The sequence below is a fragment of the Sapajus apella genome, unplaced genomic scaffold (genome assembly GCF_009761245.1).
Source record: "Sapajus apella isolate SASKATOON/1434 unplaced genomic scaffold, GSC_monkey_1.0 scaffold37, whole genome shotgun sequence".
In the NCBI taxonomy this organism is placed as follows: Eukaryota; Metazoa; Chordata; class Mammalia; order Primates; family Cebidae; genus Sapajus; species Sapajus apella.
The window spans coordinates 16,889,388-16,951,867 of record NW_022436977.1 but is presented as its reverse complement, the minus strand read 5'-3'; the positions used below and the strand labels follow the sequence as shown (position 1 = coordinate 16,951,867).

General features: G+C 41.0%; 1 protein-coding gene and 1 long non-coding RNA gene across 3 annotated transcripts; one reads left to right on the top strand and one right to left on the bottom strand.

Annotated features, from left to right (window-relative positions):
- Positions 1 to 9,783: 9,783 nt before the first annotated feature.
- On the bottom strand, positions 9,784 to 10,913 carry LOC116564420. The gene is made up of 2 exons (XR_004274884.1): positions 10,825 to 10,913; positions 9,784 to 10,290 (listed from the first exon to the last, which is right to left on the bottom strand). It is a non-coding gene; the product is annotated as an uncharacterized LOC116564420 (long non-coding RNA).
- A 105-nt stretch (positions 10,914 to 11,018) lies between these two features.
- Positions 11,019 to 31,681, top strand: DUT (deoxyuridine triphosphatase). Of its 2 annotated transcripts, none has more exons than XM_032297527.1 (7): positions 11,019 to 11,109; positions 12,147 to 12,285; positions 14,271 to 14,362; positions 16,325 to 16,369; positions 29,330 to 29,404; positions 29,552 to 29,622; positions 30,351 to 31,681. In XM_032297527.1, exons 1-7 carry the CDS (start codon positions 11,085 to 11,087, stop codon positions 30,405 to 30,407), a joined length of 504 nt encoding a protein of 167 aa, XP_032153418.1. In that variant the 5' UTR covers positions 11,019 to 11,084; the 3' UTR covers positions 30,408 to 31,681. The 2 variants fall into 2 exon arrangements, with proteins under 2 accessions (XP_032153418.1, XP_032153417.1); XM_032297526.1 differs by lacking the exon at positions 11,019 to 11,109 and adding an exon at positions 11,345 to 11,624.
- Positions 31,682 to 62,480: the final 30,799 nt, after the last annotated feature.

Sequence of the window (62,480 nt, the reverse complement as noted above, 5' to 3'; positions counted from 1 at the left end):
AAAAAAAAAAAAAAAAAAAAAAAAAAAAAAACTAAGACAAAACTATCCTGCTGATACACACTGTAGTAGGCTGAATAATGGCATCTAATATCCAGGTCTTAATCTCTGAAATCTGTGAATTTTACCTTATATGGAAAAAGGGCTTTTGCAAATGTGATTATGGATCTTGAGATGAGGCAATCATCCTGGATTATCTGGGTAGGTCCTAAATATAAGTACAAGTATCTTTTTTTTTTTTTTTGAGACGGGGTTTGACTCATGTTACCCAGGCTGGAGTGCAATGGCGCGGTCTCGGCTCACCTCAACCTCCGCCTCCTGGGTTCAGGCAATTCTCCTGCCTCAGCCTCCCGAGTAGCTGGGATTACAGGCACGCACCACCATGCCCAGCTAATTTTTTGTATTTTTTAGTAGAGACGGGGTTTTGCCATGTTGACCAGGATGGTCTCAATCTCTTGACCTCGTGATCCACCCGCCTCGGCCTCCCAAAGTGCTGGGATTACAGGCTTGAGCCACCGCGCCTGGCCTTTGTACAAGTATCTTTTTTAAAAAAATTATTTTATTTTAAATTCTGGGATATATGTGCAAGACATGCAGGTTTGTTACACAGGTAAACATGTGCCATGGTGGTTTGCTGCACCTATCCACCCATCACCTAGGTATTAAGCTCCACATGCAATAAGCACAAGTATCTTTGTAAGGGGGAAGCTGAGGGAGATTTGACTATAGGCAGAAAATCATGTGATGGAAGCAGGGAGAAGTAGGGTCAGAGAGAAGAGGCTACACTGCGGTTTTGAAAATAAAGGGGCCACATGCCAAGGAATGCAGCTCTAGACATGGAAAAAAGCAAGAACACAGATTCCTGCTTAGAAAATCTGCATCTCTTCAGAGGCAATATGGCACCAGAGACACCTTGATTTTAGGCACGGAAGACTCATTTTGGAATTCTAGCCTCCAGAACTATAGGATAATGAATTTGTGTTGTTCTAAGCCACTAATTTTGTGGTACTTTTTTACAGCAGTAATAGAAAATAAATATATACTCTAATCTTCAAATATGGGGTGTTTTCCCTATAGCCAAAGTGAAATCAATCTCCTTACTTGTTCAGTTTTGTCTTTGATGGTACTACCCATGTGAAGAGCAGAGACTAGAACAGGCCAGGCAGAATGAACACTATGGGCAAAAGCCCCCAGGAAGAGAGGACTTGAGAAGTTCTGGAACCTAGGAAATGCGAGTGACTCAAGAGGAAGTTGAACGATAACAGTCTGATCATGCAGGGCCTTGGGCCATGACGGGGAATTGCAGATTTATTACATGTATGATGAGAAACATTTAGAAGATTTTAAGCCATAAAGGGTGAAAGCAGGGAGGGAAGTTTACAGTCCTGGTGGCCAGGTGCAGTGGCTCACGCCTATAATCTCAGCACTTTGGGAGGCCGAGGCAGGCGGATCATGAGGTCAGGAGATCGAGACCATTCTGGCCAACATGGTGAAACCCCATCTCTACTAAAAATACAAAAATTAGCTTAGTGTGGTAGTGTGCGCCTGTAGTCCCCGCTACCCGGGAGGCTGAGGCAGAAGAATCGCTTGAACCCAGGAGCTGGAGGTTGCAGTGAGCCGAGATCACGCCGCTGCATTCCAGCCTGGGTGACAGAGCAAGACTCTGTCTCAAAAAAAAAAAAAAGAATAACAACAACAACAAAAAAACAGTCCTGGTAAGAGATGATGGTGGCCTCAGAATACCGCGAGAATTTACATGTTTAGACACAGAATGGATGAACCGGATTTGCCTTTGTGTGGGTCACAGTAGGAAACAGAGAACACAAATTAGGATAACTTGAGGAGGGTTTACAAAAGGGACTATTTATAAAGGTGTGGGCAAGAGATGGAAACCCAAACCACAAGGGAGAGTGCAGTACCTACCAGCTGGGAACAATGCAATGTTCTTCCCTTCACCAGTTCTGAAGCGAAAAGGGCAGAATGTCATTTCTAGAGCTTGGAAGACAGGGCAATTTTGACAAGAGCAGTGGTGCTCAATAGAGGTATAATGCCCACCTGACCTTACCCACCCTTCTCCCTCTGATCTCCTGTTGGGGCCCTCCACTGACCTAACCAAAATGGAGCCAGAAGACAAAGGAGCTCATTGGTGATGCCCATACAGGTCAGCCGCCTAGACAGAGAACAAGGTGTAAAGGAGCAGAGAGTGGTCCTCCAGGGAACAAAGAAAGGTGTGTTAGGGACAGTCTAATTATTACAATTTACTACAAGAAAATGCGGAGACTTGAATTTTCTACAGGATTTCCTTAATACTCAGTTTCACATAGCCTATGCCTAAAGGCAGAAAAACAATCAACTCTTGCCTTCCTGACATTTTTGTTTTTAACATTTTCAACTGCTCTTTTGTCCTAAAGGCAATCAGGAAGGAAAGTGATTAGAACACTTATGAAGATTAGTAATGCTATCTTCAAAGCTCCATGGAAAAATTATTTTGGTGAAACTCAAAAAAATTTGAGAAAACATTGCTATGGGAGAACTGGATAATACCCACTTTAGCCTAAAGAGAATTGAGTTTGTGCAGTCTAGTAAGTAAAGGTTGTTTCACCGGCGCAGAATACTGAATCGCAATCATCCCAAACCACAAGCCTAATTCATACATCTCCCTGCACGGATACCCATATTTTGCCATTGCTTAAATTTCCTTTTTGTTGTTGTTGTTATTACTCCCGAAGATAATTCAATTCGTATTGCACATTTCCTCCCAGAAAATTTGAATCTTATGAATATAAAAATCATGGACTTGGCCCAATTTTATTTTAATCAGTTTTTCAGTTTCCTAATTCAGGATTAGCTTCCCAGGATATACGCAGACGTTTAGTAGCAAGTGCCACAGTGTGCACATTAAAATATGGGGAGTTTCAGCAGCAATTTGAGTTATAGTAATTACTGGGTTTGTTTACACATAGATGAAAAGATAACCTTTTTTTTAAAATTTGGAAAAATCATGTGCTACCAGCAGAAAAAAATTGTACAACAGTTGTTTAATGTCATGGAGGAAATCAGGTGCAACCAATGAGACTGAGAAATAAAGAGATAAAAACCAGGTAAGATAGTGTCTTAAGTGGCCATCCTTTCTCCTGGAGTACCCCCAGTAGTAGAGAAAGGCTCTCACATGCACATTCTGCTCAGAATGACTGCCACAACCTTCACCAGTACCCAAATCACCTACCCAGCGGACACCAGGATCTCCTCTTATCAATTCCAGTCATTGATTCCAGATATCAGATTGTCTTGGCTACATTTCATGTAGCATTTTCTGAATTATTTGCATTAACATATTGATTAAAAGTAAAAGGGATAATACATCTGTTTTAGAGGCTAAGTCTCACTCTGTGGCCCAGGCTGGAGTGCAGGTGGTGCGATCACTGCTCACTGCAGTCTCAACTTGCCAGGCTCAAGCAATCTGTCCACTTCAACCTCCCAAAGAGCTGAGACCATAGGCACATGCCACCATGTCCAGCTAATTTTTTAGTTTAGTTGTTTTTTTTTTTTTTTTTTGAGACAAGTTCTCACTGTGTTGCCCAGGCTGGTCTTGAACTCCCAAGCTCAAGCAATTCTCTCACCTTGGCCTCCCAAAATGTTAGAATTACAGGCATGAGCCACCACACCCAGTCAGGATGATACTTTTGAAATGCCCTTCTTGGTAATCCAGGGTTTTTTCTTCACTTACCCTTTATTGCTCAGAATATGGGATGGTGAGATCGAACAAGTTTATAAAGAGAAGGTCTTAACCAACAAGAAAAGACAATAAACAGCAGAAAGAAAGAATATGGCAGAGAAATCTGACTAAGGATCCTAGCTTTCCCCTGCTACCATCTTCACGTCTCCTGAGTCAAAAACGTGGGGGAGAAGGGTATTTGTTGCTTTCCTGAAAAGTTTTCAAGCCCTTTAAAGAAGCCCTATAACATAGAAATATGTTTGGTGATCTGAAATGTATTCACAAATGAAAATGTTGCAAAGAAATGTGTGTTACATTGAGAAATAATTAAGGCATGTGATCAAGGATACATAATAATTTTATGAGAGCATTTTACAGGAAAAATATGTTGATTCCTGTTATGGACTGAATGTGCCCCACCCTTCTAAATTTAATATTAGAGACCTGACCCCTAGTGTGATGGTATTTGAGATGGGGCCTTGGGGAGGTAATCAAGTTTAAATTAAGTCATAAGGGTGAGGTCTTAATCCTCACCTTACGACTAGGAAAGACCATATGAGGACACAGAGAGAAGATGGCCCTCTGCAAGCCACAAGAGAACACTTGGCAGAACACCATGATGATGGCACCCTGACCTTGGAGCCTCCAGAACTGTGTGAAAGTTAATTTCTGTTGTTTAACTCAGTCTATGGTATTTAGTTATGGCAGCCCAAGCTGACTGAGACATAACTAAGACATGTCGAAGTATTTCGAAGAAAGAATATCTTGATTCCTGAGCTTTCACACAAAATGGGTTAAAATGTTCCTAGTTCCCAAATCTCCGCTGCAATAATTGCAACTTAGTGCCCCTTAGTTATAATATAGACTTCCAGACATTACTTGTTTCTGACATTGAGTCCATATTTACCTTTGTTTGGTTTAATATAATTATAGAAAGGAACATTGCTTGAGCTTCCATCATCATTCCTTGAAATTTATATGCCAAAGATCAGACTTGAAAGACTAATGAATATTACTGAAGCTGAACTGAAAAGATTCCTTGGGCAGATTGATTCGTCAATCGAAGTTTCTGGGGTTTTCATCACCAAACATATTTAACAATCGAAATACACTGGGCAGTGTACAAAATCTCAATGTTTGCGTGTTACACTGCCTTAGCACTACTATGAAAATAGTCTGTGTGCTGCAGGGAAACTAGCTCTACTACTCTAGCCAGGTAGACCGTACAATTAATGTCTGAAACAGGGATAAAGATGGTCTGCATTATATGATTAATTTTTCAGCCCAAATGAATGCTCTCCAAAGATCAGAGATGGAGACACGATATGAAGGAGATCATATAAGCCAGAAGAGACAGTGGGAGCTTAGAGCTGACTTTGTTCTTAAAGAGCTTTCCAGTTTAGTCCATATGATTCCCCTCCCCCAATTCTTTTCCCCTTATCTAATCTTGCACAATTAAAACTGTCAAATATATTTCTTATCTTAAAATTTCACTTTACATTCTACAGTTTCAGCTTTGCAGTCCTGTTTAACTGTTGGGGCATCTGTGAGGACTTGTTTTAATACTCTCAGCATAATTAAGAAATAAGCAGATATTCTGAATGCTGTCTGGTCTGCAGTTACTCTTTTTAAAATTATTTTTCTACTAGCCACGCATTGTAGTGAGAAGGGGAGAAAGAGTAGAACAAAAAGTTTCAGATCAAACTTCTGACTGTGAACAATCAGTTGAGATAAGTCACTACCTTCAGGCCAGCTATGCAATTATTCTTAATACAATCGTGCCACAGATGTATTGCTAAGAACAAAGACCCTGGCTCTGCTCCTATATTTAAGGTAAGGGAGCCTCTATTAAAATGGTCCCCAGTATAGCATACTTGGTAAAGCTGGTAATATTGGTTAAATGTGATGTAACTCTTTCCAGGATGTCTTGATCCCTGCAGATTCTCTAGAAATAAATCCCCTAAAGCAGCGGCCTTTAACTAGGGGTGGGCAACAAAATCACTCTGGAGATTTTGCGTAGTCAGTTGGTGATGGACATGTGCATTTACCCCTAACTGTCTTGGTGATTCTCCCGTGTACCCTGGCTCTTAAGCCATCTGCTTTTATTTCTTTTTATTTCTTTTCTTTTCTCTTTTTTTTTTTATAAGGTGAAATTTTGTTCTGCTGCCCAGGCTGGAGGGCAATGAGGTGATCCCAACTCATTGCAACCTCCGCCTCATTGATTCAAGTGATTCTCCTGCCTCAGCCTCCCAAGCAGCTGGGATTAGAGGCATGCACCACCATGCCTGCTAATTTTTGTATTTTTAGTAGAGATGGGGTTTCACCATGCTGGCCCAGCTGGTCTCAAACTCCTGACCTCAAGTGAGCTGCCCATGTCAGCCTCCCAGAATGCTGGGATTACAGGCATGAGCCACCACGCCTGGACTGTTTTTATTTCTTCACTTGCTAAAACTCAACAATGCTTAAAATGAAATAACAATAGTCTTTCTCTGGACTGTAATTACAGAAATTTTGTCTCCTGGTGCTTCTAGACACATGGCCATAATTCAGTCTGCTTTTCATGGTGATTATGTTTGTTAAGAGAGATTGGGTATTCAGTGTATTAGGGAGAGCTATAGTTCTGAGTTTGTGGCATAAGTATTCCGATCCCTTTGAGCCTTTAGTCCAACAAGGCAGTCATTTTTGAGCTCATCCAATTTTGTAGAAATAAATGCTTGTTTTGTTGATTATCTGCTAGCTCCTTACCTGTTTATTTAACTGCCACTCCATGTCAATCTACAGAGCTACTCATATGCTTAAGATTTCTATCCTGCTATTATGAAATCAAAAGTCTACATGTATTTATCTGGTCTTTGTGTTCTTCCCAAGAACGTGGCAGGAACATTTTTGTGGGTTTCAAATTATAAGCTAGTTCAGTGTTTTCAGATTCAGCCATATATACTCTTGGGGGAGCATAAGACATTCCAAGAAGTTTCTGATGGTATTCTGGACAAAACGGTTTTAAAAGAATGAACTGTCAGCTAGTCAACATACAAATGTACTTTTTACTGAAACTGATCTGCCTATATTCCGGCCCTTCTTCCTACCTCCCCTATTGCTATTGCCCTTTTACAAAAATAGGCATACTTAACTATCCAAAACCTGACTGGCAGTCTGTCCTATGGTATAAAAACCTCTGGGCTTGAAATAAAGGAGCACTTCTAAATTTTGGTGCCAGAACCCAAAGTATGGCTTCTATCTTTTTTGGCTTATATATATTTCTATTAAGGGTGAACTGTGGCATGATAAATGAATATTTTGGCCCATGATGGAATGTTCTAAATTGAAATATAGAATCCTGCAGTTTTAGGGGATAATTTTCCATTAATTTTTTCAATTCTTCCATTCATGAATGATTGTCAAAGAACATATTCCCCCGAGGAAGATTTTGAGAGTTTTGTTCAAACTCACAAAAAACTAAGACAGTTCATCTGTCTACTGGAGAGCCTCTCCATGGGAGGTTTAAGTAGAAGGACAGTGATCCAGATGGAAGTCTGAGATGAGAAAGAGGAGAAAATAATAAAAATGTGGGTAAACATTTTCATAATATGAAAATGTTATGAAATTTTCATATTATGGGATAATTATGAATTATCATAGGATATTTCATATCCTGGAATAATTATCATATAATTATCCTATGATAATTTCATATCATAGGATAATTATGAAAAGCAGTAAAATAATGATGCTTATTGAGATTAAAACATGCATTTAATATGCTAGACAGTAATAGCATATTTGTCCAAAGAAGGGTTAATGTTGTTAAAGCATTCTAAGGTCCTCGCATGATCCAGAAGAAAGACAATCATTATGATTAATTTTATATTTTTGACACTGATAAGCATGCATGTTTTAATTTATTTAAAATAATAAAACTAAAGAGTAAAACATTTAAATTAGAGGGGAAAAGTGAAATAAAAAGTATTTAGTAAGTTTCACAGAAAGCAGGAAAAGGTTTTAAAAAGGAACATCTGAAACCAAAATTAAGATAGATTTAAATCCATCATGAAGTTTACATGATAGTGGAGAGTTAACAAGTCAAATGAATACATGTAATTTTATATAGCAATATATACTATGCAGAAAAACCAAACGGGATAAAGCATTAGCTGGTGCCTAGGAAGAGACTATTTTTAGGTAAGGGAATACATAAGATACGAAGAGGAGGTAAATAAGACTCCAAGGGTTTTTTGTTTGTTTTTTAGTAGAGACAGTTTCACCATGTTGGTCAGGCTAGTCTCAAACTCCTGACCTCAGTTGATCCAGCCACCTCAGCCTCCCAAAGTGCTGGGATTACAGGCGTGAGCCACCATGCCCAGCTACACCAAAGGTTTTTATCTTGAGCAATAACAGGCTGAGAAGGGAAGAGGGGCCAAGAAGGAGACTGAGGAGAAGAGACAGCCAGTGAAATGGGAGGAAGTGTTTCAAGAAGGTTGGTATTATCAACTGTGCAATTAAGAATGTCTGGCTTATTTACTACAAACATCTCTCCCAGACCTGGAAACACAGCCAGTAGCAGAGTCATTGTTAAGTTACCATAGGGCCAGGCACAGTGGCTGCTGCCTATAATCCTAGCACTTGGAGAGGCCAAGGCAGGCAGATTGCATGAGCCCAGGAGTTCAAGAGCCCAGCCATGGGCAACATGGTGAAATGCATCTCTATAAAACATACAAAAAATTAGCCAGGTGTGGTTGCACCTGCCTGTAGTCCCAGCTATCTGGAAGGCTGGATCAACCGTACTTCAGCCTGGGTAACAGAGTAAGACCTTGTCTCAATATCAACAACAAGAGTTACCATAGACTCAGCAGGGCACATATACAGAGCACAGTGACTAAATCCAAGGGTCCAGAAGCCAGACTATCTGAATTGTGGCTTAACCTCTTCCTAGTTGTGATCTGAGTGATCTTGGGCAAGTTATTTAACCACTCTGTGCTTTGTTATCCTTATCTGTAAAATGGGGATAATAGAATTTGTTTCCTCTAGTAGTCATGACTAATCGAGTTTTTTGGGGGGGTGGTTTGAGACAGGGTCTCACTCCGTTGCTGACTGGAGTGCAGTGGCATGATCATAACTGACTTCAGCCTCTGAAGTCCTGTGCTCAAGTGATCCACCTCTGCCTCCTCAGTAGCTAGGGCTACATGTGCCTGCCGCCACACGTTGCTGATTTTATATACATTTTGTAGAGATGGGGTCTGCCTACATTGCCCAGGCTGGTCTCGGACTCCTGAGCTGAAGCAATCCTCTCACCTTGACCTCCCAAAGTGCTGGGAGAGTTTTGCTCTTGTTCCCAGGCTGGAGTGCAATGGCATGATCTCAGCTGACAACAACCTCCCCCTCCCAGGTTCAAGCGATTCTCCTGCCTCAGCCTCCTTAGTAGCTAGGATTACAGGCGTGCCCCACCACATCCGGATAATTTTGTATTTTTAGAAGAGATGGGGTTTCTCCATGTTGGTCAGGCTGATCTTGAACTCCCGACCTCAGGTGGTCCGCCCACCTCAACCTCTCAAAATGCTGGGATTACAGGTGTGAGCCACCGTGACTGGCCTCCAGTTAATATTTTTAAAGCACTTAGAATACACCCGACATAAAGTAGTAACTACGTATAAAAGGAGAGGGAAATCCCTACAATGGCGAAGATGGGAAAAACAACTTTGCTTTTCAAGTACTGACTTGCATTGTCAGAAGGTTCAAATTGGCACTAGACTTAGGTAATTGAATCAATCAGCATGTCTGATTGGACTAACTATATTCTCATAAAGACAACACCATGAAGTAAGCCATGGTTGAAACGTGTTTAGTTCCTCTTAACTGAAGTATTTTGCATTTAAGGTGTATGTTCATGTATGTTTATAACAAGTTATATTTTTATTGTCATAAAGAATCTTCTATTAAGTGCTTACTGGCACAGAATCCTATTACTTTTTGACAGAGTGTGGCCTTTTTTCTTTTAGTCTAAAATAACTGCAGCTGAAAAGTAACAATAATAAACACTTTCTGTATACAGATTAACAACAAAAAATAGCAGGTAATCTGCTTGGTGTTAGATATTGTAACGAGACAGATAATTTTTGTGTCATACACTGAAGCAGGCACTTTGAAGAATTCATAAAAGTTTATGACTAATTCGTTTGAAAGATAAAATGCATATGCAACATTAGATTACACAATTAGAGTATATGGCTAATGACTACTGAATGATATAGTAAGTGTTAAAACGTAAGATGGGGCAGAGGTCACTGCTGATTGTAAGGAAGTTTCATGAATGAAGTGAGACTTTTATCTGAGTCTAGGAAAATAAAGTCATTACAATCACTACATTTTAGTAAAAGCAAGGACTCAACGTATCTCTCATGTGAACATTTTCAGTAAATAACTGGAGAAAGTAGTTATTTAAGGAAGCAAAATAACGTTGGCTCAAATCCAGGTCGAAAAGTTGCAAGACTGGTCCAGAGAAGGCAGTGTATACTCCATAGCCTCATTCAAAGGAATCCCAACAACGGAAGAGGAACCAGTTAAGGAGACTGAAAAGGCGGGGCCTGTAAGGAAAGGCACAGCAACAAATGTAAAACTTCCCCAATAATTCTTTAATAACACTTCTACTTTTAATTTATCTAAAACTGTCCCCACAGCTTTTTTGATGTTGAAAATTCAAACGCATTCAATTCTCAGATTTTTTTGAGAAATATCAAGATACTTGCATTATTATTATTATTATTATTTTTTGAGAGGGAGTTTCGCTCTTGTTACCCAGGCTGGAGTGCAATGGCGCGATCTCGGCTCACCGCAACCTCCGCCTCCTGGGTTCAGGCAATTCTCCTGCCTCAGCCTCCTGAGTAGCTGGGATTACAGGCACGCGCCACCATGCCCAGCTAATTTTTTGTATTTTTAGTAGAGACGGGGTTTCACCATGTTGACCAGGATGGTCTCGATCTCTTGACCTTGGGATCCACCCGCCTCGGCCTCCCAAAGTGCTGGGATTACAGGCGTGAGCCACCGCGCCGGGCCCCGATACTTGCATTATTAACAACTATCTAGAAAGCTATTGCTTTATGTCCCACTGTAAACTCTACCATCGCAGCCTGGGATCCTAGTTCTACTCCTAGCCACCGGGTTCCCGTGGCGTTTCCGTTGGGTTATCCCAAATCTGTGCTATGATACTAGCGCCCTCCCCGCTTCCAGTGGAATAAACACTACGTCTGGCCCTCAGTGCTGGAAGGAAATCGGCTTCTTGCCCACAGCCTGGGAAGTGGCCCCGGGCGCAGTAAATGTCAACCGCTCCGAGTTGCGGTTCCGGCGCTTTGGGCGCCCCTGGGCTCAGAGTCCGGGAGTCATGGCCGCCGGCAGTGCCGCCCCAGGTAAGTTAGCCAGGAACAGGGCCTGGGCCTGGAGGACACTCTCGGAAAATGAAGACCAGCGCAAACAAGAACGAGGGCAAGAGGCGGGGGCAGCAGGAGGCGGCAGCAAGACTCAGGACGCCGAGTTCCTGGAGACCCAGGGACTGCGCAGCCCTGCGCGCCGCCTCTCCACGCCCACGGCGGCGACTGCTTCCGAGGTCACGTGCCCGGGACGCGCGCGTCTTCAGGGTGGAAGCCGGGCGCACATCCGGAGGTGCCGAGGAGCCAACCAGCCCAAACTTTGGGGGAAATGACTCCCCTCTGCCCTCGCCCCGCGCTCTGCTACCGTTTCCTTCCATCTCTGCTTGGCTCAGCGATGCAAAACGCGCGAGGCGCACGGCAGAGGGCCGAGGTCGCGGGCCCCTCCGAGCCGGGCCCCTCCGAGCCGGGCCCGCCCCTCGGCCGCGCCGCGCAGCACGGGACGCCCCGGCCGCTGTCCAGCGCTGGCCGCCTGAGCCGAGGCTGCCGCCGAGCCAGTACAGTCGGGGGCGCGGGAAGGGCGAGCTTTCTAAGGCTCGGGGATGCCTGGCGCCCTAGCAGGGGAGGAGAGAGGCGTGCGAGGGGCCCCGGCAGTCCGGAAGGAAATCCTTCCGCTAGAGACAGTAGGGGAAGTAGGGCGGTGAGCGGCCTCTTGGTGCGCAGGGGGAGTCCATTCGGGTCCCCTGGCGGAGGGGGCTCCTTTCTAGTGTGAGGGTGATGCCCCAGGAGCTGTCCCCAACGTCGGCCTCGCGCGCTGAATGTGGAACGTTGACTGGGACCTAGTAGTTTCCGATCCCAAACTTGCTTTCTGAGAAGGGCTTCTAGCCCAAAATGTGAATCCCGCCTCCCCTCTCAGCCAGAACTGTGGACTCGTCCCGGAGGCGGCGGTGGGTGGGGAGGAGCTGGCGGGAAATTTTGGTTTGGGCGAGTTCCCTGCGACGCTGCTTGTCTTAACGTTCTCTTGTTCCCAGGGCGCTCTCCTCGTTCGCCTTCTGGCTGTGCCATGCCCTGCTCTGAAGAGACACCCGCCGGTTCACCCAGCAAGCGGGCCCGGCCCGCAGAGGAGGGTGGCGTGCAGCTCCGCTTTGCCAGGCTCTCCGAGCACGCCACGGCCCCCACGCGGGGCTCCGCGCGGGCCGCGGGCTACGACCTATACAGGTGAGCGGGGCGTTCCGGGCGAGGAGGCTGCGAAGGGCCGGCCATCCGCTGCCGCAGCTAGAAGCAGTCACCGAAGAGATTACAGGAACACGCTAGCTGTAAAAAGGATTTCTGCCTTTTTCCATGTCGAAAATTTTAGCTTCCATCTTTGGCATAGCGATTTCGGCAGAGTGCAGAATAAGTGAAATAGCTATACAGTGTCTACCAAGACGTTACTTTGCAACGTGTCTTGTATCCTTCCTAAATGGAAGGTAGAGATTGGGAAGGCACGTGGTGGCTTCTGAGCGGCCTGAGGGTGATGCTGTGCTTAATAGAAAAGCCGAGGTGAGAGCCTGGGTGTGAGCGTGAAAATACCTAAGAATAGAATTAAGCATGCATCTGCCTTAAAGAGTTATTTTCTATGCATTCATCTGGCCCCAGGGCGGAATTTCAAAAGGTATCCGAATAGGAAAGGCAGAGCTGCCTGTAATACTACGACACTTGCATCTCTCCAGCAGGTTTTTCCTGTACCGTAAACTTTACCGTTTGCTATTTAGTCCTCACAACAATCCTTAAGTAGATTAGTGTTACGTTTTACACAGCTGGGAGTTTGTGAAGAGCTGAATTGATCTGCCCAGAGGCTTGAAGATAATAGAATTCTTTCAGCCTGAATTTTGGGCTTTTTTCATTTGACCACCGTACCCAGTTCTTAGAACCATTAAGGTAGGTGAAAAGTAATGCTGAAAGAGGAGGAGGGTTTGTTATATAACTAAATCCCCAGCACTGGGATTTATTTTAAATTATCTCAAGTAATTTGAACATGAGAGCTATTGGCCTAAACACAGGAGGAGAGAAAGGAGTGCATGATGATAGCAACAGAAAAGAATGGAGAAGGAAATTAGGGATGGACAATTGTAGCTGGAAAAACTGTACAGTCTCTTAATGAATAAAAGTAGTGTGATGTAGTTTGACTAGATCTTTCCAAAGTATATATTGGAGCACTTTTGTGAGTCCTAGGGGAGTCCTTGATTTAAGATACTTGTTTCCTGATAAACACAGGTGACTTTCTGTGTACTGAAATTGACATGGAAATAATGTATCTCTGTAATAAATTAGGGCTTACCTATTTAAAGAGGGATTTCAGTGAAAGAAAGGCAAGTGTAGTACTGCTTTACCAGACTTAATTAAGGTCTCCAAAGTAAACTTCCGGTCTGCTCATTGTAAAATCTCTTAATTTTCTACCCCGGAGAGGGCCACAGTAATAGCAAGAATGGCAGCATTTACTGTGTGGACCTTCGAAGAATTCCGCTCCTTGGCAAGATTTACTTCCACGGGCTGTTCACAGAGATAAGCTCTCTCCTTCAGCCAGGGAGTTCATGACCTAAGCCTGGTAAACTACCAAGCCCAGCCTGACAGATACAACACAGTTCTTTATCGCTCTTATTTTGTCCACCCTTTTTCTCCTTTCCTTCTGCAGATTTTCCCTAATCATGTAGATGATTGTGAGAATAAAATGAGTTATATATATAAACCAATTAGAACTGTGCCTGGCACAGTAGAGGCTTAATGATAGCTATTGTTGGCCAGTACTTGACCTTTTTTCTTGGTTCTTTCTTCATTTTTTTTCTTTTCAAACTGTGGTAGTAAAGCATCCACCTTTTGAAAGCTTACCTTTGTGCCCTTCATGCTAATAAGTACCTTAAAAGTTTCCCAAAAAACTTCTGTTCAGGGACAAACATTTACAATGTTGGCATCTCTTCACACCATCAAAATTACAGAGAATTATTTTCTCTAAAGCTGTCATTTTAATAAAAGAAAATAGCTACCTCTACCTTCATAAACTTTTAAGATGAGTTGGGAATTCATAGCAAGGTTGATTTTAGAAACTAAAGTTGCATTAATTCATTAAATATATTGAAAGCAATTTTATATGCTTGGTCACAAACAAAATATAAAACTAATTTTATAAGTAGATTTGCATTTACTTTCTTTCAATATTTTCTTAGCGCCTATGATTACACAATATCACCTATGGAGAAAGCTCTTGTGAAAACAGACATACAGATAGCGCTTCCTTCTGGATGTTACGGAAGAGTAGGTAAGTCATTTAAGAAACGGGTACTATTTGTCAAGCTCTCCTTTGTGATACATTCTTCATGTTTCATTTGGGGTAATAAGCAGGTAATACTGCTTGGGCTGTGTCCCCATTTGTGATAGCAAATGCACTGTTTGAAAGGCTTCATTTACATCTCTGCTTTGCCTCTTTTTGACCCTTTTATTTTTCTCCTCCTCCACTGGAGCTTTTATGTTCACATTGGGCTAGGGGGTTCTCAGAACAAGACATGTTATATTATGAGACTAAAACTTCGAACCTTGTTGGTCCTAGAGTGTGTAAGCCTATTTAACCTTTTCGTGTTTGGCCATGGGGTTAGGGTAAAGAATACTCTTCAGTGTTCTAGAAGGACTGGGAGGAGCCAGGACAAAATGGAGTACAGGTCAACAGGTTTGATTTTTCTGGAGTGGATCAGTTGTTACCAGAGTTCTTTGCAAGAGCGTAAGTTCTTTTTGACTAACTTCAGAGTAAACATAAAGGAGCCAATGGAACTGTGACACCCTCCTCTGGGAAACGGAGCTAGGCTGGCACTATCTTATTAGCCATGAGTGGGGAAACTGCCAGTACTTCAGCCCTTAAAAGATAACAAGATGGGCTCTCATCTCATCTCTTGGGCATCATTAACTGCATTTTTAAGACTTTTTTCAGGGGAAGGGGCGGAGATGGAGTGAAATAAAGGTCATTACAGAAAGAGGCAGCATTACTGACAAAGTGCCTGATTTAAATTATTCTAAAATAAAATACTACAATTTAGGATAATTAATTATAGGTGTGATGCTTGGGTCAGCAAGTATAAGGTATAAACTTAGCTCTTTTTTTCATTTTTTTGTATTTTTAGTAGAGACAGGGTTTCACCATGTGGACCAGGATGGTCTCGATCTCTTGACCTCGTGATTCACCCGCCTCGGCCTCCCAAAGTGCTGGAATTACAGGCTTGAGCCACCGCGCCCGGCCTTTTTTTCATTTTTTAGGATTAAAAAGTGTACTAACATTGAACCATTGAGACTTGGTTTTTGGTATTTTACTTAACTGATATTAGCCCATTTATCTTACTCTGGTTCATATGTTTCCTACACGCATGTCTTTTGGCATCTGAATCATGAATAGTGGGGTCTCCAGTTCTAGAAGGTGCTCTGCTGTTTCGTTAGATTTGTTCCCTTCTCCCTTCTTCCTCTCCCTTCCTATCTACATTGTATATGTTGTGGTATCCCATCTGAAAACCAAAGTCCTCTTCCTCGGTACTGTGTTCCTGCCAGCCACACTCCTCTTTGTTCCCCTTTGAGGCTAAACTTCGGGGTTTTTTTGTTTTTTTTTTTGAGACAGAGTGTTGCTCTTGTTACCCAGGCTGGAGTGCAATGGCGCGATCTCGGCTCACCGCAGCCTCCGCCTCCTGGGTTCAGGCAATTCTCCTGCCTCAGCCTCCTGAGTAGCTGGGATTACAGGCACACGCCACCATGCCCAGCTGATTTTTTGTATTTTTAGTAGAGACGGGGTTTCACCATGTTGACCAGGATGGTCTCAATCTCTTGACCTCGTGATCCACCCGCCTCGGCCTCCCACAGTGCTGGGATTACAGGCGTGAGCCACCGCGCCCGCCCTGAGGCTAAACTTCTTGAAAGAGCAGGCTTCAGTTGTTCGGCTTCCTCATCTTTCAGCTTATTCTAGTAGTTGTTCTCCCATGTCTACACCACCAGAAATTCTCCATTGAAGTCACATGGGAGTAGTTTAAGTTAGTTTTGAATTAAAACCTTGTAGAATTTTTCTAAATATTATTTCCAACTTTGGTAATCCAGTATGATGAATATATTCTTTAATTCAAAACGATGTGCTAAAGTTAAGATGATGATATTGAATGATAGGTGAAGAGAATGACATGCTTCAATTGCGTCAGCTGTATCTAGCTTAGCCTTTCCCCCTTAAAATAACCAGCGTCTCCTTGTTTTTTAGCTCCACGGTCTGGTTTGGCTGCAAAACACTTTATTGATGTAGGAGGTAATATATTTCTTTTTTTATTTTGTAAATGTTTGCGAGTATTTCCTTTGTCTTTGTTTGAAAGGTAGTATTCAAATGACAGATTTTATTTTTAAGAAAATGATTTTTTGTTGTGACTTGCCTCTTTAGAAATTTCCATATATGAAGTAAGACAATTATGATAAAATTTCAAATACTATTTCATGTCTAATTTTTAAGTTACATTATGTAAAATGCATGTTGTTTTACTAGTAGGCTGACTAGGCACTATCTGACAAATGGGTTTTTTGGCTTGGTTTAGTGATAATCTGCATTTTGTCAAAAATGTCTATTCTTAGAGGGAAGCTTGTTATTACAAGAGAAGGAAAAGTTTGCAATTATTTTAAGCAATTATATTTTTAACTACCAACTTAATTTAAAAAATAATTATTACCTAATTAATAATGACTTAAATTTAATGATGTAATGATTTTTGAGTATTTAAGCAACAGAATTGTAGAAAATGCAAGTCTATCTTGTAACAGTTTTCTTACCTTAATAGGAAAGCTATCTGTGTATAGCAAAATACAAAAATATCTTTCCCTGAAGTCAGGAGAGAAAACAGTTTTCTCTAAATTTGTCAGGAGAGTCCTTTGTGGTACCTGTTTCCCTTATAATAAAGTCTTTCTCATATCTCTCAAAGTTAACACTACCTCATGTGGTACCTTTCATGAAGAACCCTCAGTATCTTTTTTTTCTTTTTTTTTTTTTTTTTTTTAATTATACTTTTAAGTTCTGGGATACATGTGCAGAACGTGCCGGTTTGTTATATAGGTGTACACATACCGTGGTGGTTTGCTGCATCCCCTCCCCTTGCCTCCGTCATCTACATTAGGTATTTCTCCTAATGTTAGCTCTCCCCAGTACCCCCACTCCCTGCTATCCCTTCCCTAGCCCTCCTACCCCTGACAGGCCCCAGTGTGTGATGTTCCCCTCCCTGTGTCCATGTGTTCTCATTGTTCAACACCCACTATGAGTTAGAACATGCTGTGTTTGGTTTTCTGTTCTTGTGTTAGTTTGCTGAGAATGATGGTTTCCAGTTTCATCTATGTCCCTTCAAAGGACATGAACTGATACTTTTTTATGGCTGCATAGTATTCCATGGTGTATATGTGCCACATTTTCTTTATCCAGTCTATCATTGATGGGCATTTGGGTTGGCTCCAAGTCTTTGCTATTGTAAACAGTTTCACAATGCATGTGTCTTTATAGTTGAATGTTTTATAATCTTTTGGATATATACCTGGTAATGTGATTGCTGGGTCAACTGGTATTTCTGTTTCTAGATCTCTGGGGAATCACCACACTGTCGTCCACAATGGTTGAACTAATTTACACTCCCAGCAGTGTAAAAGTGTTCCTATTTCTCCACATCCTCTCCAACATCTGTTGTCTCCTGACTTTTCAATGATCGCCATTCTAATTGGCGTGAGATGGTAACTCAATGTGGTTTTGATTTGCATTTCTCTAATGACCAGTGATGATGAGCTTTTTTTCATATATTTGTTGGCTATATAAATGTCTTCTTTTGAAAGTGTCTGTTCATATCCTTTGCCCACTTTTTGATGGGATTGTTTTCTTGTAAATTTGTTTAAGTTCTTTGTAGATTCTGGATATTAGCCCTTTGTCAGATAGGCAGATTGCAGAAATTTTTCCCATTCTGTGGGCTGCCGGTTCACTCTAATGATAGTTTCTTTTGCTGTGCAGAAGCTCTTAAATTTAATTAGATTCCATTTTTCTATTTTGGCTTTTGTTGCCATTGCTTTTTTTTTTTTTTTTTTATTGCATTTTAGGTTTTGGGGTACATGTGAAGAACACGCAAGATTGTTGCATAGGTACACACGTGGCAGTGTGATTTGCTGCCTTCCTCCTCATCACCTATATCTGGCATTTCTCCCCTTGCTGTCTCTCCCCAACTCCTCACCCCCCACTCTCCCTCCCCTATTATCCCCCAACAGACCCGAGTGTGTAGTGCTCCCGTCCCTGTGTACATGTGTTCTCATTGTTCAACACCCGCCTATGAGTGAGAACATGCGGTGTTTGATTTTCGGCACTTGTATCAGTTTGCTGAGAATGATGGTTTCCAGGTTCATCCATGTCCCTACAAAGGACATGAACTCATTGTTTTTGATGGCTACATAATATTCCTGGTGTATATGTGCCACATTTTCACTGTCCAGTCTATCATCAGTGGGCATTTGGGTTGGTTCCAGGTCTTTGCTATTGTAAACTGTGCTGCAGTGAACATTCGTGTGCATGTGTCCTTATAGTAGAACGATTTATAATCCTTTGGATATATACCCAGTAATGGGATTGCTGGGTCAAATGGAATTTCTATTTCTAGGTCCTTGAGGAATGGCCACACTGTCTTCCACAATGGTTGAACTAATTTACACTCCCACCAACACTGTAAAAGTGTTCCTATTTCTCTGCATCCTCTCCAGCATCTGTTGTCTCCAGATGTTTTAATGATCGCCATTCTAACTGGCATGAGATGGTATCTCAGTGTAGTTTTGATTTGCATTTCTCTAATGACCAGTGATGATGAGCATTTTTTTCATGTTTGTTGGCCTCATGTATGTCTTCTTTTGTAAAGTGTCTGTTCATATCCTTTGCCCACTTTTGAATGGGCTTGTTAGTTTTTTTCTTGTAAATCTATTTTAGCTCTTTGTAAATTCTGGATATCAACCCTTTGTCAGATGGGTAGATGGCAAAAATTTTTTCCCATTCTGTTGGTTGCCGATTCACTGTAATGACTGTTTCTTTTGCCGTGCAGAAGCTGTGGAGCTTGATTACGTCCCATTTGTCTATTCTGGCTTTTGTTGCCAATGCTTTTGGTGTTGTGGTCATGAAGTCCTTGCCTACACCTATGTCCTGAATGGTTTTGCCTAGATTTTCTTCTGTGCTTTTTATGGTGTTAGGTCTTATGTTTAAATTTTTAATCCATCTGGAGTTATTTTTTGTATAAGGTGTCAGGAAGGGATCCAGTTTCAGCTTTCTGCGTATGGCTAGCCAGTTTTCCCAACACCATTTATTAAATAGGGAATCCTTTCCCCATTGCATGTTTTTGTCAGGTTTGTCAAAGATCAGATGGTGGTAGATGTGTGGTGTTGCTTCTGCGGCCTCTGTTCTGTTCCATTGGTCTATATCTCTGTTTTGGTATCAGTACCGTGCTGTTTTGATTATTGTAGCTTTGTAGTATAGTTTGAAGTCAGGTAGCATGATGCCTCCAGCTTTGTTTTTTTGTGTGTTTTTTTAACTTAGGATTGTTTTGGCTGTGTGCACTCTCTTTTGGTTCCATATGAAGTTTAACATGTTATTTTCCAATTCTGTGAAGAAAGTCAGTGGTAGTTTGATGGGGATAGCATTGAATCTATAAATTACTTTCTGCAGTATGGCCATTTTCACAATATTGATTCTTCCTAACCATGAGCATGGAATGTTTTTCCATCTGTTTGTGTCCTCTCTTATTTCCTTGAGCAGTGGTTTATAGTTCTCCTTGAAGAGGTCCTTCACATCCCTTGTTAGTTATGTTCCTAGGTATTTTATTCTCTTTGTAGCTATTGTCAATGGGAGTTCACTCATGATTTGGCTCTCTGTTTGCCTTTTATTGGTGTATAGGAATGCTTGTGATTTTTTGCACATTGATTATGTATCCTGAGACTTTGCTAAAGTTTGCTTATCATCTTAAGGAGATTTTGGGCTGAGACGATGGGCTCTTCTAAATATACAGTCATGTTGTCTGCAAAGAGAGACAATTTGACTTCCTCTTTTCCCAATTGAATACCCTTTATTTCTTTTTCTTGCCTGATTGCGCTGGCCAGAACTTCCAATACTATGTTGAATGGGAGGGGTGAGAGAGGGCATCCTTGTCTTGTGCCAGTTTTCAAAGGGAATGCTTCCAGTTTTTACCCATTCAGTATGATATTGGCTGTGGGTTTGTCATAAATCGCTCTTACTATTTTGAGATAATGTTCCATTAATACCTAGTTTATTAAGAGTTCTTAGCATAAAGTGCTGTGGAATTTTGTTAGAGGTCTTCTCTGCATCTATTGAGATAACCATGTGGTTTTTGTCTTTGGTTCTGTTTATGTGGGATTACATTTATAGATTTGCATATGTTGAACCAGCCTTGCATCCCCGGATGAAGCCTACCTGATTGTGATGGATAAGCTGTTGGATGTGCTGTTGGATTTGGTTTGCCAGTATTTTATGGAAGATTTTTGCATCAATGTTCATCATGGATATTGGCCTGAAATTTTCTCTTTTAGTTGTATCTCTGCCAGGTTTTGGTATCAGGATGATGTTGCACTCATAAAATGAATTAGGGAGGATTCCCTTTTTTTGTATTGTTTGGAATAGTTTCAGAAGGAATGGTACCAGTTCCTCTTTGTACCTCTGGTAGAATTTGGCTTTGAACCCGTCTGGTCCTGGACTTTTTTTGGTTGATAGGCTATTAATTGCTACCTCAACTTCAGACCTTGTTGTTGGTATATTCAGGGATTCAACATCTTCCTGGTTTAGCCTTGGATGGTTGTAAGTGTCCAGGAATTTATTCATTTCTTCTTGATTTACTGGTTTATGTGCATAGAGGTGTTTGTAGTAATCTCCGATGGTAGTTTATATTTTTGTGGAATTGGTGGTAATATCCCTTGAGTTCTGTTTGTTCTTGCTCCTCTAGTTGTTTTAATCGTGACATTAAGGTGTCAATTTTAGATCTTTCCTTTCGTCTCAGGCGGGCATTTAGTGCTATAAATTTCCCTCTAGACACTGCTTTAAATGTGTCCCAGAGATTCTGTTACATTGTCTCTTCGTTCTCATTGGTTTCGAAGAACATCTTTATTTCTGCCTCCATTTCATTATTAATCCAGTAGTCATTTGGGAGCAGGTTGTTCAGTTTCCATGTACTTGTGCAGTTTTGAGTGAGTTTCTTAATACTGAGTTCTAATTTGATTGCCCTGTGGTCTGAGAGACTGTTTTGATTTCCCCATTCTTCTGCATTTGCTGAGGAGTGATTTACTTCCAATTATGTGGTCAGTTTTACAGGAAGTGCAATGTGGTTCTGAGAAGAATGTATATTCTGTGGATTTGGGGGTGGAGAGTTCTGTAGATGTCTTGTTAGGTCTGCTTAGTCCAGATCTGAGTTGAAGTCCTGGATATCCTTGTTAATTTTCTGTCTCTTTGATCTAATATTGACAGTGAGGTGTTAAAGTCTCCCGCTATTACTGTGTGGGAGTCTAAGTCTCTTTGTAGGTCTTGAAGACCTTGATTTATGTATCTGGGTGCTCCTGTATTCAGTGGATATATATTTAGGATAGTTAGCTCTTCTTGTTTCATTGATCCCTTTACTATTATTATGTAATGCCCTTCTTTGTTTCTTGATTTTCGTTGGTTTAAAGTCTGTTTTATCAGAGACTAGGATTGAAACCCCTGCTTCGTTTTGCTCTCCATTTGCTTGGTCAATCTTCCTCCCTCCCTTTATTTTGAGCCTTTGTGTATCTTTGCATGTAAAATGAGTCTCCTGAATACAGCACACCAATGGGTCTTGGCTACCCAATTTGCTAGTTGGTGTATTTTAATTGGGGCATTTACCCCTTTTACATTTAAAATTAATATTGTTACGTGTGAATTTGAATCTACCATTTTGATACTAGCTGGTGGTTTTGCCCATTAGTTGATGCAGTTTCTTCATAGTGTCGATGGTCTTTACAATTTGGTATGTTTTTGCTGTGGCTGGTACTGGTTGCTGCTTTCCATGTTTAGTGCTTCCTTCGGGAGCTCTTGTAAGGTAGGCCTGATGGTGATGAAATCGCTCAGCAGTTTCTTGTCTGTAAAGGATTTTATTTATTCTTCACTTACGAAGCTTAGTTTGGCTGGATATGAAATTCTGGGTTGAAAATTCTTTCCTTTAAGGATGTTGAATATTGACCCCCACCTCTGTTATGACTTGTAGGGTTTCTGTGGAGAGATCCGCTGTGAGTCTGATGGGCTTCCCTTTGTGAGTAACCCGAGCTTTCTCTCTAGCTGCCCTTAGCATTTTCTCCTTCATTTCAACCCGGGTGACTATGACGATTATGTGCCTTGGGGTTGCTCTTCTTGAGGAATACCTTTGCGGTGTTCTCTGTATTTCCTGAATTTGAATGTTGGCCTGCCTTGCTAGATTGGGGAAGTTCTGGATAATATCCTGAAGAGTGTTTTCCAACTTGTTTAATTTTCCCCTTCACATTCAGGTACACTGATCAAATGTAGATTTGGTCTTTTCACATCATCCCATATTTCTTGGAGGCTTTGTTCTTTTCACTCTTTTTTCTCTCATCTTGCCTTCTTGCTTTATTTCATTGAGTTGATATTCAATCTCTGATATCCTTTTTTCCATTTGATCAATTTGGCTATTGAAACTTATGTATGCCTCACGAAGTTCTTGTGCAGTGTTTTTCAGCTCCATCAATTTGTTGATGTTCTTCTCTATGCTGGTTATTCTAGTTAGCATTTTATCTAACCTTTTTTTCAAGGTTCTTAGTTTGCTTACATTGGGTTAGAACATGCTCCTTTAGCTCAGAGAAGTTTGTTTCTACCCACCTTCTGAAGCCTTCTTCTGTCAATTCGTCAAACTCATTCTCTGTCCAGTTTTGTTCCCTTCCTGGTGAGGTGTTGTGATCCCTTGGAGGAAAAGAGATGTTCTTTTGGCGATTTCAGTCATTTTGTGCTGGTTTCTTCCCATCTTCTTGGATTTATCTACCTTTGGTCTTTGAAGTTGGTGACTTTTGGATGGGGTTTCTGAGTGGACGTCTACTTCTGTTGATGTTGAAGCTATTTGTTTTTTAGTTTTCCTTCTAACCATCAGGCCCCTCTGCTGCAGGTCTTCTAGAGGTCCACCCCAGACCCTGCTTGCCTGAGAACCACCGACGGGCCGCAGAGCAGCAAAGATTGCTGCCTGTTTCTTCCTCTGGTAGCTTCATCCCAGAAGGGTACCCGCCAGATGTCAGCCAGAGCTGTCCTGTATGAGGTGTCTATTAGGATAAACGGGGTCACAGAGCCACTTGAGTAGGCAGTCTGTCCCTTATCAGAGCTTAAGTGCTGTGCTGGGAGCTCTGTTGGTCCTTCAGAGCTTCTGGGCAGAGACGTTGGAGTCTGCTGAAGCAGGACCCACACTGATCCTTTTCCCAGGAGCTCTGTCCCAGGAAGCTGGGGTCTTTATCTATAAGTCCCTGACGGGCTGCTGCCTTTTTTCAGAGATGCCCTGCCCAGCAAGAAGGGAGCCTGGTCACAGTCTGCCTGTAGAGGCTTTGCTGAGCTGCTGTGGGCTCCACCAGGTTGTTGTGTAAACTTCCACGTGTCTTTGTTTATACAGGTGAGTTTAGACTGCCTACCCGAGCCTCAGTAATGGTGGATGCCCCTCCCCCCACCTTTCTCGAATGCCCCAGGTTGCGCTCAGACTGCTGTGCTGGCTGCAAGAATTTCAAGCCAGTGGCTCTTAGCTTGCTGGTTTTTGTGGGGGTGGGACCCACAGACCCAGATCGCTTGGCTCCCTGGCTTTAACCCCCTTTTGTTCAGGGGAATGAGCAGTTCTGTCTTGTTGGCATTTCAGGCGTCACTGGGGTATGAGGAAAAAAAACCTGGCTAACACAGCCACCCAGTTTTGTGCTGGAAACCTGGGGTGCTGGTATTGTAGGCACCAGAGGGAATCTCCTGGTCTGTGGTTGTGAAGACCGTGGGAAAAGCACAGTATCTAAGCCAGAGTGTCTGGAAAAGTCTCTATTGGCTTCCTTGGCTAGGAGAGAGAGTTCTCCAGCCCCTTGTGCTTCCTGGGTGAGGCAGAGCCCCACCCTGCTTCTGTTTGCCTTCCTTGGGCTACTGTCACTGTCTAACCAGTCCCAATGAAATGAACCTGGTACTCTGGTTTGAAATGTGAAGATCACTCGCCTTCTGGATCACTCTCTGTTAACTGAACTGGAGCTGTTCCTATTCGGCCATGTTGGCAGAAGTCCCGGCTGTAGGATTTCTAACCTACAGAGCTACCCTCCTTATTGTAAGGAAATTTCTGCTTTCCTTGCTTCAGATCTCCTGTGACCGGGATTCAGACCGCAGTCATGGTCCCTATATACTGACCGTTTATCCCATCAGTAGTGAATGTTTCATTTAACAAGATATCTTGGCCCCCAGATAAGTAGGTGTGCTGGATCTCCTCCTCCACCCATTTTTACAGAGCTACTTTATGGAGGCTTTTTAACAGATCAGGAAACTGGCTCAGAAATGAGTCCACGTGGATATGTGGTAAAAACTGGAATCTCGGTATGATTCCCTCCCCCTTGTTCTTTCCACTGCAATTAAGCGTGGAGATTACCCTGCTGCATCCCCCTCACCAACTAAACACTGTCCTGAATTAGTTCACTTTTATGTGCCACATCAAGGCTAACTAAGCACTTGATGAAGCCTGGCTATCCTAGACCTACCCTTTAGTCTTAACATTTTGTGTGTGTGTGTGTGGTGTCTCTCCAGTGTCACTAGGTGGTGCTGTGGGACAAGACAGGGCTCCAAAAGTACATAGTTCTTTCTCAGGGACTAAAGGGGAGCTGAGTTTTACATAGCAGGGATGGACATTGACAGCCACTCTTGGGTTGAGGAGTCCTTGGGCTCTGTAAGTTATGCCTGATGTTCAAAAATGCTTTCTCAAGGTCAGCTATGTTATTTGGGAAAGTAACTGAAGGATATCAAGGATTGTACATATTTTTAATGAAGTTTCAAATGACTGTGCAAGGAATGCGAGCTTTGGAATAACAACTGGATTTAGGTCCCAGCTCTGTCACTAACTAGGTATTTCTTAACCTTTCTGAGCCTCAGTTTCCTCATCTTACCAAGGAAATTAGTGTGTCTGCCTCTGAGAGGTGGGAAGATTAAATGATAATGTATATGAAATATATAGTGCTTGGCGCATAGTAGATTCTGTGAGGTATAATTTCTATCCTTAGTGACTTCACAGATTGTTTTTATGTGGAAACTTTTTCTTTTTTTCGGCTTTGTTACTAATTTTTGCTCTGTTTAAAACAACTTCCTGGAAAAACTTCATGTAAAAGAATGGAAAGTTAGTTTGCCTCGTGGTTGGTATGGTGTTATTCATAAAATCACATTGTGGTGTGTTCTTGGATGCAGAGAATCTTAAAAATGTCCCTTAGGCACAAGTTTATCATAATTGGCAACAGTTTTTGTTTCTGAAGAGAAATGTTCTTAGAAATCCCAGGCTGTAAATAAGGGTCAAAGGGAAAAGTTGAGCATGCAGGATTCTGTTCAAAATTCACATCTGGTAGGTGTGGATAGTTTTTCACTGAAAAAAGGTTTCCAACAAATGACATGCCAAACTCTTGACACAGTAAAACTTTTGCCTGAAGTCAGTTAATCACTCTGCCAGTTCCAATGCATGATTTTTCCAGTGATAACTTCAAGATACTTTCTCCTTTCTCTGAGGAGAAATATCCCTGATACTTATCCCGTAAGCAGAGAAGGCTTTTCTTGAAGGTCACATGGCAATTGGGTAGTAAATGAATAGGGAACTGCTGAAATTTTTGTACCTTCAGCACTGATGCTAAAAAACAAACAAACAAAAACTACTGAGGGCCTTTTTTTCAGCCATACATTTTAATAGACTTCAAACTTCTTAATTTCTTTTAATCATTTAAGGGTTTTTCACATTTTTGTGTCCCACGCATAAAATCTTAGATCACGTTATCTGTAGAGTTCAAGACAAGCAGTTGGTTCTGATACAACTACTTTACAGATACATAGCAGAGGCCTGTACTAAAAGGGAGTGTTTTTGTATGTTAGAAGATACTATAAAGCCAATAAGCAAATATTTGCAACTTCTATAAAAAAGAACAAATGAGAAAAAAACATGAAAATATAGACAAGAACATGCAAATGTCCAGCAAACGGGAGGGAAAAAGTCCAGCCTCACTAGTCATCAAAGAATGAGAAGTAAGGCAATGAGATAACCATTTTTTACTCATCATATTGGCCAGAATGTAGGAGATTGCCGCCATCAGATATTGGCAAGGATTTTGGAAATGGGCATTTTCAGATATTGCTGATGGAACCTTTTTTTTGCAACCTATTTGATGAAAATAAAAAGCATGAATGTACAAAGATATATTTAAAGGCTGCTTCATTTATTATAGCAAAATGTAAAAGCAGCCGGTGTCTGATATTATACAAGAGAATAGTTACGTAGAAATAATGGTACATGTTGGGCGTAGTGACTCATGCCTGTAATCCCAGCACTTTGGGAGGCTGAGATGGGCTGATTGCTTGAGCCCAGGAGTTTGAGGCTCATTTTGAGCAACATAGGGATACCTTCTTTCTACCAGAAATAAACAAATTAGCCGGGTGTGTTAGTGCCTCTGCATCTGGAGGCTGAGGTGGGAGAATCACTGGAGAGTAAAGCTGCAGTACGCTGTGATCATACCACTATACCGCAGCCTGGGCAACAAAGTGAGACCCTGCCTCAAAAAAATAAATAAATAAAGGAAAGAGAATGGTACTGTATTTCCGTGTCTATGATCCTCTAAATAGAAAAAAGTAAAGTAGTTTGTAAGATATATTTCTGTAACATTGGCTACCTCAGGGAGGGTAATAGAGTAAGTTTTTACTTTATATGTATTTGTATTATTTTGGTTATTTTAAAATTTTTGAATAAAGTAGAAACAGAGAAGTTCAGAAGTCAGTCTATATTGTCTTTCTCTAACTCATTCAAGATAGATGAATTATTAGCCTGTACCTCAAAATCTCCCAGCATGGAAATTCTCTAGCCTACTGTGGCCATTTTTTCTAGCATGGAACAACATGCTATGTTGAGGGGTTTCTTCAGTAAATCTAATTTAAATTGTCCCTGCAGTCAACATTTTTTAATAAATAATGTGGAAAACAGCTGATCTCATCTTTATATCAATTTTTTTTCATAAATATTAAGGTCTAAATTAATGGCCAACTGAGTGTGGGGAATAAAGCAGGGTTTGGTATTCGAATTGGTCAAGTTCAATAATTGATTGTTTCCTTCAGACCAGACAGTAGATGAACTGCCTTTGTTGCTTTTCTGCCCAGTTTTATACTCACCCTTGTTCTCATAAAAGTATTGCATCAGGAACCTTTAAAAAGTGCTAAAATTCAGATTCACTTGTCTCTAGTCATTCATTCATAAAGCACAAGAGTTCATTTAAACTTACCTTGTAATCCATTCGGAAAATCTAAAATGTTTTTGCTGAGTGTTTTTCCCCGTGGTGGACCTAAGGGTTTGCTTCCCGCCCCCGCCCCCCCGCCCTTATTTGAGAAAAATGAAAAGAGGGGTTTTTTTTTTTTTTTTTTTTTTTTTTTTTTGAGACTGAGTTTCACTCTTGTTACCCAGGCTGGAGTGCAATGGTGCACTCACCGCAACCTCCACCTCCTGGGTTCAGGCACTTCTCCTGCCTCAGCCTCCTGAGTAACTGGGATTACAGGCATGCGCCACCATGCCCAGCTCATTTGTTGTATTTTTAGTAGAGACAGGGTTTCACCATGTTGACCAGGATGGTCTCGATCTCTTGACCTCGTGATCCACCCGCCTTAGCCTCCCAAAGTGCTGGGATTACAGGCGTGAGAGCCAGCGCGCCCGGCCAAGGGTATTCTTAAAAAAGGGGGGGATGGGTATGTTTTTGGGGGTTTCGGTTTGTTTTTTTAGTTAGCTTTCAAATAATTAGGAGTTTGGGCAAATAGCATTACTGCCCATTGAGCTGAACACATGATTATTTTTATTTCATATTTTTTCCTTCGTAAGGGTTTTTGTTGAGGATAGAGTGTTAGTTAAGAGGTTAAGATGTGATGTGGAGCTGTATTCAGTTACATTCATGTGAGTCCTATCCAGCCTTTCACAAACTGAGGGTAAAAAATTAACATATATAGCAGGAAATTGGGGGTAGGGGGAGGAAGGGGACTGACTTCTAATAGGTAGGGGATTTTCAGAGGGAGGGTAATGAAAATGTGCTATAATTGACTGTGGAGGTATTTGGCCAACTCTGAATACACTATAAACTGTGGAATTGTACACTTAAATGGATGAATTGTATGCTTTGTGAATTATTTATCAATTAAAAAAATGAAAAGGCCTGGTGCACCTGTATTATCTGTGCTTTTGTTTATGGAAATATTTTAAATTCTTGGCTTAAAGATAAATGCAAGCAAGTTTGGTAAGTGTAACTCTCTGGACTATGGCAGGCACCTGGCTCAGGCCTCCCCTGCGTAGACTTCTCCCTGTGGTCATAATCTCAAGCAAGTATTAATTACACATAAAAAGTTGTACTCATTATGAAGCCTCTGTGCTACTGTCTTTTGAGAAATCATGCTCTAAGAGGGAATAGTGGTTCAAATTAAAAGGAGAGGACTATTATGAACTGAAAAGTTCAGCTTCATTTTTAGTGTAAAAATGGAATGTTCTGATATTTGCAAGACTGCTGCCTAACAGTGTCAGTGTTGATTTATTCAAACACTGCAGAGCTTTAGGCTTTTTGACATTTTTATTTATGACTCAGTCATATTTCAGTATGGGTATTAGCAGGACGCTGATACCAGGAAAAGCCTTTAAAACCCAAATTGTAATTTTCTTCCAGTCTTTTTGGCAAGTGTGCAGTGCTTAGACAGCAGGTTGGAGATGGTCATTGCCACTCCCAGCTTAAAATAGGAAATGGTCGCCATTTGATAAAGAGTGACAGTTTGAAAAATTAGGACCTGTTTTCAAAATTTTTGTGTTTTAGTAATACTATTTCTTGGTTTTAAGGCTTTATATAGTACCAGGGCAAGATTCACTTATTCAACTGTAAAAATAAAAATCTCAGAGCTACCTAACAATGATTTTGAGATAATCTTACACCTCTAGTATTCCAAAAGGAAAAATCAAGATACTATTATTTTTCTTTTCTCTAGCTGGTGTCATAGATGAAGATTATAGAGGAAATGTTGGTGTTGTACTGTTTAACTTTGGCAAAGAAAAGTTTGAAGGTATGTTAAATACATACATTCACATAATTTTAGTGAATTTTTGGAGTCATGTATGTGTAAATAATATTGACTCCTTTAATTCTCATTGAATAAAACAGGATGTAGATATGTCAATAACATCAGTAATAAACTGTTCTTTCTTTGAAGTCAAAAAAGGTGATCGAATTGCACAGCTCATTTGTGAACGGATTTTCTACCCAGAAATAGAAGAAGTTCAAGTAAGTGTTATAAAAGCTTATAGAGAATAAGCGATATAACATCTTTTTTTTGAGACGGAGTTTCGCTCTTGTTACCCAGGCTGGAGTGCAATGGCGCGATCTCGGCTCACCGCAACCTCCGCCTCCCGGGTTCAGGCAATTCTCCTGCCCCAGCCTCCTGAGTCGCTGGGATTACAGGCACGCGCCACCATGCCCAGCTAATTTTTTGTATTTTTAGTAGAGGCGGGGTTTCACCATGTTGACCAGGATGGTCTCGATCTCTTGACCTCGTGATCCACCCACCTCGGCCTCCCACAGTGCTGGGATTACAGGCTTGAGCCACCGCGCCCGGCCTGATATAACATCTTAAGTGAAGAAATATATGTCATCTTGAGGATTTACTATGCTGTTTGTAACTAAAGAATAGATATGACTAAACTTAGGCAAATTTCAAATACTAGTTTTGAATTTCTTAAAATGTTTTTTATGTAGATATGTAGTATTTGGATAAGTTATTTAAATATCTGAACTTCTGATATTTTCTTAGAATTTTTTACAGTTATCCAATATTCTAATTTATGGAGCTTTTTAGAATTTAATTTTTTTCTTTCTATAATCTCCCTTTTGAAAAGATGACATAGCAGGAGTAGAATTCTGGCTATATCATTTTTCTTAGGAGCTGGAGAGGAAAACTGAAAGAGGCTGTAAAAAAAAAAAACGGTGACGCTTACCACCTTTCTATCTTTCAGGCTTTGGATGACACCGAAAGGGGTTCAGGAGGTTTTGGTTCCACTGGGAAGAATTAAAATTTATGCCAAGAACAGAAAACCAGAAGTCATACCTTTTTCTTAAAAACAAAAGAGTTTTTGCTTAAAGTGTTTTGGTGTTTTGTACTTCTGTAAACTTATTAGCTTTACCTTCTAAAAGTACTACATTCTTTTTTTTTTTTTTTTTTAATGATTAAAGAAACTTTGTTTTTGTAAAGAAACTTTGTTTTTCTGCAATTGATGGTTGTATGTAAATCTGCTTTGTGGTTACCTGATGTAAACAGTGTCTTCTTTTAAAATCAAATGTACATCGATTACAGAATTTAAAAAAACTGTGATTTAACTCAAATGATACCCATTGAGCAACTTACTTTGCTTTAATTGCTTTAAGTCTTAAGCAATACTTTTTATTCAGTAAACCTAAATTCTTTCACAGGTATAAATCTTGCAGAAGCTGAACAAAAAGAACTAAAAATGAATAGGAGAGAAAAGTTATTTCTTCTTCCGCTGTCTTCAGTAGTCTAAAAACTTTTTAATCTTAAGATTCTTTGTGATGAGGATGAGAAAAGAATCCTCAGCATATTTCTCCATTATTAATCTCTGTTTTGATATGTCCTCTATTGACTGGGTAGAGGTGTGTTTGTGAAAGACATGTCGCTTGGCAATTTGTTACCTTTGGTTTGTTCCCCTGAATTTCATCTCATTAGGCAAATTGTACTAGTTCTAGATAATGAGTTTCCCTCCGGGAAGTAGCAATAGGCCATAATGAAGAAAATATGCCTTTTCTAGGGATGAGATAAATAATGTATACTTTGGCTACCAGATTTTTCCATCTCACATGCATGGCTTGAGTAAATACATATAAGAAGCATGTCGTTGCAGATAGGGGACTGAGTCTGTGGCCTAGCTTGATTGACATCTTTTGGCAGTTTCTGCTAGTGTGCTTCCTTTTCTTTATTGTATTTTTCTGATTTCCTTTGTATCAGGGTTTCGGGTGTCAGTTAGGTTTTGTCCATCAGATTCTATGAGACACCAGACATCGTTGTGAGGATGTGGGTCATACTTATGGAGTGCTTCTGGAGCGATCAGCTTGCTTGGCCACCCAGTTTCTGGAAGCACAGGCTAGTGTTTCTTCTTTGCTGGTGATTCTCCAGGCGATTTAATACTCTGCAATGTAATTGTCCATCTGTGGGTCACAATTCATTAATAAGTCGTGAAATCAACTCAGTGGGACATTACCAGCATTTTTGCATACTGCGTTGGGCTAAAAATTATTTCTGTTGTCAATAAAATTTAAATGTTTTTCTCCTGAACCGAAATGGATTCTGTTTTGTGCAGCTGAACTGTGATCAATATTGAGTAACACTTGAGTAAGAACAAACAGTATTACATGGCTACTGAGAGATACGGTCTTAGTTTACACTGTTAATGTTAGTTACCTCTTACAGAAACTCTGCAGCTGGGTTTTTGCTTATACTAGAGAGAGTAGATAAAACCCATTGTATAGATGACAGAAATAGGCTCAGAGAGGTTTAGTAACCTGTATAACATTTTAGTTGATGATGACTGCCTTTTTTGTGCTGCTATATCTGAGATGCAATTTACAGAGTATGGAAATTTATTCTCAGTTTTGGAGGCTGGGAAGTTCAAGATCAAGGCTCTAGCAGATTTATATCTGGATCCAAGATGGTGCCTCATTTCTGTGTCCTCCAGAGAGGAGGAATGTGCTCTCACATGGCAGAGGACTAGAAAAGAGCCACTCCCACAAGCCCATTTTATAAGGGCATTATAATGCATTCATGAAGGCAGAGTCCTAAACGCTTTCCATTAGGCTCTGCCTCCTAATACTGTTGAATTGGAGACTAAGTTCCCAGCATAAATTTTAGGGGACACATTGAGACCAGAGCAATAACTTAAAATGCAGGGCCTTATGCCTTTAAGTCCATATTTGCAGTATCTTCAGTCTCTTCCAAGGGGTAGAGGTAGAGAATGTAGAGTAGAAGTGACGGTTTGATTTGTTCATACCCAGAATGTTTCCATCTGTGTACCATGCTTAAAGGAACATGTTCAGATATGAAGCTGCTCCGGAAATTAGAGACTTGGAAAATGCCCTTGAGGTTACATGAAAGACCCAGGATGTTTTGTTTAGAGAAGAAATGTATGGGAATGGGAGGAATATGGGGGAAGAGGTGGCTATTCAAAGTCCCTGGGATATCATAGATGTCTTTAGATATTAAAGACTTACATGGGGCCAGATGCAGTGGCTCACACCTGCAATCCCAACACTTTGGGAGGCCGAGGCGGGCGGATCACTTGAGGTTAGGAGTTCAAGACCAGCCTGCCCAATATGGTGAAACCCCGTCTCTACTAAAAATACAAAAATTAGCTGGGGATAGTGGCATGTGCCTTTAAGTAACCCCAGCTACTCAGGAGGCTGAGGCTGAGGCAGAATTGCTTGAATCCGGAAGGGAGAGGTTGCAGTGAGCCAAGATCGCACCACTGCACTCCAGCCTAGGTGACAGAGCAAGACTCTGTCTCCAAAAAGGACCTCAGATGGAGTTAGCCTTGTCACATGTAACTTGGACTAGAAATACGATCAGAGGACTTAATTTAGTATAGGAAGATGGACTTAATTTACATAGGGGCAGACTCATAGAACTTCCGGAAGCTAAAAGCTAAAATTAATGAAGTTAAAGGAAAGTGTATGCCATATAAAAGAAAATGGTTTAGGATTATTGGAGACTCATTTTTCTGTTATTTCTTTAAAGTTTGAATATAGTATTTTTGCCAGGTGAAATATGAATTTCCTTTAAAGTTTGCAACCTAAGTAAGCCTAAATTTCTCTTTGCCTGGTTTTGAACTTTATCATTGGAATCATTAATTTTGGGGTCTTGCTTCCTCTCCTTAGAGATTTTATCTGTGTTTCATGTAGCTGTAGTTCATTTATTTTCTTAGCTTACAGTGTTCTGTTGTATTAATGCACCACAACCTTGCATGCCTGATATAAACCCACCTTGGTCATGATGTGTTTTTTTTTTTTTTTTTTTTTTGAGACGGAGTTTCATTCATGTTACCCAGGCTGGAGTGCAATGGCGCAATCTCGGCTCACCGCAACCTCCGCCTCCCGGGTTCAGGCAATTCTCCTGCCTCAGCCTCCTGAGTAGCTGGGATTACAGGCACGCGCCACCATGCCCAGCTAATTTTTTGTATTTTTGGTAGAGACGGGGTTTCACCATGTTGACCAGGATGGTCTTGATCTCTTGACCTCGTGATCCACCCACCTCGGCCTCCCAAAGTGCTGGGATTACAGGCTTGAGCCACCGCGCCCGGCATGATGTGTTATTTTTATTGCTAAACTTGGTTTGCTAATATTTTGTTTAGGGTTTTCTTTTTTATCTATGTCCATAGGAGAGTGGCCTGTAATTTTTCCTTCATCACACTGTATTTGTCAGCTTTTGGTACCAAAATTATGCTACTTTCATAATGTGAATTGAGGAATATTCTTTCTCTTCCACTCCCCTGTCTTCCTCCCCTCCCATCCTTTCTCCTCTTCTACCCTGTCCTTCCCTCCCCTCCTGTCTCCTACCTCCAGCGCCTCTACAGTTTGAAGAGTCAGTCAGTTGTCAATCAAGCCCTAGACAGGTTATGTGCTTTTCCTCTGATTTGTTTGAAGATTATGTGTTTGTATATATGTCTTTGGTTTTGTGCAGTTGCACTATTAAGGCATAGATTACTATTTATTTTTTGGGGATTCACTGAGTCTCTTAATCTGTGTACTGATATCTTTTATCAGCTCTGGAAGACCTCAGCTTTTTTCTCTTCTCTGCATGTTTTATTGTAACATTCTGAGATGTCTGCTCAAATTATAGTTATAGTGGCTTATTCTCAATTCAGTTAAGGGACACATTTCTGCCCACTACAGATATAATTAATACTTTTTTTTCTTTTCTTGTGATGTCTTTGTTTTTCGCATTAGGGCCTCATAGAATGAGATGGAATGTTTTCCCTCTGCTGTTTTTTTGAGTTTGTGAAGATTGTTTTAATTCTTTGAAGGTTTAGAATTTACCAGTAAAACCATTCGGGTCTAAACATTTCTTTGTGGAAAGCTTTGATTACCAATTAAATGTATTTAATTGTTAATAGTCTGTCCAGATTTTCTATTTCTTATTGAGTTTGTTTTGGTAGTTTATTAGGGTTCTCTCAGAGGGACAGAACTAATAGAATGTGTGTGTGTGTGTGTGTGTGTGTGCGCACGCACCTTTATGTATGTGCCTCTATATATGTATGCGATATATAGAGAGACATAGATATGTATATATAAAGGAGTTATTAGGTATTAACTTAGACGATCACAAGGTCCCACAGTAGGCTATCTACAAGCTGAGGAGCAAGGAGAGCCAATCTGGGTTCTAGGGCAGGAAGCATCCAGCACAGGAGAAAGATACAGGCTCGGAGGCTAGGTCCATCTTTCCTTTTTCACGTTTTCTGCCTGCTTTATATTTGCTGGAAGCTGATTAGATTGTGCCCACCAGATTAAGTGTGGATTTGCCTTCTCCAGCCCACTGACTCAAATGTTAATCTCTCTTGGCGACAGCCACACCCAGGATTAATACTTTGTATCCCTCAATCCAATCAAATTGACACGCAGTATTAACTGTCACAGGCAGTTTGTGTCTTTTTAGAAGTTTTTCCATTTCATCTAGGTTATCTAATTCCTTGGCATACACTTGATAGTGTTCTTATAGTCCTTTTTAATTTCTACAATGTCAATAGTAATGTACCTCTTTTCATTCCTGATTTTAGTAATTTGAGTCTTCTCTCTTTTATTCTTGGTTAGTCAAGATATTTTCAAGAATCAAAAGTTGGTTTTGATTTTTCTGCTTTTTATATTCTCTACTTCATTTATTGCCACTCTGTTATTTTCTTTCTAATTGCTTTAGTTTTAGTTTGCTTTTCATTTTCTAGTTTCTTAAGAGGATTAGATTATTAAGTTGAGATTTTTCTTCTTTTTTAATATGGGCCTTTACGATTATAAGTAAAAAAGAAAACAAACTGGTTTTCTAGGAGGCGGTAGCCTTATGCTAATGAGGCTTGGTTCCTGAGCTCATTCAGCTGTTGGGGCAAAGGGAGACTAGGGAAGTGCCTTTTTCTAAAGGCAAGTTCTACACTAGAAACCAAAGTTATTTACTATGGCCAAAGAGAAGCATCATTTTCACATGTGGGACTGCAACTTATGATTTTCAGATTAACTACAAATTGAATAGCAGTAACCATTTTACCAGTCTTAGTAATTTCCCAGCAGAATTCAGGCAGTTTTCTTCTTTCTTGACAGACTGTCTCAATCACTAATGATGCCATTCCTCTTCTTGGCGCTGTATATACATCAGAAGAGAAATAACAGTAAGTCTCCTACAGACTAAGCTGATGCTCCATCAATTAATTTACTTCAGTGACTATTTGCAGAGGAAGCCACACAGTATTATTTAAACGGTTGGCTTGGCTGAGGAAGGAGGCCAGGGCCCAAGATCTGAGTTTCATAGCACCTTTCCTTCACAGTACCACAATTCCTGGCCACCTCCAACCCACCATGCAGGAAATTGGTACCTCAGCTTCTTTTTCATCTTTTCATATCTTATCAATGGAAGAATAAAGGAAGGCTAGAGGGCCAAGCTATGCAGGCACCTGGAGTGTTGTGAAGTGAATACATGTGAGTTTGGGATTAATGGGCCTTTAACGTAACTGGCAAAATTAAATGAGTATTGAGTAGTCCGAGTAGTCACATAGAAAGCATTCTGAGCAGAGCTCCTACCCCAGTCCCCTTGTGTTGACTGTTGACTGTCCCCAGACCACCTATTTCTTACTTGCCCTTCTTTCCCCCTGTGTCTTCAACTCCAGCAGGGCTCCCTGGTAGGAGAGTACCAATAGTTTTACTATCAGTGCCATCCAGCTTCCGTTCCCTCCCTACTGTTTATTTCTACTGCATACCCTAAGGTAGTGGGGAGACTGTGAGTCACCAGAACTACAGATTACATAGGATAAAAGTAACTCAGGAAAGGAAAACCAAACATTGTATGTTCTCACTGATATGTGGGAGCTAAGCTATGAGGATGCAAAAGCATAAGAATGATACAATGGACTTTGGGCACTTGCGGGGAAGAGCGGGAGGCGGGAGAGGGATAGAAGACTACAAATAGGGTGCAGTGTATACTGCTCGGGTGATGGGTGCATCAAAATCTCACAAATCACCACTAAAGAACTTATGTAACCACATACTACCTGTTCTCCAATAACTTATGGACAAATAAAATTAAAAATAAGGCCAAAATTCTATGATAAAATGGTCAGCCTTCTGTATCTATGGGTTTTGTGTCTGTGAATTCAATCAAACATGAATCAAAAATATTTGAAATAAGAAATGGATGGTGTGTCTGTACTAAACATGTGCAGACTTTTTTTTTCCTTGTCATTATTCCCTAAGCAATACAGCGTAACAACTTTTTGCAGAGCGTTTACATTGTATTGGGTATTATAAGTAATCTAGAGATGATTTAAAGTATACAGGAGGATATGCATAGGTTCCATGAATATGACAAAATTTTATATAAGGAACTTGAGCATCCATGGATTTTGGTATCTGCAGGGAGCAGAGAGATCTGGAACCAATACCCCATGGATACCGAGGGACCACTGTATTAGCGGTAATACTTACAGATTCAGAGAATATCTCTGGATATAGAGAAAACTTTACACACAAAATCCATGCTAACATGCATGTGATCATTCTAGTAAAGATAACAGTAGAATCCTTGATCAAGCATTTAAAACCATTTTACCTTCAGTTCATTAATGTAAAATATATATTGTTTTATTGGCAACTGACGAGGTCCTTTTATTTTTATTTATTTATTTATTTTTGGGTAAGACTCTCAGAAGCCCAGGCTGGAATGCAGTGGCAAGATCTCTGCCTCCCAGGTTCACATGATTCCCAGCTAATTTTTGTATTTTTAGTGGAGACTGGGTTTTGCCATGTTGGCCAGGCTGGTCTCAAACTCTTGACCTCAGGTGATCCACCTGCCTCAGCCTCCCAAATTGTTAGGATTACAGGTGTGCGCCACCATGCTGGGCTGACCTGGTCCTTATAGCTGAAAAATACCATCTAGTATTATCATCCTAAGAACAGAGGTGAAATGGGGAGGAGTAACTTCTCAAAGGGAAGATAAAATGCCTTTTATGAAATGATGCTTCTGCATTGGAGATAAATATGTAAGCAGTTTTGATGTTGCTCTTTTTCTTACTGAAAAGGGAATGAAAAGGTGGAAAAGAAACTAACTGAAACACGTTTTCACTGGAAGAATTCTCTCAAGCATATGATTAAAAAATATTAAAAAGTGATTCTTTAATGGCAACTAAACATAGTTAAGTTGGGAAGATTCTAAAAGATCCAGGATATCTCATAAAGAAAAAGTCTAATAACTACAAGAGTAAAATTAGAAGAGTGAAGACTAACAAATTACCAAATTATATCTAGGCTTGACCCTGTGTTTTAAAAATGGGTTTACATATGAGTAAGGAAAGCTCTCGGAGAATATATACCAAAATGATGACATCTTTGGCTATTGGAATTGTGGGTAATTTTTTCCTTTTTGCATTATCTATATTTTAACATTTTTTAAACATGAAAACTACATTACTTAAGAAATGGCTAAAATTTTATTATAAAATACTTTTGTTAAATTTTTATTGTATTTGCTACCTTAAATATTTTTAATATTGACTATATATGAGAACATTATAAATTTCAAGTTTTGAAGTAAAAAATGAGCCTGATCTAATGAAAAAATAGTAACATTGGGAGTTTTACATCTGAGTTTAAGTTCTGCTCTTTTACTAACTAAAAGATCTTCAGTAAATAAAGTAAATGTCCAGATCCTCAACTTTTATCATAAAATAAAGAGGGTGGGTCAGATAATCGCTGGAGTCTACTGCCCATCTCCTGTTTTTGAATCTTGAATGAGATGACTGTACAGCCGTGGCAAATTACTGCCACCTGGTGGCAGTTATCTAAAGTGAGCTGGCTATATTTAAGGGATAGAATCACCATCATCCATGCATACTTGTATCTGCTGAGCATCTATGTGCCAGGCAAGTGTCAACGTTATTGTTTATCCAATTTAGTGTTTTTCTAGATTATGTAAGTTAAGCAACCAGGACAAGAGCTGTCACATGCTAGCTGTGTGACCTTAAGGACACCATTTAACCTCTTGAGTCTGCTTTCCATGTAAAAAATAAAGTTAATAATATCCACCTTACATTATTAGAAGATCTAGAGATGATGAGTGTAAAGTCTGTTATACAGTCCATGGCAAAAAGTATTTGGTCAATAAGTGGTAGTAATTATCCTTAGGAAAGTTACCATCTCTAGCAGGGGAAGTAAGACAAATATAGGCGTATGTGATGTGCTATGAAAACACAAAGAAGGCACAAGGTATACTGAAGAAATGGCAAAACCAAAGTTCCAACTGACTGGAGTATAAAGAAAATGTAGGGAATTGATGGTAACTCTTCTCTGCTCTAGAGGATCCTAAATGTCAGGGAAGCAATGGCTAGCCACAGAAGAGTTTTGGACAAAGAATAATATCACTAGAGCCGAGCTTCAGGAATATTGGTATTAATCAAATGTCTGACAATGAGATTAAGAAGCCAGGTAAGGAGCACAGATGGCAAAAGAAAGATGGGTGAAGACTGGGCATGGTGGCTCACACCTGTAATCAAAGCACTTTGGAAGACTGAGGTAGGCAAATCGCTGGTGCCCAGGACTTCGAGACCAGCCTGAGCAACAGCGAAACCCAGTCTACAAAAAAAAAATTAACCAGGCATGATGGTTGATGCCTGCCTGTAGTCCCAGCTACTGGGGAGGCTGAGAGATGGAAGATCACATGAGCCCAGGAAGCTGAGGATGCAGACCTTTGGTAATTACCCTAGTCAATGAGTACGGCATGATCACGCCACTGCACAGCAGCCTGGGCAACAGAGTGAGACTCTCTCAAAAAAAAAAAAACGAAGAAAAGAAAAAGAAAAAAGAAAGAAAGATAGGTAGAAATGACACTGAAAAACTGCAGAACTGCAGTTTTGAGTGAATCTTTACAAATGAACTACCTGAGACAAAGGGAAGCTGAGATGTATTTGGTGTCAGGACACCAACGAGCCATAGCAGTTGGAGGACTAAACTCCAGGGTTCCTGATTTGGGTCTAATACCGTTTCCCCATCCATGAAAGATGTTAGCCCAAATTTCTACTGAGGTCTGAACCGAATATGAGATTGGCCTTCGAGTTGCACATCGTATAACAGATAGAAGAGTAACTTTTTGTGACTGTTTTCTAATGTGCCAAGGGCTAGAGAGAAAATATGACAAAACACCTTTTTTTTTTTTTTTTTTTTTTTTGGAGACAGAGTCTTGCTCTGTTGCCCAGACTGGAGTGCAGTGGCATGATCTTGGCTCACTGCAACCTCCGCCTTCCAGGTTCAAGCAATTCTCCTGCGTCAGCCTCCCGAGTAGCTGGGATTACAGACACATGCCACCACGCCCGGCTCATTTTTGTATTTTTAGTACAGATGAGGTTTCACCATGTTAGCCAGGATGATCTCAATTTTATGACCTTGTGATCTGCCTGCTTTAGCCTCCCGAAGTGCTGGGATTACAGGTGTGAGCCACCGTGCCCAGCCTGGCAAATACCTTTCTACAAGTTCATTCTCTTTGAGTATTAGAAAGAACATTATACTTAGAAGAAAAAAATCCCACGTGTGCCCATTTTAAAATCCCTGTGGGATTTATAATGGCTTAACTTTTAACTTCTTTTTTTTTTTTTTTTTTTGATGGAGTCTCACTTCATCACCCAGGCTGGAATACAATGGCACAGCCTTGGCTCACTGCAACTTCTGCCTCCCGCGTTCAAGCGACTTTCCCACCTCAACCTCCCAAGTAGGTGGGAGTACAGGCGCGTGCCACCACATCTGACTAATTTTTGTATTTTCAGTAGAAGAGAGGTTTCACTATGTTGGCCAGGCTGGTCTAAAACTCCAGACCTTGTGATCCACCCACCTTGGCCTCCCAAAGTGCCGGGATTACAGGTATGAGCCGCCGCGCCCAGCCTAATGACTTAACTTTGAGTTAAGAAGATTTTTTTTTCCTGGCATCTGAGAGAAGCAGACACTTTTAGAGGTGATGCTCTGACAAACAGTAGCATAGATCAGGACAAATGACAGGAAGCTCTCACAAAATACACTTTGATGGGAGCAAAGGCAAATAATGATAGAATGCCCTGCAGCTACATGTTTGAAATGGAAACGTTTGTCATGAGGATGTTAGGGAAAATCGTATTAGAAGATGACTAAGGCTGTATGAGGTTCCTGTCAAACGCGGAGTGAAGGATAATTGTGTAATAGTGAAATAATACTGTTTAGAAAAAAGAAGGTGCTGTTGACTGAGACTGTTTGATTATCATAGAAGAGATGAAACACTTTTTCATAGTCAGAAAAATATATAGCCCGAGAAGTCGTTTGATGATAAGGCAACAAACACTTGAAAGGGCAAGTTAAAAATGTTTCCTAATTCATTTCAGCCTAAACTGATCCCTGCGCCCATCTCATGCTGGCTGCCCGCTCTTTCGCCGGGGAGTGTTACCCTTTCTCCTTGGACTGATTACCCAGACTCCTTGGAATGGAAACTGTGTCAGACTCCAGGGGTGAGTGGGAGGGAAAATGATGCTGGCAGAAAGAGAGGAAGTGTTTTTCCAATTTAGAGCCAGCAGTAAGTGCTGACACTGTCTCATATGTGTTTGGGGACAATGGCACATGCCAGCGGTAACATGTCCACTTTCCTGTGTCGCTTGCTCAGAGGTGTTTGGCAAGAGGCTGCAGAAGACACAGCTACTTGATCCCACCCCCAAATCTCTGAATCTCTTTTCTTTCTCCTGGGAAGGTGAAATGTGGACAACATCCAGTTTTATTGTAACAATACCTTTGTATTGTTAACCTCATTATCCAGATGAATTCTCTTCTTATTTCCCCACACATATTTTGAAACAAAAAGTCCTTTCCCTTACAAAACTTCACTTCCTCTCTTCATAAGCACACCTTCTGTGAGGCTGGGACATTAACCTCAGCTGCCTTCAGAGCTGCACTAAGCAACGCCTGTGTTTTCTAGGCCAAAGTAGACAAAGTGCAGGTAAAGGAGCGGTTGCCAGTTGATGCTGACTAGGATAGGAGAGAGGCTGGGTACCCACGCTAGGCTCTACCCCCTGCACCGCTGTCTCCCCCGGTACAGCTAATTTGGAAATTCAGATTCCTTCAGCTTCCAGGTCACCTCTGATGAGCAGGGGCTGTGACAACTCCTTAGCCTGGTTACTGTAGTGTGGTTGGGAGAGAAAAAAAATAAGTATTAATACTGTTTATTATCTAAAGATAGTTTTGTGTCTATATTGAACATCTCTTGTTTAGAAGGCAAAATAATCATCTGCCACATTTTACTTTGTAGGCATAGAGTATCATCTTTTCTGTTGTTATTTTTTTGAGACAAGAGTCTTGCTTTGCTGCCCAGGCTGGAGTGCAGTGGCGCTGTCTCTGCCCACTGCAACCTCTGCCTCCCAGGGTTCAAGGCTGAGGTTCTCCTGCCTCAGCCTCCTGAGTAGCTGAGATTACAGGTGCCCGCCACCATACCCGGGTAATTTTTGTATTTTAGTACAGACGGGGTTTCACCATGTTGGCCAGGTTGGGCTCGAACCACTGGCCTCAAGTGATCCACCCACCTTGGCCTCCCAAAGTGCTGGGATTACAGGTGTGAGCCACCGCACCTGGCCAGAGTATCATCTTTTAACTGCTTTGTCCTGATATAATTATCTGTGTCCAAATTTTTGGAATTGATTTTCAGAACTTAAGAGTGCAAGTAATAAAAGGAAGAGAGCTAGCGTTTTTAAGTGTGATATACACCAGGTGCTGTCCTAATGTGTTATTTTTACCTGGAAGAGGTATTGTAACCCTGGGGGCAGAATTTACTCTTAGCGGGAAAACTGGTCTGTTTATTTTTAGAGAGTCAGCAAACCATTCCGACGGGCTACTCAAATGTAGGATCTTAGAGCTCAAAGGCTTGCTTGGGCAGGCTGAGAAGGAGAGGCGGAGATGGGAGGGGCCCAGGAGCTGGTGAGCGGGGATGGTTAGCAGGGGGAGAGAAGGCCAAAATATGGCAGGAGGCTAATCAGAGAAAGGACCAGTGAGAAATTTCCTGCATCAAGGGGTGCCAAGACACTTCTGTTAAATTTCTATTACGGAAATTTCTAGCATATTCAAAAGTAGGATGAGAAGTATAAAGGACCCCGTGTAGTCATCACTCAACTTTAACAATAATCCTCTCACAGCTGATTTTGTTTCTTTGGTAACCCCACCTACTTCCCACTCCCAGCCCGCAGTGAATTATTTTGAAACAAATCCCAGACATTGTATCACTTCACGAATTACGTTTTAATCTGTTTTCCGAGCCATCTGTGCTGTAGCTCCCCTCATATTACCCAAACTTCAGTCAAATCCACTCCTTTAGTGTCAGCAGGACTTTAGAGGGGGACTAAAAGCAAAAGAGTTTGCATCTGGGCCAAAGTGGGTGAAGAAAAAGTAGTGAGAAGCCTGATGCACAGCTGAGATTAAGAATAAGCAGAGCTCCTGAGAATCCTTGAAAGGATCGAAGGTGAAGGGTTGCTAGTTTTTCCTCAGAAGTCAGATGAGAGCTTTATACAGGAGAGAGAGAGAGAGAGAGAGAGAGAGAGAGAGAGAGAGAGAGAGAGTGTGTGTGTGTGTGTGTGTGTGTGTGTGTGTGTGGCGTGTGCGTGTGTGCCGTTATTAAAGAGTGACTCTAGAAGACTGGAAGACTTGGGGACAGCCAGACAGCTGGCGTTTGGGTTGCAGTTGCATTTTCCAAGTTTCCTTTCCTTGCAGGGAAAGAAAATACTAAATTTAAACACCATCTTTCAATTTCTCAGTCAATAATTTCCTTTTCTGTCTCTTTCACAAATGCAGTTTCAAGACATCAATGCAAGGCATTTATTTTCTACGGCGCCTTTCAGAAACATGAAATCACTGAAGGAGCGTTGTTAAGCAGCTCCAATCCCAATTAGGTTTGCAGCTGATGTCTCTGTAGCGTTGGTTAAGTCGCTGTTCTTTAATAACTTGTGGTGAAACTAGCAAAAACTGTGAAAAGTGGACCTACATACTTGCAAAATTTCCCTGTAGCAGTCTCAAGGTAAGAGAAAGGAAAATATGGACAATAATTGAACTCAATATAATTTTGTCAAGTTAATAATGCCTTTAAGATTATAGGTAAACAGCCGAGCATGGTGGCTCATGCCTGTAATCCCAGCATTTTAGGAGGCTGAGGTGGGCAGATTACCAGGTTAGGAGTTCAAGACCAGATCGGCCAACATAGTAAAACCCCGACTCTACTAAAAAATAAAAAAGAAATTACTTGGTGGCTCGTGTCTGTAATCCCAGCTACTAGGGAGGCTGAGGTAGGAGAACTGCTTGAACTGGGACCTGGGAGGCTGAGGTTGTAGTGTGCCGAGATCACACCACTGCACTCCAACCTGGCCTGGGCTGCAGAGCGAGGCTCCATCTCAAAAAGGAAAAAAAAGATTGTAGATAAAGAGAGGAATCTGGGACTTGAAATGTCATCTTCTCTTAAGATGCATTTAGCCGGGCGTGGTGGCTCATGCCTGTAATCCCAGCACTTTGGGAGGCCGAGGCGGGTGGATCACGAAGTCAAGAGATCAAGACTATCCTGGTCAACACGGTGAAACCCCGTCTCTACTAAAAATACAAAAAATCAGCTGGGCATGGTGGCACGTGCCTGTAATCCCAGCTACTCAGGAGGCTGAGGCAGGAGAATTGCCTGAACCCAGGAGGCGGAGGTTGCCGTGAGCCGAGATCGCGCCAATGGCACTCCAGCCTGGGTAACAAGAGCAAAAACTCCGTCTCAAAAAAAAAAAAAAAAGATGCAATTAGACAGTTGATAATTCCCAAATTAATGTGAGATAGACTGCGAGCTTTTATTTGCATGCAGACAGCATGAGTTACAGCCGAGTTATTTCCTTATTTATATTATAATAGAGAAAGAATTTTTCTTTGAGAAAAGAAAATGGCAACTTTACTATTTTTATCAGATGTGTTTCCATCTTAAAAAGAAGACAGAGGCTGGCTGGGCACGGTGGCTCACACCTGTAATCCCAGCACTTTGGGAGGCCAAGGCAGGCAGATCACTAGGTCAGGAGTTCAAGATCAGCTTGGCCAACACAGTGAAACCCCATCTCTACTAAAAATACAAAAAATTAGCTGGGCGTGGTGGCGGGCACCTGTAATTCCAGCTACACCGGAGGCTGAGGCAGGAGAATTGTTTGAACCCGGGAGGTGGAGGCTGCAGTGAGCCAAGATCATGCCACTGCACTCCAGCCCTGGCAACAGTGCAAGGCTCCATCTCAAAAAAAAAAAAAAACTAGAGATTTTATGGGGGAAACAAAAATTATAAGCAATATTAAGACAATATGTTGTTGAAAATATTATAATCTAGAGGACTTAGGAAACAGTATCTAGCAACCACTAGATGTCACTTGATGTTTGCTTTTTTATAAAAGGTGTAGTTTTTCTTTGTTTTGTTTTTGTTTTTTCATGATTTATCTGCAATTATGGCTACAGTTCTCAATGGGTCCAAACTGGCAGAAAACAAAATGCTGCAATATTTGAGTGAAAGCAGGCAAGAGTCATTAGAAGAGAACAATGATTTTAACTTTAAAGGAGATTTGGGTGGCTACAGGGTTTGTATAATCTCTCCCGGTGTTTGTAAGGACCAGCACGGCCAGCAGCTTTGCCCTCCTGCTGTGTTTAAACAAAAATGGAAACTTGTAATGAACAGCTAGATTTTTCCTATCTTCCTTTTTTTTTCTTCTTCCTCCTTCCTCATTTTTAGGAGAATGTAACTTTTAAAATGATTGCCCTTTAATGAGGTTACTTGAAGCATTTTAAGATGAATCCTTTGTTCAAATTTCTACCCACAAATTAAAACTGTTTTAATCCTCATTATCTCAGTAAAGTGCATGTGACAAAAGTAAATGGTGAAGATGCCTAGAAATGTCGGGGGGTGTTTTCTGGGATTATCCACTTCCTGTATTTGCTAAAACTAATAATCAGTTCCAGTAGAGACCATGTATCCTGGGGTTTTGTTTTGTGTAACAGCTATTTGTTTATTTTTTTAAACTGTCATTGTATTTTGGCTTCATGATGGTTAAATGAGTCTCCGTATTAAGTAAACTTCTCTGACCCTGCCTATTTCCTGTCTTGTCAAACCTTTCCTTGTAAGAATAACAGTGTTCTTTTATTTGGTAGTGTGCAGCGTGATGTTTTTGGCATGGCCAACATTTTTGACTTGCAAAAATTTGTGACCTCAAGTGTGAGAGAAGTGAATGCTTTCTTCGGTGCCACATAGGGTCTCAATCTTAAAAAGTATCTTGTTGCATATACGTTAGAGATGCGAAAGAATTATCAGCATGTTTATTTCCCAAACATCACAAAAAAGAAATAGTTTTTTTCCTAAGATACTAAAACTATTAAACCAGTGAATACTTAGTGAACATTTTGCTGCTACTAAACTTACATAATTTCTCAAACTGGCCTAGTTATATGAAGACACAGAGCTTTTATTTATCATGCTCTAATAATTCATATTTTTGAAAACGTATTTTCAAACCAACACACATTATATGGGAGAGGAGTATTGCTATTCCAAGTCACAGAATGGAAGAAATACCTTTGTTGCCTCATCCTTATATACCCAGGTCTATTTAATTGTGAAATGGATTCTATAACATAAGAACCATCAAAATCAAAAGTCTCAATCAAACGCCCCTCTCCTTTTTTTTCTTTTTTTTTTTTAAAGATAGCTAGCTATTTGCTAGCATTTTTCTCCATCTTTTGGTTTGTTTTTCAATAATGTGGACATTATGAGAATAAAATCATGGAAAACATCTCTTGCATTTAAAGATTGATAACTGCTAAATATTTATTTTGAAATATTGAGAACTAGTTAGAATCTGAAGGAAGTAGATTGTGTTGATCTGAAGGTGTCATGAATAAATTCTTATAATCACGTAGCAGTAATTCTCAAAGTCTTCACTAACAAAAATCTAAATATCTGCAGCAGATGGAATTTGATAAAAATACCACCAATTAGTAGTTTTTTGTTTTTTATCATTGGCTAGAAATATAGTTCTAATAAAGAGCCTGTTATATAGGCAGTAACAAAGAAAAAGTTGAGGACTACAAAGATACATTCACCATTCTAGTATGGAATATTTTTTCTCAGAATGTCTGAATCACAAAACTAAAAGCTTAATTGAAGATTTTAAGCTTAAGTAACATGATGAAAACCCATCTCTACCAAAAATACAAAAATTAGCTGGGCATGAGGGTGTGTGCCTATAGCCTGTAGTCCCAGCCATTCAGGAGGCTGAGGTGGGAGGATTGATTGAACCTGGGAGTTCGAGGCTGCAGTGAGCTGAGATCACACCATTGCATTCCAGCCTGGGTGACAGAATGACATCCTGTCTTAGATTTTTTTTTCCTAGATCTTTCATCAAATTTCCTTTTATTGTTCATCGTCATTAAGTATTTCTTTTCCAAAGCCTAATCCAAGGAGACTTAAATTGTATTATCAAGATTTATTTCATTTATACCACACACATATACCTTTCTATACCATAGTCTTAAAACACTATTGTATTGTCTTCCTTTTTTTTAAAAAAAAAATACAGTAATACTTGAAATTGTGTTAGCATTTTAACTAGCTCAGTACCTATTTTTTTTCCACATTGGTGGTTCTAATAGGCTTCCAGAAGTGGTAGGTATAACCCCTTGTAGCTACGGATTGCCTTACTTAAATAAAGGTACCATGTTTTCTTTAATAGAACCTAATTTTTAAAAAAACACACTTAAATTGCACAGTTGTGATTTAAAATAATAACTAAAAGTGATTACGCTGAAAAGTTCTAAACTGGTACAGTACTATCATGCCATTAGCTGTGATGGAGCTGAAAGCTGATAGAACTTATACTTGTATCTCATAACTCTGTATCCTTTGAAGTAAGCACTGGTGGCTGACCGAGTTTGGTGTCCCTGCTTTTGGATCTCTAAGAGGATTACAGTGTGATTTTATAACCCGCCACAAATTCCTCTCTATGCAACTTACTATGTGCTATGTATGTGTTTTTAATATATCAATTGGAGCATGTGCCCGTAATCCCAGCTACTTGGGAGGCTGAGGCAGGAGAATCACTTGAGCCCAGGAGGCAGAGGTTGCAGTGAGCTGAGATGGTACCACTGCACTCCAGCCTATGGGACAGGGAGAGACTCTGTCTTAAAAAAAAAACTATTTAAAAAAAAACAGTTGGAATCAAAATGTGTTTTGAAATGAGTCATTTTAGTTTTGATTTCTCAGTTTTTTGAAATTTTTAAAATTGTTTCACCATAGTGCTAAAATACTTTATGTATATAATGTAGAAGTCAATGCAATGATAAAAATTAGGGTCCTCTGTCTACCCCTCTCCACTCTGAGTCCAAATGCTTTCAGCTGTTTGTGATTTATTTTCATGTTCCTAAATAATATGCACATTCACTTGTTTCATTTTGTTTCAAATGCAGACACTTTCTACTGGTTTTCTTCTAGGGCTGAAGAGAATTTAGCTTTCTTAGCATACCCCGCTGGCTGCACTCCCCCCATGCCCTCACTTTGTCCTTCCTCTCATCCTCCCAACATAATCATCTAACAATATTATGGCTAAAATTTATAGCTGAGCCATATAGTATACTATTGTAACATGTTTATGTAACTTTTTGTGGATTTCTTTTTTCATTTTTATTTCATTAATAATAGCTTATTTTATTTCTTGTTGTTGCTTAATTTTTTTATGTTTATTGTGAACTCCTCTCCAAATTCTTTGATAGAATGGTGATACTCCCTTGAATAGAGCCGGACCCTAATATAATTTATGTTTCTTTTTCTTTCTTTCTTTCTTTTGTTCCTTCTACATGCTTCCCCACTTTAATCCCTCTGTCTCCAGCTCCAGTCACTCCCAACTGCTCTGCAGACTGCTCTGCAGCTGCCATCCTGGGGCCCGGTCTTCTTAGGAATTCCTTTTATCTGTGTCCTCTGTGGGATTTCCTATTGCCTTCATTCTATGTATTTCTAGTTTGGGTTTGTACCTCACTTTAGTAAAGCATGGTCTCCAGTAACTGCTTTTTAAACATTTTAAAATTTTATTTTATTTTATTTATTTTTTTGAGATGGTGTTTCACTCTTGTTGCCCAGGCTGCAGTGCAGTGGCATGATCTAGGCTCACTGCAACCTCTGCCTCCCAAGTTTAAGTGATCATCCTGCCTCAGCCTCCCAAGTAGCTGGGATTACAGGCACCCACCACCACACCTGGCTCACTTTTATATTTTTAGTAGAGATGGGGTTTCACCATGGTGGCCACACTGGTCTTGAATTGCTGACCTGAGGTGATCTGCCCATCTTGGCCTCCCAAGGTGCTGGGATTACAGGTGTGGGCCACCACACCTAGCCTAAACATTTTTTTAAATTGAAGTAGAGCAAACTATTTGCTAAACTTAAGTGTACTAACTTAAGTGCCCAGCCCAATGCATTTTTGTATACACAGACATTCACATAACTGACATCCAGATCAAGATAATGAATAGTTCCCAAACTCTTCAAGGCTCCCTCATGCTTCTTCTTAGTCAATAACCTCTACCCAGCCCTGTACCTTCAACAGGATCATCACTATTCTGGCTTCTACCACCATCAATGAATTTTGCCTGTTCTTAAACTTCATATAAAATCATCATACAGTACGTACTGTTTTGTGTCTGGTAGTCTCACATCATGCTAGGGAGAGTCATCCATGTTGTTGCGTGTACTTGTTTATTCTATTGTTCTTGCTATTTTATGTAGCATGAATGTAAAGTATTTGGATATAATAAATAAAGCTGCTAAAACCAGTCTTATACTTGTCTTTTTTAGCATGCATGCACTCATTTCTTTTGGGGAATATCACCTAGAGGTGGAATTGCTGGGTCATAGGGTAGCCATTAACTTCCTGAGAAATGGTACAGTTAGAAATATCTTTGATGGGTTGTACATTTGGTTAGGCTAGACTATGCTACAGAAAAAAATAAGCTTCACTTCTTAATGGGTTAACATGTGAGGTCTTTTTCTGGGTCATACCAAGTTGGCTGGAAGTTGGGTAACTCTACAGGGCCACTATCTTTCATGTGGTGATTCAGTAATGCAAACTGCTTCAATCTTGTGGCTCCACCATTTCAACATCAGAGCTCTTCAGAAAGCATGGAATTCACATTTCTGTCTTCGATTATTTGGCCAGGAAGTCTATGTCATTTCTGTTCACAGCCATGGTCTGAACACATGGCCTTGCCTAACTTGGAGAGGCCTGGGAAGTATGGTCCTCTTTGCACTCAGGAGGGAAAGGAGAACCCGATATTAGGGAGCATAAATATTGTATACTACATTTCACATATCTGGCAATACCTTGTTTCTAATTTCATACTGAAATGAGAGATTGGCTGGGGATTAAAGCCTAGGTAGGAAGCAATTGTTTTTCTTGGGATCTTGAAGTAATTTCTACATTGTTTTTTAGCTTCTACTGTTACTGTTAAGAAGCCTGATACATTGTGAATCAACTTTATATGGGAACTGTTTGTTTCTTTGGAATTTTTAAGAATTTTCTCGGCCGGGCACGGTGGCTCAAGCCTGTAATCCCAGCACTTTGGGAGGCCGAGGCGGGTGGATCACGAGGTCAAGGGATCGAGACCATCCTGGTCAACATGGTGAAACCCCGTCTCTACTAAAAATACAAAAAATTAGCTGGGCATGGTGGCGCATGCCTGTTATCTCAGCTACTCAGGAGGTTGAGGCAGGAGAATTGCCTGAACCCAGGAGGCGGAGGTTGCGGTGAGCCGAGATCGCGCCATTGCACTCCAGCCTGGGTAACAAGAGCGAAACTCCGTCTCTAAAAAAAAAAAAAAAAAAAGAATTTTCTCTTTATTCTTAGTATTTTGACATTTCACAATGACATGCCTTGGTATTGGTATTTTACTTTCTTATCTTTACTCATTGTGGGTTTTTTTGTTTGTTTGCTTGTTTGTTGTTTTGTACTGCTTTATAAGAGATATTCTTAACTTTGCCTGCAAATTCTTTGTGGATTTTTAAAACTTCTTCTTTAACATTTTAATTTCTGAGAGATTTTTACAGCATCTTGTTATATAGGTGTAGGAAGTCTTAAAGGAAGGTTTTTGACGTCTTCTTCTCTTGCATTGCCTCTCTTTCCTTCATGTTTTTTTCCCCTGTTTATTTGTTATTGCTCTGGTTTTTAAAACCTGTCTCTCATGTAGGATAATTTCCTCATGTACATGGAGATCTTTTGCTGCCTACATTTAGGTGTTAGGGAATCAAAAGTTGATTGGAAGCCCTGTGTGCCTTGGTAGGACTTGCAGACTGGTGGGCTGCACTGTAGAATGATAGGCGGGAGCCAGGCACTTTGTCGGGTGACTGCCGTGTCAGTATTAGCAGGTGTTTTCTTTGGGGCTGGTACTTTCTCCAAAGAATAACTTGCCAGTCTCCTTTGTGGGGAGCATAGGCTTGGATGTCCATGTTCTTGGAGCTGCAGGAAGGTTTCCGTGTGTCCCGCTTCAGTATGTGGACTTTCACTGAATCCTTCTGTTTCTGTCTAGCCTCTTACCCTATTCCCCAGTGTCACTGCCTCCAGAACGCTGCTGGTTCAGCCTGTCCAGAGAGCAGACATCCTGCCTTCTACCAGGGAAGAGGGGAGATGCTCATCTGGCTAGGGGCATGGGGAAGACTCTATAACTTGCTTTTATAGACATTCACCAAAGTCTTTGTTTTTGTCTCCACTCCTTCCTGTCATCTTCATCAATACCAAGAAATATCAATCCTGACTTTTCCTAAGTTCTTTAGAGCAACTTGTCTTGCTTCTTCTTGGCTTCCTCTTAGGTTTTTTTATTAGGCTTTTAGGTTTTGGTTGCTTTCCCCACTTTACTCAGTTAGCAACTCCTCTCTTTTTGGCTTTCCGTCTTCCAAAATACAATTGGCAACTTTTGTCTGATGTCTCCTCTATTAGCTCTCCTTTTTGTGGGGGAGTTTACACCTTTTTAAATCCCCTTACTGTCATTTTCCTTTGAGTTTTTCAAGAGAGTATATATAAATGTTTGTCTTTAATTTTCAGTGTTTAATTTGAATCATAACTACTTTGTAAAGCCAAAATACCATCATGTTACCACTGTGGCTAAAATCTGTTCCTAGAACTTCAATCCTACTGCATGAATTCTAACCCTTCAGCACACAAGATCTTTCATGATTTAACTCTTGGTGGCTTTTCTAACATTAAAAAAAAAAAAACCCAGACAAAGTGTTTTGTTTTGTTTGTTATTTTTCAAATATTCCTACTCTTTCTCATTTTCAAGGCTATGCATAGACTTTCCAGTACATGGAATCCACTTTTCTTCTTCCTATGAAACACCTATTCATTCTTCATTTTTCCTATGAAGCATTCCTTGACTTCTCTAGACCAGAGTAAGTCTCTTCTTGTGTGTTCATGTAGCACTTAATATACTTGTATAAAAGCAACAATATTTTCCCAATCCTACAGTGGAGAATTTAGGCGTAGTATTTTCCAGTTCCACAATGGAGGACTGCTGCACAAAACATTGCCTTCAATGGTTAAGACTGTGTCTTAATCTTCCTTGACTTTGTTAGCACTTAGCAAAGTGTCTCTCATATCTCAGCCATTCAGTATATATTTTATCTTATTTTATTTATTTTTTTGTTAAAAAGAGAGAAATAAAAGAAAAAGAAAGAAAGAAAGAGAGAAAGAAAGAGGAAGAGAAAGAGGGAGAGAGAACGGGAGTCTTGCTTTATTGCCCAGGCTACAATGCAGTCTAAAAATGGGTACTGAAAACCTCTTTTATGCCAATAATTGTGCTTAATAATGGAGACAGGAAGGAATAAGGGAGGAAAATAGCAAACAAGCTGCCAACCAATATTTCATTTAAACCTGTGAAATGCTATGCAATTACTGAGGAGTGATTTACTTCCAATTGTGTAGTCACTTCTAGAGTAGGCGTGATGTGGTACTGAGAAGAATGTATGTTTTGTGGATTTGGGGTGGAGAGTTCTATAAATGTTTATTAAGTTTACTTGTTCCGGGTCTGAGTTCAAGTCCTGGATATCCTTGCTAATTTTCTGTCTTGTTGATCTGTCTAATATTGACAATGTGATGTTAAAGTCTCCCACTATTATTGCATGGGAGTCTAAGTCTCTTTGTAAGTCATTAAGAACTTGCCTTATGTATCTGGGTGCTCCTGTATTGGGTGCGTATATATTCAGGATCGTTAGCTCTTCTTGTTTCATTGATCCTTTTACCATTATGTAATGTCCTTCTTTGCCTCTTTTGATCTTTGTTGCTTTAAAGTTTATTTTATCAGAGGCAAGATTTGCAACTCCTGCTTTTTATTTTTATTTTTATTTTTATTTTTTTGCTCTCCATTTGGCTGGTAAATCTTCCTCCATCCCTTTGTTTTGAGCCTTTGTGTATCCTTGCATGTGAGATGGGTCTTGATGCAGCATACCGATGGGTTTTGGCTTTTTATCCAATTTGCCTGTCTGTGTCTTTTGATTGGGGCATTTAGTTGATTTAAATTTAGGATTAATAATAATATATGTGAGTTTAATACTGCCATTTGATGCTAGCTGGCTGTTTTGCCCATTAGTTGATGTAGATTCTTCATTATGTTGATGCTCTTTACCTTTTGGTATATTTTTGGAATGGCTGATACTGGTTGTTCCTTTCTATGTGTATTGCTTCTCTCAGAAGCTCTTGTAAAGCAGGCCTGGTGGTGATGAAATCTCTGAGTACTTGCTTGTTCACAAAAGATTTAATTTTTCCTTCACTCATGAAGTTTAGCTGGATATGAAATTCTAGGTGGAAAGTTCTTTTCTTTAAGGATGTTGAATATTGGCCCCCACTCTATTCTGGCTTGTAGGGTTTCTGCTGAGAGATCTGCTGTGAGTCTGATAGGCTTCCCTTTGTGGGCAACCCGATCTTTCTCTCTGGCTGCCCTTAGCATTTTCTCCTTCATTTCAACCCTGGTGACTATGACGATTATGTGCCTTGGGGTTGCTCTTCTTGAGGAATATCTTTGTGGTGTTCTCTGTATTACCTGGAGTTGAACATTGTCCTGCCTTGCTAGGTTGGGAAAGCTTTCCTGGATAATATCCTGAAGAATATTTTGCAGCTTGGATTCATTCTCTTCGTCACATTCAGGTACACCTATCAAACGTAGGTTAGGTCTTTTCACATAGTCCCATATTTCTTGGAGACTTTGCTCATTCCTTTTTACCTTTTTTTCTCTGATCTTGTCTTCTCGTTTTATTTCATTGAGTTGGTCTTCGACCTCGGATATCCTTTCTTCTGCCTAGTCAGTTCGGCTGTTGAAACTTGTGCATGCTTCGCGAAGTTCTCGTGTTGTGTTTTTCAGCTCCATCAATTCACTTATATTCCTCTCTAAATTGTCTATTCTCATTAGCATTTCGTCAAACCTTTTTTCAAGGTTCTTAGTTTCTTTGCATTGGGTTAGAACGTGTTCTTTTAGCTCACAGAAGTTTCTTCTTCACAGTATATATTTTATGAATGAATGAATAAGGAAGATACAATCTGAGACCTTTCTGGGTGCTGCAAAACAACTGCATCGAAAGGCAAAACGTTCACCCTGGAGCCAGGATTTCCAGGTCCTGATTTTTGCCTGACTCGGACTTGCAGGATATAACCTGGCAAAAACCACTGTCATTTTTCTGCTCTTGAATTCACTCACTTGTGCAATAGGAATATCTCTCAGAATGTTATTTTTTTCCCTTTTTCTGAGTCAAGAGTCTTGATTTGTCACCCAAGATAAAGTGCAATAGTACAATCATAGCTCACTGAAGCCTCCACCTCCTGTGCTCATCTGATCCTCCCACCTCAGTCTCCTGGGTAGCTGAGACTACAAGCATGTGCTATCACACCCAGCTAATTAAAAAGCAAGACCCTAGAGATAGGGTCTTGCTATGTTTCTCAGGCATCACAAGTTTTGAAGTCAGGTTAAAGAACTGCTTTGAGTTCCAAAGTCTCTTAGACCAGCTGTGATAAAGTCACAGGCAATTCTGTTTCAAACTCTGTAACTGAATTGTTTTCCTCATTGTTCTAGATAAGGTTATTTCTCCCAAATGCCAAGAAGGCAAGGATACCACCATTGGGAAATGCCCCACATGTAGGCATGATAAGCTACCCACCACACCCAGGCTATGTTGTTCTCATCAGCCATGTCTTCCTTTGGTAAATATCACCAAGGCTGTTTACAAGATGCACCCTTTTTGTCTGCCCTTGTTTGCTCGACACTGACCTCAGATGAGCCTACATTCAAGACCCACCCCATAGCTGTCTCCTTGGTAATCATGTCTTGGGCCAGGATTTGTTTTGTAAAAGATCCAGCTGTATGGAAAGTCCCAACAACTGCAAACAGTCAATAGAACAGAGTCTTTAACTCTGTTGCTGAGACTTCCAGGTGGAGAAACCTGTGAAAGATTGGTTCCACTCCGGGCACTTCATCTCCATGCCGTGCACCTTTCCTGAGAACAGTCAGACAAGCACATTTTTCATTTGAAGCATCAACTCTGGAGGCAGCCAGACATGGAGTTCTGCTCTTTTTTGCTGTCTGACCTCAGCAGGTCTTATCTCTTTGAACTGTTGACTGTGCTCTTGTTAAATGGAAGTATCACTACCTGCCTCAAAAGGCTGGTTGTAAGAATTCAACAACATCATGTGTCTAAGGCAACTAGCACCCAGTGGGCATCCCCTTCAGTATTTTTCCTCCCGGGAAGGAAGTCACCATTCTGCTCTCTAGATTTTTACTTTTTCTCCTCTTTCACTGCATGTACTTTTTTTTTTTGCCAGTTTTTTATTATTCTACCCATTATGTCATCTTTCATTTTTCCTTATTTAGGGAAAACATTTTCACTTTAAAATTTAAATGTAAAAGTTTACATTTCATTAAGTTTAGCTAAATGTTGGTCACATCTCTCACATCTACTTTGTGGCGTTTTCCATCTTTTTTACTTTATTTTCTTTCTCCTTTTTTGTCAGGTTGTATTCTGTTAATCTGGTGGCTAGAAGGGTAATCCCAGATAGCGTTTGGGGGGGTGTTTTATTCAGGCATCCATCTTCATGGTTGGAAGGAACAGAGAGCCAGGAGAACCCACTCCGTAGAGGTGAGTGTAGTTTGGAGGGAGAGCCGGGAGTGGTGGCTGTGGTTGAGGGGTGGGGAGTGATGGTTACAAAACAAACAAGAGTCACAGGAATTCAAAAAACAAGAAATGAAATACCATGGGAACGCATGGGACTTGGAATCTTGCCAGGAACCAAAGCCACTCTTTTTTTTTTTTTTTTTCTTTTTTTCCAGATGGAGTCTCACCCTGTCGCCCAGGCTGGAGTGGAGTGGTGCAATCTCGGCTCGATGCAGCCTTCGCCTCTTGGGTTCAAGCAATTCTCTGCCTCAGTCTCCCAAGTAGCTGGGATTACAGACACCTGCCACCATGCCAGGCTAATTTTTGTATTTTTAGTAGAGACAGCATTTCACCATCTTGCCCATGTTGATCTTGAACCTTGACCTTGTGATCCACCCCGCTCGGCTTCCCAAAGTATTGGGATTACAGGTGAGAGCCACCACACCTGGCCCCAAATCACTCTTTTTAGGATATTCCCCTTTCCTCTCTGTTCCCTTCCTCCCCCTTTCTCTACATCTGCTCTCTTCTCTTGTCATATAAAACATATATCATGATGGGTAGCCTAGCTTCCCAGGCTATGCGACCTTCTATTTCTTACAGCTAAGAAGTTAGTCTCTCCGTTTCTCAAGGCCATAATTTTAAAGAAAGAAATCTAATTGGCCTGGCCCAGTTTTTCTCTTTTCTCGCTGGCCTGCCTATGGATGAGTTAACATTGATCAGCGTCCATCCTGGTCCAACTGGATATTGTCTGAGAGAATAGCACTGCTTGGAATTTCTGTGACTTTCTGAGTCTGCCCCTTCCAGCTGGAGCATGAATGTCTTAGGAAAAAGTATGACCAGAGCTCCCAGTTCCAAACACAGCAGTGTACTTGATTGGATCAAAATTGCAAATACTGGGATATGGCTGTGTGTGGGGGCTCATGCCTCTACTCCCAGCACTTTGAAATGCTAAAGTGGGTAGATCACCTGAGGTAAGGAGTTTGAGATCAGCTTGGTCAACATGTGAAACTCCATCTCTACTAAAAATACACAAAAAATTTAGCCGGATGTGGCAGCGCATACCTGTAGTCCCAGCTACTCAGGAGGCTGAGGCAGGAGAATCGCTTGAACCTGGGAGACAGAGGTTGCAGTGAGCCGAGACTGAACCACTGCACTCCAGGCACTCCAGCCTGGCGACAGGGAGATTCCATCTCGAGAGAAAACAAAAAAAAAAAAAAAAAGAAAGAAAGAAAAGGAAAAAAAGACTTTCGAGTATTTTTGGAAATTTCCTCTATTAAAAATTTAGGTACCTGAGTGATCACTCACCTTCTTTTGGAAACTTTCCTTTATGTGGAAGCTGTTTGCAAATAATTCTAAAGTGACATCTTTCCAAACTTTAAAATCTCACCTCTGGAAACTTTTAAGATGCAGCACCACCTGTTTCTTCACTAGCTCATTTAAGAGGGGTGACCAAGGGGCGCATGCCACAACTTAGCCAGCTTACCTGGCTATAGAGTTGGATGAGAACCCTGCCCTCAGGCATGTCACCTGCACACATCTCACACATAGACACAAGTGGGCTTGAGGAGTCAACAGGGGTCTCTCCCATGAGGCTAGGGACCTGGCACTTGTTCATCAGGGTGACCAAGCCCTTGTTAACACAAACCTTAAATATATTGCCTGAAATTTTCTTTTCTCAGTGTCAATGTCCCATGTTCCAGTTCATACCTAAAATTCTTCTACGCATATCTAGAGGGAACACAGTAAAATCTCACAAGCTTTCTGAGTTGCTCTCCTAACCTAGTTTTCTCAGCAGTCTCTCTCTCTGCATCTCTTCATTCTCTTTTTCTCCTTTCCCACAACCCTCCACTCCTACCAGATTGTGTTCTCCACCTCTCCTTAATGTGGCTTTAGGAGTAACCTTTAAGAAGATCTGACTAGTGGAGTCAAATTCCCATCAAACATCTGAGCTCTCACTCTGAGAATGTGGCAGTACAGCTGTAAGGCCAAAGCAACGCCATCCCTCAGCTTGAGTAATGAAAATGCTCAGCCAGGCGCAGTGGCTCATGCCTGTAATCCCAGCGCTTTGGGAGGCCAAGGCAGGTGGATCACCTGAGGTCGAGTTCAAGACCAGCCTGGCCAAGATGGTGAAACCTTGTCTCTACCAAAAATACAAAAATTAGCCAGGCACGATGGTGGGTGCCTGTAATCCCAGCTGCTCAGGAGGCTGAGGCAGGAGAATCACTTGAACCTGGGAGATGGAGGATGCAGTGAGCTGAGATTTCACCACTGCACTCCAGCCTGGGCAACAGAGTGAGACTCCGTCTCAAAAAAAGAATGAAAGAAAGAAAGAGAGAAAGAGAGAGAGAGGGAAGAAAGGAAAGAAGGAAGGAAGGAAGGAGAGAGAGAGAGAGAGAGAGAAAGAAAGAAAGAAGGAAAAGAAAGAAAGAAAATGCTTTATTCTGCCTCTTCTCCTTTCTTTCCCATCTTCTGAAAGCCAGCTTTTGTAAGGTTTGGATGATGGGGCACAGGGAATTTGCTTCTTATCAAAAGCATGAAAACTGGAACATAATAAACCCTTATTACTTTCTCCCATCCATTTTCACTGCTTAAATCTGAAATATTTCACTTTGCTTTCCTACCAAGTGAAATGGTTTATTTAAGAAACAAGAGTGTAGGCCGGGCTCACACCTGTAATACCAGCAATGTGGGAGGCCAAGGTGGGTGGATCACGAGATCAGGAGTTCGAGACCAGCCTGGCCAATATGGTGAAATCCTGTCTTTACTAAAAAAAACAAAAATTAGCCGGGCATGGTGGCACGCACCTGTAATCCCAGCTACTTGGGAGTCTGAGGCAGGAGAATCGGTTGAATTGGGGAAGTGGAGGTTGCAGTGAGCCGAGATCATGCCACTGCACCCCAGCCTGGGCTATGGAACAAGACTCCATCTCAAAAAATAATAATAATAAAAATTAAGAAACGAAACAAGAGTGTAATGTACCTCTACCATTATTTTGCTACACTTTATAAACGATATAACTTACCCAAAAGGACAGTATTTAAACAAGCTAGGGGGACAAATGTCAGGCAGAGAAGGGAGTTATTTATTGTTATCACCAGCTTTTCTCTTTTTTGATGAGAACTCTTTGAAAGAAATGGATTGATGTCATGCCTCTTTTGAAAAACATGCCCCCAAACAGTGCTAGTTAGTGTTTCTGTTTTTTACATAGAGTGTTTCGTGAAAGACACGCCCAAATAGCATAAGACCGGAGCTTGGGAACCTCAGTCTGTTCCAGAAACCAGAGTTCCCACATAACTGCATAATGCTCTGCTATCAGGTTACCAGCCCACCACAATTGCCTAATGTAACAGTGAGTCTGGGTGCTGCAGTGGGGAGGTAGAATTACCAGGGGGGATGACTTAGGCTGAGTGGTTGCAGTTCTTAGGAATTCATGTGGACAGCTCATAAGCAGGCCAATGTTCCACCTGAATATTTCATCCTAGGCCAAGGATATCCAGGATTAAACTTCCCAAGGTCTTTTCCTGTCCTCTGAGATAATATTGTACATTGGCTGTTGTTTCTATGACACAAGTGTCAAGCAAAGGATAGCATTTACTTGCACCGCTGGTCTTGTTTTCATGCCTCTGAAATGTCTTGATTTCAGAATCCCCCAAAAGATTTCTGGCAAGGTTTCTGGTTTTTGTCTTTGCAGTACAAAAAAAAAATCGCTTGTTGGCTTTTTTATGACAGATTCAGGATGGTGATGATGTTGATGGTGGCTTGCGACTAAATGTATTTTGATTTTTTTTTTAAGAAACGAGGACTTGCTCTGTTGCCCAGTCTGGAGTACTACAGCTATTCACAGGCACAATCACAGAGTAGTACAGCCTTGGCTTTCTGAGTTTAAGAGATCCCCCTGCCCCAGCCTCCTGAGTACTTGGGATCGCAAGTGTGCACCCTCACACCTGGCTAAACTGTGGTCATTTTTATATCAGATTTCAGCCTGAATCTGTTCTTGTTGCTAATCGTTACCCAGTTCCAGACCCTGACCTGGAATGGGCTAGGCTTACTAGTGGAATCAATGGAGTTTATCCAGCTTAGGCAGATGACAGAGTTGAATGTTAACTTCACACATTCATGGAAATGACAGGTAAAAGTGGAGTGCTCACAAGACAAGATCCAATTCTGTTTAGTGTGGTTGATAATGTTTCTAGTGGTACATCGAACCTCCCAGGAGTGAAGCCCAATCTGGGTCCCTAGGATTTAACAGAACTCTGGCATAGGTATGAGAAAAGTCTGGAACTTGATCCCCTACATTCATTTCTCAGTTCCTGTTCACACTACTCACATTCCCTGAAGTGGTCCTGCTTGGCTCACGGTTCCCACTATCACTGCCTTGGTGGGCCACCTTTTCTGACCCCGGATGACCAAATCCCCATGACTTCTAATCCCATGTCTTCAGCATGATCATCACTCCACCTCCTAGCTCCCATGTGACAGTCTAGGTCACTGTTTACCTCTCCAAATGGTAAATCCCTTGGCTGAAAATTAACCAGATGTCCTGCAGAGCTAAATGGACAAGAGGTTAAATAGCCCTGCATAATGACAATTTTCAAAGATTTTTTCCTAAGTAGCAAAATGTTCTTCAACTTAAATCTTACACAGATGTCCAATATCTAAAACAGGTGAACGTGGTACCCATGATGTCATGTTGACCCTAAGGAACCTTCGCAAACTTGACCCTAAGTCTCCCTAGAACGTGCATTGGAAACCACCACTGTACAGGACTCTGAAAGGGATGAAGAAACCAAGAAGTCTGCAGCTCATTTCAACAGTTGCCTCACTTAGTAATTATAGCGTCTCTTCCATGACCTGCTTCTGAACCCAAGCCTCTTGGATTCTTTTCAGATGCAGGGAATGGGGGGACCTATAATACAGCAGGCTTCTTGCTCCCTTGTTCACTTTCTCCTCCAAGTTTTTCACCATCTTCCTGCTCTTGTATGTTCTGCAGGCCTCTTGTCAAAGGATCTAGATTCTAATTCTGGTTCTGCTTTTTCCAGCTGTGTATAAGGATCATTTGAACTCCCTAGGACCTCATTTCCTCCTGGATTGATGGTGATAATAATACCTACTTTACCTGTTGTGAGGATAAAGATTAAAATAGCTAACTGTTTAAAAGTATTGTGTAAACTAGGTATTATATATACTCTATACTCTGGAAGTCATTAGTACATACACTAGAGTAGTGGAGACAAGAAATATATTACCAAATATTGATGATTAAACTGCAATCATGGTTCTTAATCTGGATAGCTCTGGAAGCACACACAGAGGATCAAAATGTTGGAGAAAAATGACCCTCTTTTTTTTTTTTTAGCATCCTTCTGGTGCTATGAATGTGGAGTTGACCTGTGACGTATGGTCACAGATCTCAGCGTGTGCTAGCAGGAGATTTAAGGAAGATGGCCATCTCCCCTGGTGAAGGGTCACAGAGCAGAAAATGGTTGCCAAACTCAGATTTTTGGCAGCATCAGGAAAATGATGAATTTCTTGACAATCAGCATAGGATGTTTGACCAAGCACCTATGTGAGGCTGCAGGCAAAGCAAGGCAAGTTTCAGCATCTGTCCTGGGTTATCCATGGGAAAGTAGCCGGGGAGCCCCTGGTGTCTTCCATGCATTCATGCAGAACTGCTCAGGATCCTGGACAGAAGCACACTGAAGACAGACAGTGGCAAACAGGAACCCTATTAGGAGTAGCCCAAGGCAGGTCACTGCTGTGATCATTCACACATTCGAGTATTCTGGAGTATAAAAAAGGGAATTTAGAGATTATTTGGTGCAGAAGTCAGAAATCCATGACACTTACACTGCATCTCACCTGTCCCAGGACCATCCATGGCAGACACCGCTAAGCAGGACTCAGTGTGATAATCCTTAATCTTACAATAGGATAACAATGACACAATTTATGTCAATCACTTGGAATACTCAAAAATTGCTATTTTTCACACTGAACCATGTTAGTATTTTCCCACTTAGCCATGATGTAGTGTCAGAATCCCTTTCCACACGACACTCTAGGAAGCCACGTCCAAAATGCAAGAAGAAACTTAGGAGCCATTTCCAATGATTTCTCGTTCAACCCCTCCTCCCAGCCTTGCTCCCACCACCATTCTGTGATAAAGGAAACCGACGCTAAGGGAGAAGGAGGGCCGTCTGTGCACTGCACTGTACACCTGTAAAGACTGATTGTGGTCGGAAACACCGGCCATCGTATTTGCTTTCTGGAGTGTACAGCGTCTCACCCCCATTTTAAAGAGCCCTTCATAAGTGGGCCCCCGTCTTCTGACATTGGTAACTCCCTCACCCATGTCAGTGTCACTGATCACTTAGTCAAATTGGTGTGAGGTTAGGTGAGGTGGAGGGAGGCTCAAGTTCTGTGCAGAGTGACATTAAGGAAAGGAAACCGCAGTGTTTTAGAGGAGAAGAAAATGAATGACTTAGTCCCTGTGAGTTCTCAATGACAAGATGGAATCCATAGGGTTAAAAAAGTGACTGGTATAAACATTAATCATGTCATGCTGGCAATAACAGCTGCCTCTGCCCTTAGCATTTTAACAACTTCTTAATTTGCTAAGCTTCTTGATGAGCTCAAGTAGTTGTACGACCCAGGGGCCGTGAAGCAAATCTGCCTG

Coding starts and splice junctions, on each gene's coding strand:
- DUT (XM_032297526.1), top strand. CDS start 11,399: ATGACTCCCCTCTGCCCTCGCCCCGCGCTCTGCTACCGTTTCCTTCCA. Junction 11,625..12,146: donor CCGAGGCTGCCGCCGAGCCA/GTACAGTCGGGG, acceptor CCTGCTCTGAAG/AGACACCCGCCGGTTCACCC. Junction 12,286..14,270: donor GCGGGCTACGACCTATACAG/GTGAGCGGGGCG, acceptor ATATTTTCTTAG/CGCCTATGATTACACAATAT.